Source organism: Pyrgilauda ruficollis, unplaced genomic scaffold (genome assembly GCF_017590135.1).
Source record: "Pyrgilauda ruficollis isolate IOZ18807 unplaced genomic scaffold, ASM1759013v1 scaffold29, whole genome shotgun sequence".
Taxonomy (NCBI): domain Eukaryota; kingdom Metazoa; phylum Chordata; class Aves; order Passeriformes; family Passeridae; genus Pyrgilauda; species Pyrgilauda ruficollis.
The window spans coordinates 14,672,247-14,733,194 of NW_024524266.1; the positions used below are offsets into that span (position 1 = coordinate 14,672,247).

Consider the following 60,948-nt stretch of genomic DNA (forward strand, 5'->3'; position numbering starts at 1 on the left):
CCCAAGCTTTGGCAGCTCTGCTACCAAGAAAAAATTGTTTTAAATTCACCTCTGTCTTTTTTTTTTAACAGATGTCAACAATATAATCAATGGGAAAGATGTTCTAAAGAAATTGTTTGGTCCAGCAAAGAGAAAGCAGATTTAAAGCAAAAATAAATTCAAATGAAAATTATTAAAATAATTTCTTTCTTTATATACTACAAATGGTCTTTTCCAAGAGTGAAGGGACTCTCATTTCTTAGTAGTAAAGTTTTCGTGTGTCACAGTTGCTAATGCAAAATGCTGCACTAATAATTGTTGGCAAAATCCTGCCTAAGCATGGAGATAGACTTTGCATGATAAACATTTCCCTATAAATGATAGACATAGACTCCTTATAAATGTTATGGAGGAGACATTGTGAGAAAATACTTTCCTTGGGGGGAGGGAATCACTTCCACACCATGAAGAAGGTTGAAGAGGAAGGTGAAGAGAAAATAACCTTCCTTCAGGCAGAATTATTAATGGGAATTAGATGTGTCCAGACACTTGTTTTGGTGACCCTGGATTCTCTCTGTTGCTGCTAGTTGTGTGAGATTTCCCACAGGCAGTAACATTTAATTAAAAGTGACCTATTTACATAGAAGAGGGGGAAATCATGTTTGGGGCTTGGCAGTTCTTGTAGTATGCTGCTGTCATCTTGCTTTGGCTTTTAGCTGCATTTAAGGTGCCCCCATAGAAATCTTAGCCAAATGTTAGAGCTGCTCAGGTTATCAACACTCTCTTCTCCTTCTGTTCCCCCCTTTTGCAAAGGCTGTTCCTTTCCCTCTGCCATCCATTGCCCAGATGTCTTTATTGCAGTTATCACTAACTGTGGCTAGCTTGAATCTGGAACTGTTATACATTCATTTGTATGTTATTTTTAAGGTGGGTTTGGAGAAATGAGTGGAAATGTAACATATGGCCTGTCCACTGCTCAACCAACACAGGCAAAGGCAGTTGTGCCCAGGCAGCATGTGACACTTTGGTCTTTCCTGCTCCCCAGATGTGAGTTGTTTCTGCCATAAGGTGCTACATGAGGGAAATGAAACCATTGGTTTCATTTCTTTGCACTGCATTCTGCTATGCTTATTTAAGAGTGTTGGAGCACACTGAGACAGGAGTGGAAACAAAAGAATTGGCAAATTCAGAAATATTAGGGTCTCATTGTGCTCAGAGTTGTGTGTTCTGCTGAATGAGTTACAAGATTGCCCTCTGGAGCTGGCAAAGGCTGCCACGCTAATCTGGCTCTTCCCAGCTCTACAAGGAAATCTGACTGAAGTTTTGATAGGCATTGCTGAGAGAATGAATGCAAAAAGAAGGTGCATGTATCATCTCTGGTGTTTCTTGTACTTAATATAATATATACCTCTGACAAGTTATTATCCCATCACTCCAATTGTCATGCAACTGTGCCACCTTTAATTTTTGCATTTTAAATCTGATAAGGATTGGAGTTTTCATTAATTTTGCTTTCTTGCACCTCTTCTCTTAATCCCTTCTCCATGCCACAGACACATACACTAGGATTCCTAGGGCACAGAGATTATATCTGATGTCTTTCAATATTTGGGTTTATGCTCCTTAAATCCAGATTTAATTTACATCTGCCTGAAAATAATTGCGTAACTTTTTGTTGCACAAGGAAAATCATTCCCTTTTACAATTCTGATCTGACACATTTTGCGTGTAAGGTGAACAAAAAGAGTTTTCCTTGTGTTGCTACTGCCCTGGCAATGGGCACTGACTACATTCTGTCTAAGCCTAGTGGAGATAGAGGGAGAAGACTGCCTGGTTTACACTGTCTTTTCTATCTGGCATAGTCTTTATTACAGTCAGATGATCTTAAAAACTCCTACATCTTGCTCGAGGTTTTTGTTCAGTTCTTCAGCGGAAGAAAAGCCTGAAGGCAGGATGAATGTTTAAGGTCACATGGAGAATCCAGGGGTATTACCAGTGTGTGGCAGCAAATTTGCTAGGTTGTAATGCTTGTAGACAGTGCCAACGTTTGCATAAAGACCTCAAATTACAGTCTGAGAGCAGGAAAACAGAATGGGAGTTCTTGGCTCAGGATAAGCAAAGCACTTAGGAAAGCTTGAGAAGCGTGCACAGAGATATGATAAATTGTGTCCTGTTCAAAAACCTAAGCAAGATAAAATGTTGCTAGAGAGAATGGAAAGAACATCATGCCCACTGGGATCACAGCTCAGTGGGGAAAGGGACATTCTTCTGCATTGCAAAAGGAGGGGATGGAAACTCATAGAAGAGACAAGTTTGTGTTAGATCTGTCTGGCTTTCAGATCCCTGAGCAGGGCTCTGAATGGCATTAAAGTTGGGCTGCTGGGGACTGGAGCTTGGCTCTTATCACAGACTGTACCTTGATTTCTAGCTGATTTGCTAGGTGAGATCCCAGATGACAGTGTCCCTGTCTTGAGGGAACTCAAATCCCAATGGATCTGTCTGTAGTATTTTTTCCCTATTTTAAGAGACATTTTTCCAGTTTGTAGAGACAGAGACAGATCCCCTCAGTGAGGTGTGGGATCCACCTCAGACTGCCAGACAGACATGCAAGAGTCCTGGCAAGCAGGATAGTCTGTAGAGCAAGCTTACAGGTATTGCAGGACCCATATCTCACCTTCCCCTGGGGCTAGTGTGGAACAGCTCCCAGGAAGCCTCAGCGCAGCCAACGTGGGGAAATCAGGACAGTAAAGAAGGCAGTATAATGAGCTGTGCACATGGGGAAGTAGAGCCTCTCCTTAATGCCTGAAACCTGCAGATCTTTGGTATCTGAAACTCATTTGGCTTGGGTAAATGTAATGCTAATGACACCAAATTGTGTGGTGAGATGGACACATTTTACAGAGGGACCTGCACGGGCTGGAAGGTGGGCCAGCAATAACAGCAGCAGGATAACAAAGGCAAGTGGCAGCTCCTGCACTGGATGACACAACCAAAGAGCCCAGCACAGGGCCTGTGTGCCTGGAGAGCCTTGCTGAGAGGGACCTGGGGGCCCTGGTGCACAACAAGGGGACCCTGAGCCAGCAGAGCAGGGCTGCAGCAGTGAGGAAAATCAAATCCTGGGCTGCACCCACAGGGGCACAGCTGGCTGAGACAGAGACAGGGTCTTCCCACTCAGCATTTGTCAGACTGTCCCTGGAGCATCCAGTTCTGGTCCCAAAAAATTCAAACAGATGTGGACAGACTGGAGACAGTCCAATGGAGGGCCAAGAAGATGATCAAAGGGCTGGAAAAGCTGCCTTGTGAGGAAAGTTTGAAGGAGTTAGGACTCAGTCCTGGCAAGCAGGATAGTCTGTAGAGCAAGCTTACAGGTATTGCAGGACCCATATCTCACCTTCCCCTGGGGCTAGTGTGGAACAGCTCCCAGGAAGCCTCAGCGCAGCCAACGTGGGGAAATCAGGACAGTAAAGAAGGCAGTATAATGAGCTGTGCACATGGGGAAGTAGAGCCTCTCCTTAATGCCTGAAACCTGCAGATCTTTGGTATCTGAAACTCATTTGGCTTGGGTAAATGTAATGCTAATGACACCAAATTGTGTGGTGAGATGGACACATTTTACAGAGGGACCTGCACGGGCTGGAAGGTGGGCCAGCAATAACAGCAGCAGGATAACAAAGGCAAGTGGCAGCTCCTGCACTGGATGACACAACCAAAGAGCCCAGCACAGGGCCTGTGTGCCTGGAGAGCCTTGCTGAGAGGGACCTGGGGGCCCTGGTGCACAACAAGGGGACCCTGAGCCAGCAGAGCAGGGCTGCAGCAGTGAGGAAAATCAAATCCTGGGCTGCACCCACAGGGGCACAGCTGGCTGAGACAGAGACAGGGTCTTCCCACTCAGCATTTGTCAGACTGTCCCTGGAGCATCCAGTTCTGGTCCCAAAAAATTCAAACAGATGTGGACAGACTGGAGACAGTCCAATGGAGGGCCAAGAAGATGATCAAAGGGCTGGAAAAGCTGCCTTGTGAGGAAAGTTTGAAGGAGTTAGGACTCTTCTCCCTGGAGAAAAGAAGACAGATGTGGACAGCTCATCATAGTATTCCAGTGCCTACAGCTGCAAAGAAGACAGAGACTGTCTCTTCACAAGCAGCCACATGGAGAAGACAAGTGGCAATGAGCAAAAGTTGCATTGGAATAGAATCACAACATCACGTAGGTTGGAAAAGGCCTCTAAGATCATTAAGTCCAACCATTAACCCAGCACCATCATGTTCACTGCTAAACCATGTCCCCAATGCTCCCAGGGATAAGAGGGAAGAGAAGTAAATTTTTTACAGTGAGAACAATCAATGACTGGAACAACCTCACCAGAGACACGGTGGAGTCCCTTTCGCTGGATGTTTTCAAGGTGGGATTGGACAAGGTTCTACATAATCTCATCTAGGCTTCCTGTCCCATGAAACATTGGACCAGATGATATTTTGAGGTCCCTTCCAACTTATGCTTCTCTCTGACTATAATTCTACAGTAGCAGTGGCTGCTGTTTGATGTAGCAGTGGCTCACTTTGCCCACAGCAGAGGAGAAGATGAATACCCAGAGGGTGGTTTAGCACAAGCATCTGAATGCTGCCCACTACATTTGTCACATCCTCTCCCTGCTGCTGCTCTGGAAGATCTGGGGCCCAGGAGGTGCACCAGGAGGCTCTTTAAGCAGTCACTGTGAGCCAAACCACTCTTATCCCCTCCCCACGTCCCTCTTGACTCTGATCTTTTGTTCTTCCCACGGGAGAAAACATAAGCCCTGTTCATCTTCTTAATTCACACGTCAACAGTTGAAGAGATGCAGAAAAGCTGGAGTACCTCACCCCTGAGGGAATGTGGGCTGGTTTGAGGGGAACAAGTAGGTTTGAAAGAATAATAAACCTGTATATCAAGAGTATGAGGGAATCTGCTGGAAGGACAGGCTAAATGAAACAAGAGGGGAGATATCTTCCCCAAGAAGTCTACTATACTATTGAATGCTCGTTTGCTATTGAATGCAAACACTTAACAATTTTTGATCATGCAAAATGGATAGAAATGAGTTTCAGGAGCATTCAGCTTCTTTAATTTAGAAACAAATACGTTCTCAGTGTATTTTTGAGTGCTGTTGTATCTTTGAGTTGGGGGGTGAACATACTTCCATAAAAATACAATTAAAACTGTATGTTGGTAAATATAGCTTCTTGAGCTCTAAAAGTTTTCCACCCAAGTTTGTTTTCCACCTAGTTCAAGTTCCTTGAAACATCATAGAGACCAAGCCTGGTTCATCATTTTCCGTACTTTTCTTCATCATCTATGCCTATACAAAGTTGGTTTAGGACCCCATCAGTCTGATTGGGTAGATAGCATTTTACATCTCATACAGCTGTAAACAGCATCATGAAATCAGGAAAGAATCAGGCTCCACATTCATAAGGAAGACTTGACTACATAATATTTCTACCCTATGCTTTTTTATAATTCTTCCTGTGGTGGAAATCATTTAATGTCTCTGGATGTCTGTGTTAATTTTAATGAATTATTAGCTGCTATGACTGAACTACGTGTGCTTCAACATTTTGAATCTGAGCGTTTGAAGTAAAGAGGCAATAAATCGACGTGAGCTCTTACAGAAGAGAATACACTTTCTAGAAATGAAAAGAATAAATAGTAAATGAAGTAAGACAGAAAAGGCTGAAGGTGTTTCCCAGAAGGAGTGAAGGAAATAGTCCACAAAAAGACATTGAAATGTTAGTCACTTTTGTTGTAGAGCATAAAAAAGAGGGAGGAGGAGGCATGTTGTGCATGTACACCCTTGTTGAGCTCGAATTTGCAGCAAACCAGGAAACTCACTAAGAATTGGGAAAAATGCATTTCTTTGTTTATAATTTGTAACACCATCGTTTTCTCCGAGAAGTATCATCTTTCTTCTTACGAGCTTTTTTTTAAATATGATGCCCATATTAATCTATTTTGGTGCCTATTTTTATTTATAATCTACAAATAGAGTACTCCAGTTGGAGCACATTACTTAGACAGTACAGTAACATGCACAGAAATTTCAATAACAATTCCCAGAGGAACAGCTGCCTTTTCCACTGGATCTTCAGAGGAAGACTACACCTTTCTACAGGATCCCTGTTCCAACAGAACCACACCTGACACTGCAGGAGGACGGCAGCCACCATTTAATGGGACTGCTACCAACACCCTGACCCACAGGGTGTCAGGTTGTATTCTGACTCTGTCAGTTTGTTTTGTATTACTGCATTGTTTATTTATTTTTTATTCCATTTTCTTCCCTAATAAAGAACTGTTATTTGTGCTCCCATGTCTTTGTTTGAGAGCACCCCTTAATTTCAAATTTATAACAATTTGGAGGGAGGGGGTTTACAGTTTCCAGTTCAGGGGAGGCTCCTGGCTTCCTTAGCAGACACCTGTCTTTTCAAACCAAAACATTGTGGAAACAAAGCTACTGTCATAACAGACCAACTTTTTATGCTTAACATTAACCTTAATATTAACATTATTGTAATTTTTTCTCTGATCTCTCATTTCTACTATGGACCAATCTCAGGCCTTGTCACATTTATACTGGCTCAACCCTTTTTTTCCATATTTCCTTACCTGGATGAAATGCATTGAGGAAAGCAAGAGATAAATCTCTGTGAGGTTTTACCTCTTCTGTAGATCCAGAGAGCTCTATATTCACCGAAGTTCAATATTTCTAGTTAGACTGTTGGGGAAAAACTTTGGTAGTATAAAAAAGCATTTCTGTAAAGGTCCTCAGAGAGTTTTCAAAATATTTTTTTAATAATCTAAATCCATGCAAAACCAGGAAGATGCAAATGGACAGATTTTAAAGTGCTTCTACTGCCAGAATAGCACAACTATCCAGAAGCACTGTAAAATCAATCTACTATTATAGATTTATCTAAGTATGGATTTAAGACTTATCTTCAGGCACCTAGATTTGCATAAAATAAGTGACCATTTTTTGTCATACATGTGGAATGTTTTCAGTTCTCTAGAAGAACTCAAACATTGTCTGCATTTCTGCACAGTAGCTTTGTGTTTCTATGGAAGGGAGATATAAAACTGTAATTTCTTCTGTTACTGAAATTGCACAGTAACATCCTGACAGTCTGGGCTCTCAGGACACCCACTTATTCTAATGACCTTTTCCACATTCACTCCTGACCTTGGAAGAGCTGTCCTCAGCTAACAAGCACTGTCCTATATGAATTTTTGCCATGTGGCTTATAAACTGCTCTGAGTGCAGCACTCTGAGGGCCAGATCCAGATCTGAATGAGCTGGGTGCAACATACCAGCAGCTGACCCCTTTTGCAAAGATCCCCACGTGGGCCTTGCTCCCATGCCCAGTGAAACAGATGTGAGAGAGAAGAAAGCTTCAGCACCTTAGGGAATCTTTCAGTCAGTCTCTTCATCTGTAAACGTAGCTCAGATTGTGAGGCCATGCCAAATTATTTTTGTCAGTGTAATTCGCTACAGTAAATCCAATATATCAAGACTGTGTATCCCTATCCACTCCCCGCTCTACCCCTCCCAAAAAAAAAAAAAAAAGAAAACATTTCAAGTAAATTACCATGTTTCCTTCTCTACCACATTATTCTCCTCATAAGGAATTTCCTTGAGGAAATTGCTTTAATTTTGATCCTAAGTAGTTCTGATCCTTAGTTTTTTATTTCAGTTCAAGAGTTTCTCTTCAATACAAATGTTTGCCCTCACTCTGCTTTGGTTGGCCTCTGCTTAGGTTGGGCCTGTTTGGTCAGAGGGTGCAAAGGCAGCTGCCTGTCATTTGCAGATGAAATGTTTATATTCTAGAAATAATAAATTTGGATCTTTTGATAAGACAATATTCCACAGTTTTTTGTTAAATTTAATAGCAGGAATAAGTGCATAAAATAAATCAATTTGCCTGTACATATACTCAAGCAGGTATGTACACAGTAAGCTCTCTCTGGTTATCAAACTGTTTTAGCTCTGTTCTTATTTGGTATGTCTGTACCTTTACCCACAAATTTTGAAATTTAAGATACCACCTTAAGATTATGACCTAGTTTATAAGTAGATCCTATTTGTGCAAGAGGACAAAGGGGATACTTTCAAACCTTTTGATCTTTGGAAGGAAAGATTTTATGGGAAGGAGATAAGTGTGTTATCCAGTACTCTATCATAAAAACAATAATGAATGGTTTATATACCTTACAGCAGCAAAATCAGATATATTTCAAGCTTTCCAGTGTATATGGAAGTTTAACTTGATTTTAACTGAAAACCCAGTTTTCAATGCATTCATTGCACCAGTATAATCAATTATTTGAGTAAATCAGCAGTCTTTGAACAGCGAAGAACCTTTATACACAGTTATTTTTCTCTTCCTTCATTGCTGATAGTAGAAAATGGATCGGTACAATTTTCTAGGTAAAATGTGAGGATTCCCATCTTACAAATGAGTGCCAAGTCTGGCTTTGAGATATCTCAGGTCAAAGGGAGCCTTCTGGATTAATTACTCCAGCCCTTTACTTGCTGTTTGGAAAAAAAGTGGTTGTGACATCATTCTCATGGCCATGCATTTCCAAGGAGGAAGAAAAGACCGTGGATACAGAGAGAGCCCTCCCATTCTAGAGAAGATGAAGAAGTTTTGGTGCCCACCCATATTTTCTGTTTCCAGTTGTCCATGGCCAGTGATTGCCCACGCAGCAATGAGAAGTCTGGCTGTCCTTGGGGCCCAGAGCCTTAACTCAGGAACTCAAGGAGCACTGCACCTTCCGTGTAGTTATATCCATCAAGGTCTTCACCCAGAGTATGATACTTCAAAATGAAGCAATTGTTTCATCACACAAAAGTGACCACTAAATCTTTTCATTAACTACAGAGGCATTTGTAATTCAAGTACAAATAAGGTAATAATAGGGAACATTTGCTGCTTTTTTTACTCCTTCTAGTCCATTAAATATACAATTTATTCCTGTGTTAAATTTATTTTCTCTTCTGTGGATCATATAAATATTTAGTTATATGCAGACATAGCTACAGGTTCGATCTATGCACAAATCAAGGAAAAAAAAGCAAGGCCTTTGGTATGAGAAAATTATAAGCAAGAACATTGTATCCTCTAATAAAATCTCCAAGGCCAAGGGGAGTTTCCTTTGGGAAGAGATAACAGTATTGAATTGATTTGGGAAGAGATAACAGTATATTGAAGCTGATCGACATTACCAGTTCCCAGCACTGGTCTTTTGTAGTAATAAGTAGCCAATTAGTGAAGTCTTTTCAGTTCATGTTCTTTTCTTCTCTCACTAATTTGTACAAACTAGGAGACTGATCTTGACACAGTTCAGAAATCTTTCCCTTCAGTCTCAGCCTCTCTTCATTCATAGCCCCTTATTTATCTTTAGTAGTCAAACTGTTCTGCCCATATCCCTTTGTTTTAATGGTCACAAATGGTCACTGATGTAGCCTGAACAAAGCACATTATTGTACAAGTGATCCCACTGATGGCAGAGACTGTCCTGAGGTTTCCATGCATAACCACACATGGGCACATAAGCCTTTCAGCCCTGCAGAGCGTGAATCATCCTGTAAAGCATCAGAAGGCAGCAAGCTGGGCGAGCTGCTCTCTTTCCATTGTCTGTGTCTGTCTTTTTTTTTTTTTTTTTTTTTTTTTTTTTTTTTTGTCTCCTAACTACTACCATGATAACTTAGAAATGGATGGTTTTAAACCAACCAAGAATATCTACATCTAAATGCCACCTACTTTTTAGCATCTTCAAATAACAACATGCATAAAAGGTGGTCTACAGTGTGCAGATAGATAGAGCCATATTTACTGAAATCCTGATGTGCACCACAGATACTGTGCATGGCTTGCTCTGTGCTGCTGACTGAAATACCCCAGGGTCTGATGCATTTCAGTCAGCAGCAGAGAGCGGCCTGACTCTCAGCACACTGCAGAGAGTACTCCTCAAGCAATGAGGCATAATATTCCCCAGCTCACCACCCAGCTCAGCAAAGGCTTTATCAGCACCTATAACTCTCACGTTTGCACCTTCCAGATCTTGTTAGACAGCCTTCTGGGATCATTTTTTAAGCTTCCCAGGATGCACACATTAGTTCTGATCCTTTCACAGAATTTGTGTTATGGTAGGCCTCATCATTCCTTTGAAAGCTGATTTTTAGAGAGGAAGTTTAGCAATTAATTTGTATTTTGAAGGGAGGATAATTTTTTACTCAAGATGTATCATTCCTCTGTAAGTATTTAAATTTTCAAAATATACACTGAAGGTTTGGTGGTTTATCTCAGTTTTAGATTTATTTAATGGTTTTCATACATTGAAAACATCTTTAAATGCTTGAAATTCACATAAATCATTTCAGCAATGTAAAATAAAAATGTTGTAAACCTGTGTGCATAGCAAATAGAAATGATGAAAATTAGTGTTTCAGGTATCACACAAATAAAACAGCTACCCCAAATTCCTGAACCCAAGGCATCTCCTGCAGAATAAAAAAGGGCTTCAGTTCCTGACTATGTCAGATCACTTCCTACCACAGGAAATCCCCAGGGATGTTACACTGCATTCTTGGCTTCACAAGTCTGAAATGATTACTCACACGTGCTCACTTAATTAAGTAGAAGCGAATTGCATCCTACCTATCAGATAGAAAGGTGTTAAACCTTTGGAAACCATTGGACTACTGATAAAACTAACTTGTAGGTTGGGAAGGAAATATTTTTGCTGCCTCCACCTTTTATTGAAGGAGTCTTTTTACAGATGCAGTATCTAAAGCAGAGATTCCAGCAGCCCACACCATCCTAGGGAGAGGGCAGCAGAGCTCCAATTTTTTTTACCCATTTTGACAGAGCTTGACTTTCTTTTCACAAGAACCTTTTTCTCCTTTCTTGCCTCTGGGTGAGCTCATGATTCCCTTCTCAGCAGGTCTCTAGATCTAATAAACTCTAAGCCTCAGCAAATCCCAGCTGATGAGAGGAGGAGATTGTTCTTTCACCTGGCTGCACCCTTGAGGACAAGGAAGGCTTCATCTCTGCAGGACAAGTGCATTACAGTACTTGAAGCTTTCTTCCTGGCTTTCTGCCAGATTCCCACTGAGGTTACACACACCCTCTAGCATAAAACAAGATATTCCTAAGGAAGAACTGGTTAATTATATTATAAAAGTTTCAAATGTCATTTCCAAGAACAATAAAGATTGTCTGAAGGACTGCCTACCTGTACAGAATCCTGTCATATGATACATATCCTAAGTCCAGTGCATGCATTGGGTCTCTGTTAAAAATAAATCATGCATCCAGCTGCTAATGTACTTCTTGGTTCAGTGACAAATACTCATTAGTGGTCAGGCTTTACAGTCTCTCAAAGAGCTGTTATCTGTAAAACAGGACTGAGCAATAGATAAGGGCTTTCTTTTTTAGTTTTTTGGGGTTTTTTGTTTTTTGGGGTGTTTTTGTTTGTTTGTTTGTTTGTTTTTTGGTTTTTTGTGGGTTTTTGGGGTTTTTTTTTTTTTGGTTTTTTTGGGGTTTTTTTTGGTTTTTTTTTTTTTTGCTACACATCTGTGTAACAATAAAATTGAAGGCAGTCAGGTTACTAAGAAGGGATTTTTATTTTTTTTGTTAGTGTATCAAAATACAACAAAAAATTGCAGAAATCCAAGAAGTGTTACAGTGGTCTGGTTTCTTTAGGTGCATTGGCGCATGTCTGTAATTTCTAGGTAGAGCCATCCCATGATAATTGGGTGATTTTCATGGGTTTTTTTCCCTCAAGTACTGGCTCTTAATTTGACTCTGATTTCTACATTCCTCACTTTCTTACTCTTCCATCTTTCCAGCAGTCAGCTTTTACAGCCATTCTAAATTCTGTGTCAGTAACATTCATTTGAAAATTTTGTCAGAAAGTAGCAACAGAATAAGCAATTGATCTGCTGAGTACTTTTAACAAAGTAATGATAGAAAACCCTCCTGCACTTTGGTCCATGAAAACCAGAAGCCATCACTGCCCACGGGGATTTTTTTTTTAGTTAGGTAATCCTGGCTAACCATGCCATGAGTGAAGAAAAACAGGAAAAGCAGAAAATGTGAGGGTCTGGATCAAGTGTGGACAAATCACTAGTTCCATCTGCTAAGAAATTATATTCAGCACAGTTTGCTGCTGTTGAGCATTATCCAAGAGCATAAGACCTGCCAAAGGAAGTGAGAGGGAGGAATGTTTTCATGGAAAACTTTCTGAAAAGCAGATTGAAAGCAAAAGGTCACTGAGTTGATTTTTTTGAAAGAGATAGTTACAGGAAAGTGGCAGAAAAACATGAAATTGAGCAATTAGACAGGCATGGAGAACCAGGGAGGCTTTTTCAGATGGAGGCTGCAACTGAGATTTTGCAAGGAAGACTGGTAGAGAAAGGTTATTTAGTTACATTAATAAGAGGAACACAATTTCAGAAAAGTGGATCCAGTAGGGTTTCTGAAGAAAACAAACATATTTACTTTAAGATGGAATTCAGGGAGTTAATGAAAAGTGTATATTTGGTGTGGTATTTAGGGGATTTATGGAAGATATATATACATATTCAGGAAGACTGGGACAGAAGCAATACAAAGATTTAGAAATAAGAGCATTTAAAAATTTAAATTATGAGCTAGCAATGTGTCATTGTAGAAAGAAGGCCAATATCATCTTGTGCTGCATTAGGCAGAGCACTGTCTACAGTTTGAGAGAGCTGATCCTTCCATTCTGCTCCAGCCTTGAAGATACTCAAAACCAAATGGACACCGTCCTGAGCAACCTGCTCTCACAGACTCATCTTTGAGCAGAAATTTGGACCAGATGATCTTCACAGGTGCCTTCCTGCCTCAGCTGGTCTGTGATCCTAAACAGGAAGGAGGCAGAAAATACAGCATTTGGTACAACAATCAACAAATATTTCTCTGCAAATGTTTGCTGCTACTGCAGCGTAAAAGAGCATTGATGTGTGAATACAATACAATGAGATACACAAATATGTGTGACAGTAAGCACAATGACACAATAGATAAAAGCTGGAATAAAACTAGACAAAGAGGTAGCAGAATAGCCACAAAGGAAGAAAATGGAAACTAAAGGTAAATAATTGTTGCTTTCCTCAAAGCAACAATTTGATATTTGAGAATTGGAGCTGTATTGGCAGCACTGCCAAAATCCTCTGTTTCTGAATGAGATCTATAAATATTACATAACTAATTTTCTCAACTGGCAAAATCACTTAATAGCAAGCATGGGTTTACATAACACTTCCAGGGAAACAAGACAATCTCTTGGATTTGACTACACAAAAGGTGAAAAAATTCAAGTGATTTCCGTAACCACTAAGCGAAACACCAAAGACTGTGGCCACAGGCCAAATAATTACATTTCTGTAGTGACAGGTATGTATGCTGGCATCAAGAATCCCCAAAGAGCAGAGAAATTTCTGGAAACCAGAAAGAGGCAGGAAACTTATAGGTCAGGACAATGTGGATTATTCCTAAATCAGTATTAAGGAATGTTTGTATCCTTCTGCGCATTACAGAAATGTTGAAAAAAATGTAAGACTGTAATGTCAATTAAAATTTATTTACATTTTTTTTCCATTAAATTGTTTATCTTTTATTTTGTCTTAGGTAGTTGGCATCTTTAATGACTTGGTAAAGCTACTGGTAAAGGGAAGAATGAGATAAATCATCAGAAATTAGAGATGTTTAGTATTTGTGCGATTTCTTTTTTTTTAACCTCACTTTACATCAAGCTGCACAAACATCATTATTTACAACACAGAAATTGTAACCTAAAAATTATAATGACCTATCAGATATCTGTATCATCATCAAACTCAAGAGCCATTCACGCTAAGTCAGACAGGGCAAAGTAAAATAATAGAAGAGGTCAAAAAAATAATTATACATACCAGATACCATGATAAGGAGCACTTACAGAACATAATTCACATTTTGCTGTGGATTTACTATTACCAGTAAATGGGAAATATTTCACAATATCCTTGACTCACCCATGTGTGATACATGATGCAATCAATGTTCATGGAAATTTGTATCTAGCCTTTTACTACAACATTACTTTGAACCTCATATTATTATGCTTTGGCAAAATTCAGAATTAGGCTGCTTGCTGTCAAAGCAGGCTGTTTAGCACCCACAGACTGGAGAGAAAGGGCATATTACTGACAATGTTCTCTGGTAGCCCTGAGGAACTCTAAAATACAGCTGCTAATGTCAGTGGTCCTGGTCTCTGATGACTACCCTGAAGGGTTGGGCCTTTTTTTGTACTGAAGTGTTTGAATCACTTAAGTCATTCTTCTTAAAGAGAAGACTGGACTCTGGATAGCATATCTGCACATCTCCCCAGTTACACCCACAGCTGTACCTCCAGTGTGAAGCACAAGCTCTCCTAAAGAGCAGAGGCTGCTTGGTCGCTGCCTTGCTGCCCTTCACTTGTGGTTAAGGAGAGGACAGAGAGGAGACAATTTTAGCCATTCAGTTGTTGGCTTTGCTGCCAAGCAATGTGACCTCTGGGATGAACTGAGCAGGACTGACCAGCTCTGCACAGCAATGGATGGGCTCTTCCCATTAACTCTGCGGGTTCTTAGAGCAGCCCAGGGAAAAGGACAAACTACCAGCACCTTGACTCACAGCCCTGGCAGCTATGGAGGGCAGGGGAGGGGAGGAGAAACAAAGTCATCCCTTTTCCTGTTTTAAATGTTTAATTCAATTACTTATGACTAGGACATACCTCTTACACGGTGGAATGTTTCTCAATGCAATAAACATCAACCTGACATGAGGAACAGTGGGTATCTTTGTAGAGCAGGAGGGAAGGAGCTTTGTCCTGTCCTCTAAAAAATATCTTCTTATGAAACCACTTGAGAATTGAGAACTTGTTTTACCTGAAGACTGGAAATAATCAACCTTTTACTTTTTTTTTCTTTTTTTTTTTTTTTTTTTTTGTATTCCTTAATTCTCCAGCCCTCAGGCCCAAAACCACAGAATATTATTGGACTGACCTGCTCGAGGCGACATTGTTTATGTTTAAAGGCACAAAGGTCAGAAGGAGCATTTGAGCCTGTTAAGATCTGAATTAATGAATAAGACTTAATTTATAAGATTTGGTAAGAAATGGACACTCTACCTTCAAACTGTTTTTATTGCAGAACACAGCCCAGTTCCTCATTCTCTGCCTTCTGAGGTAAATGAACTGAGCATTGCTCATGAAAGTGCAGAATGAACTTTCTACAACTGGCGAAAATCCCTATAATCAAGACAGCCTGGGAACTTGAACCAACAAATGAGGGGCAGAGCAACTGTGGAAAAAGTACAGCATCCACTCACCTGCTGCTCTGTGTGTAGAAGGCCACACACACCACGTTCAAGGAAAGCATCTTCTCACCTTTCTTCCACAACAGCCTCTTCCTTAGTGAGTGATTATGGATCAGATTTCCTTGGGAGGCTGATTGTTTAAAGTTTACCTGATGAGGGTTTTTCACACAGCAAAAAGATAGTGTGCCATTCTTAAATCCTCCCTCTCCTGCCCACAAAGCTCCCAGGAGAAATGTGCTGTTAGCTGGGATCACTTGTTTTACATACACTGTCTCAGTTGTCAAAATTACAAAAAAATTAAACCTTCTGCTGATGTGAATAAGGAAAACAGCATTTCAGCCACAGAAGAGCTCTGTGTTTTATATCACCCTTCTAATTATTACAAAATTTTAAAGAGGAAGAGGCAAAAAGAAAATAGAAATCAATCTTTTTGGAGAAGATATGGAAAAAAACCCTTTTATTTGGATGTTGTGTCATCTGATAATTTAAGGCATAGCATAACTGAATGTCTAGGCAAAAAACAGATGGTGTTTTCAACCTTAGAAGAGGGTGATGGGGAGACTTTGTAAGGACTCCCAACCTAAATGATTTTATGAAAATAATGGCATTGAATTGTTAGAAAGCCACTTACTACTTTATGCTATTTGATGTATATTGTGATGTTATTTTAATGTAATATCTGGAATTATTAAATTATACAAAACTTTATATCTGTTTTTATTACATATATAAGAGGACAATCATATATATTATATCTATACCTATGTATATATATATGTGTGTTAACTATAATTATTTAGTGTACATACCATTTATTTGCAAAGTTCACATCATGCATTTATTGTGAATAAATAGAACTGTATTTCCCTATGTTTTGTATGCCTCCAAGATTTTTAATACCTTCAGTTCTCCTTTGTTTTAGCAGACTTACATGCTCCAGCATCTGAGAAATCTGTAGAAAATACACCATGGATGTAGGTCTTTTCTGTTCATTCACTGTTTTCATGTTGCTTACAAAAGTACAGCAAACAAAACAGTAAGCAAAGATAACAAAAAGAAACTCATTTTTACGTAAAAAATTTAATCTTGTTTCTTTCTTAAGTAAGCAGTGCTAAAACAAAGCAAACACACATCAAACCCATTTTAGGGCATCCAAAGGAGACAGGCACATCTCCTTGCCTTCTTAAATTCACTGCAAAAGCTTCCTTTGACTGCAGGGGGAGCAAGAATTTTCCTAAAGTATTTTTGAAGCATTTAGCTGTGGTGCACTCACTGTGCAGTGTCTTGCTCGTTAGCTAGATAATTATTTCTCCATACAACAGAAAGAATGAATTACATACATAGCAAATGAAACACTGAGCAGTGTGTTGCCTCAGGCTGAGTCTCTGTAGAAACAAATGTATAAAAGAGACCAAAGTTAGTAATTTAATTTCTTTGTATTATTATACCAAAAATATAATTTCATACAGAATGAACAGCCAGATATAAATTTCTCTTGGAATAACAGGAAACGTATGTTGTTAGAAAGGTAATTTTTCTACTTCTGCAATAAATACATTAATTTTACCAGTGCAACACTGACATTCTTCACCTGAATGTGTAGCCTTATGATTTTATCTATGCCCCTATTATATTTTGTCCTAATATCCTCAATGGACAAATCATTCTTTTGTATTCATTAGAATCTTATTAAACTGCATAGAAGAATCAATGCAGCTTCCAGAAGTTAATGTCCTCACAGGGATGACTCAGAAATAAGGCAGCTGAAACAGTTTCCACCCCAGCTCTAACTCTGCCCTAAGAAGCTTCTGTTCCTGCAGAAGAGCTCTGTAACCTGGAAAGAACCAAATGTTATGAGTAAGCTCTCCTGATAATGGACCAAGAGCATTACTGCAATTAGAAGTTGATAACAAGGAGTTGCAATATGAAGATTGATAGACATTCTGTTAAACCACTGATAGGCAGATTGAAATGTCAAAGGCCCTGTGCTGCAGTTATCAGGAACTCACCTCAGGAAACCCGGGCAGGAAACTATGTTTTGAGGTACATTGAAGACAAACAGGAACCTGCTGTTGGGAAACCATTCAGACAATGTATAAATTCAAAATAATTTGACCATGTATAGAACTCCACAATAACCTATTGAAATAGCCATAAGTGATAGCAGAGGTGGAGCCATCTGCAAATGCAAGCCTGTAAGAAATACCTCCTGCTGCACAACTGTCTGTGCAATAGAATCCAGAATGCAAACCTGACCACTCAGCTTGCCTGCAATGCTCCCACTGGAGGGTTACCTTACAGCCATCCCAGGGAAAGACACCCTATCTTCACCTCTGCTCCAGCATCCTGCCCAGCAGGTTTGGCTGTAAAACAGCTGGGTCTGACGGAGGCAGGTGTTAACCCCAGTGCTACCCTGGGTTTCCAGGACTGACACAGGCCTGGTGTCTGTGCTGGATGAGGACAGCATGGTCAGAGTTCATCCTCACCTTCCAGGACTGGAGCAAGAAGAGCTGAACTGATCAATGTTTCAGAAAAGCATCTTTTTTGTGTGTCATGCTCCTCCACCAGTGCCCCAGGGAAGTGCATTCTTAGATCAGCTTTCCTAAGTATTGCTTAAAATATGTAGTCTCAGCAGATGCTCAGAAAGCAAACAATAAACCATCAAAATGTCAAATCCAGTCATTGAAGATCAGTCCACATAGCCACTTTCTCTTTGGGTGACAGGGCTTTCTGCCTTAATGATATCTACTAGATATGTCACGGCTTTCTCATACTTTCCCCAGGATACTTTTGAGTTTACCTCACAAACTCAGTTATCCTCCACTACTAAAGAGCCATTTCCTTTTGGGCAGTTTCCTTGATAGCTTAGTTATCTTTCTCTGTGTTTTGCTCGGAGTTTACTTTAGTGGATTACATCTGAGAGTTTCTTCTTTCTAGAGCAGGGTTGTTGCTTTCTTTCTCCATTAACACAGTTTTGAGGTTCTGCTTTGGCAACCACAGAAAGAAATATATGCAATATCTCCCAGATTCATCTCAAATGCAATTCAATTCTCAATAAAACACAGCAAGGCATATTTTATGAAGCTGAGCAAGGCTGGTGTTCATTTCAGTGTTCTTGGTGAGGTGTACTTTCCAGCTGTCACGGGTTAGGAATACTATTCCTCAATTTAGTATTCCCACTGTAAAGAAAAGCACAAGACACTCCCCTCCCCCACTCCACCAAGAGAGACAAAAGGCAGAGATTACAGGTTAAGATTTACTGGGAACAGCAATGAGATAAGAAAATTAACTGTAAACCAGCATTAATAACAAAAGCATACAAAAACTGGGTGATTTATATACAACAAGATGTTCACTGATATTCCAAGAGATTCATCTCTATACTCTCCAACTAGGTAAAGTTATAGGCAGCAGTGAGGTGTCCACTAGGTTTTCTCTTCCCAGGTCCAAGCAAACACTCTCAGCAGCTGTCTGTACGTTACCTGTGAGTACCCCAGAACTCCACCTGCAGGTAACTAACACCATTTTGCCTTCTGGTATAAGTGGAGCATAATGAATCACCAGAAGACCTCAGTGTAGTTGAGTTCTCCTGTCGGTTTCATGAGAAATACACTTGTTTTGTGATGTAAAATTGAAAACATCAATGTATTAAAGTTGTTCTCAAAAGCAGACAGTACAGTCTAGTCTTCATTAGAATAATGAAGCCATTAACATCTCCAGAATTTCCTAATAGATGGCTAACATTTGATTTGATGATATGGGGGCTGAAGGTCTGTCAGCAGCTGAGGCAATCTAAGAGGTTGTAGCTGCTGAATATTTCATGCTGTCCCCAGTCTCCTCTACATCATCTCCTACTTATTCTTAACCTTTCCCATGCTCCTTGCTGTGGTAAGCTCTGCTTTTCCACCAGCTCTGGCACTCATTACAGCAAGTGAGTCAATTCAGCTTCTTGGCAGAGAACAATCCACTTTTATTTTGTCTGGGTATGTTTTCTGCCATATTAATGAGCTCAGAGGACTCAGGAAAGAATCCAGTACAAACCAGACCCCTTGCACAACAAGCAGAAACTGCATGGCCAGGATCAGGATGGCAGTGGTAAAAACATCATCCTTTAGAATCTGTGTGACGCTAGATCTACTTACCCTGTGGGATCCTGCCTCTGCCAGTTATTACCAGCTTATTCAGCCCTGTCGTCTCTGAGTGTAACAGGGACGAAGTTACTGATTCCTGAGAAAGGCAGTGGCCAAGGAAAACAATGCCTTTGGACCTCAGAGAAAGCTGTGCTTTACCTCTGCTCTGCTAAGCACTTCCTACGTGACCATTGGCCTGTAACTTAGCTGCTCTAGGCTCACCTCCATATCTGTAAAAAAAATGCCATAGGCATTACATTTTCACAAGAAGTTTCAAAACCCTTTGATGTTCATAGACAAATGTACAGTTCCTGAGGGCATCTAATTAGCTACAGTAAATTACTAGATTGCTTTATAATAATTGGTACTGAATTCTCAGTTCCTATCTGAGGGTGTTGCACAGTAATTCAGCATGCCATCACCAAACTGAAACAGAAAACCAAAAAGATGGGATACATTTCTTTACTAAGTATGTATTTTCCTTAGTAGAACATATATTTGACAGTATGCTTTAATAAAAACTATCCTTCTGTACTCCTTATAGACATATGGCATCCCCCACTTGAAACTTTATATTCTATTCCTTTGCTTCAGTTCTTCTGCATGATGCAAGAGGTCAGGTTTGTGCATGATTAACAGAATTTAAACCCATTGTAGCAACAGTCTCAGGGTCTTCATGTAGTTCCACTGCTGCTTCTTGGTTTTAATATCTTCACCACATATGAAAACCAGAGCCTGGAGTGTACATCACTAAATTTTCAACTTCCAACTAGGATGTAGAGGCAAAAAACTATAAAATATCAGTATTTAGAGCAATATACAATCCTATTATTGTATGCAGCAATTTCACAAAAGCCTATTTTTGGAAATATCCACTGTGCAGTGCAAAAAAAAAAGATGTGAAAAGATGTCCTTTATGACCGGCAGTTACCTTGCCTCTGCTAACTTAAGGTTAAAGTACAGAATGAGCCTATGAGAATTGGCCCTATCATCATCTTATGGAGCACTAATTAGTTTAGCTTGATTGGAATAATAGGGCCTTGAGCACCCTGGTCTAGTGAAAGGTGTCCCTGGTCATTGGCAGGGGAATTTTCACTAGATTATCTTCGACATCCCTTCCAATGTAAGCCATTGTGTGATTCTATGACTCTTGTAAAGACTTACTGGCTTAATAACTGCTTTTCAAAGCACTTAGTATTAGCTGTCTTCAAAATGTGAATTTATTTTTATTATTTATTTATTGTCCACCAGAAAGACAGCAACTGCAACAATGATTACTCAGTGTTTGAACACTGAGAGAGTGATTCTAAATATAAAATGTCATTCAGGGAAAACGATTGTCTAATACCAGGTCAGAAGTAAAACATATCCTGCAAAACATTCATTGCATCACTGCAGTCATGGCTTCACAATAAAATGGCTCTTGCCAAAGGGTGACAGGGTACTGTCATGTGACAGGGTACTCTTTGGCATGTGCCAAAACAAATACAGGAGACAGAACACAGAACGGGTCACTGCAATCCTGCCCTCCTCGGGATCTACAGAAAGATCTCCAGCGCACAAAGGGTGCTGCAGATGACCTATAGAAATGTGAGGGCACTGGCAGCCAAGGTCACAATCTGTTTGTGCTGGCTCCCTGCACCGGAGCAACGGAGTTTATCCACTTGTGCGGGCAAAGGCACCCTCGCACATACCACGCATCTTCCCAGTAGGCAAAAGGGTGCAAGCGGCAGTGTGACTCGTTACCCTGGTGCCCTGGACACTTTACAACTCCACCTGTTCCAGCCTAGCTCCAAATACGTGCCTTCTGTCCCTCCTGGGGGAGCCCAAGGATCCCACATCTGTAAGGAAGTGCAGGATTTGACGGCCGAGCCCTGTCTGTCACTAAGACGCAGAAGGGAAAGACGCGGACCTCTGGCATCCACTCTTCAGTTCACACTGTATCACATGCTTGGAGTAGCCTGACACAGTCACATTTTGTCCTTAGCTTGAGGTCAGTAAAGAAGAATCAGCCAAGAAGAGCAGAATGTAATTGCCAACTTAACTCTGCTGAGATTAAATACAAAAATCAAACTGAAACTAAAAAAACCCAAACCAAAAGCAAACAATTGGATTTATATGCTTTTGAAACTAGTTCTTTAGGAACTAAATTATGTTGGCTCTGAAAAATGCACCGCAAATATTTATGTGCTTAATTAATTTCTCCCAATGTGTCCACCTCCTTAAAAATACATTACAAAAAAAAGCAGTGGGGCTGTATTCAAAGATGGAAAAACCTTCCTTTTGAGTTCAGTTTACAGAACAAGAGGTCAAAAAGCTGCATGTGGAACAAGAGCAGCATTTACAGGAATCTGCATTGTGTGGGCAGTTGACAATAATCAGCAACTTTATAAACGTTACATTTTGAGGAACTGAATTCAACTTTCTTATAATTAAGTCCTCCAAAACCAGTGAGATTATTTCTACCAGACTGGAAATTTGAATTCAACTTTCTTATAATTAAGTCCTCCAAAACCAGTGAGATCCTCCATTATTTCTACCTTATAGCAAGTATATCTAAATTCCAAAATCTCTCCTTCTGTCGAGAATAATATATACAAGGGTCTCAACTAGCACTTGAGTTTTATTTTCTTTTTCTTTTTTCCATTTTGCAAGTTCTTCAGCAGGAGAACAGAACAGCAAACAACTTGATCTGCAGTGTGTAGATTTGCCTCAGTGAGATCTGAGCCAGAAGCAGAAGAAATTAGTCCACAGGGATATCCACACTCCTTCCTCTAAAGGAAGCTAATTCCTTTGGAAGTGTCTCAGCCGAGCGTGGCCTCACACCATCTTACTGTAAAGGTACAGCCAGAGCTCCACCCTTCCTTCCCCTGCAGGCTTCCCTGGGATAGCACCCTCTATCCCTACTCTGCAAATAGTATTGCATAATAAATACTACAAGAAAAAAATGCTCTATTCAAACAGTGAACAGGAATGTGAAGGAAGTGAGAGCACACTGTTGAACGAGCTAGGAAGAATAAACTATTCTCCCTGAGTCAATATTTTCTAGTTTTGGACTAAATTATTTCCCCCTTCTGCCTGTCTTGCATGTCTGTTGAGGGTTAAGGAAATATCACAGGTTATTGCTGTCACCCCTCCTGCTCCTGGTCTATAAACATTCACAGGCATTGCTAAAGAACACCTAAGGAAATGGCACCTCCTAATTTCTGTAACTCAGTAATCCTTAACAGTACAGTGGTATTTCATGTTTTGCATAAATGTCTGTCATGATATTGCTTCCTCCCTTCTTGGATCTAGAGAGACCTCAACCTTTGCTGAAAATTGTCACATCCTGTCTTGAGTTAAAATACACTCAGAACACAATAGTGCAGCTTTTAAAAGAGAGAAAAGAAATAACACAAACCCCACACTTTTCCTAGGAATTATACTAATTAATTCAGATTTAACTAAGATTGCATGGGATTAATTCCTTGAATTCCTAATCTACATGGAGAAACCGTAGCCTTGGATGAGTTTTCCTAATGAACTGCAGTCTTTGGTAGTTGCTTTAGAATGGAAGCTCCCTGTGACAAGTGAGGGCAGTAGAGGGGGGATCTCTGGCAAAGCCAGGAGGGATCATTATGACCTTCTAGGACAAACTCTGTGGATCCTTCTCTAAGGGTTGCAGCAAGCTCTTGAGCAAGATGATCGCTAAACTATAGCTAGGTTCCAAGAAAAAAAAAAATACCAGTCTTTGTGATAAGATTTGAGAATAATAGAAAATCCTTGATAATTTTTGGCAAGTGGTCCACATGCTACTTTACTGTCAGTCTTGAAAATGGGGATGTGGCTCTTACCACAAGACTGTATTTGTCTAATTTCAGATGTTGTAGTTAAGGGCTGCAATGAAATCCCCTGCTATTACACATTAGCACTAAGTGCTGTTCACGCCCCATCCAAGGCTCCTCGATGCCAGCTGAAGCACTAACAAACAAAAAAATGAAAAGAGCTGGGTAAGGTATCTCGCAAAGCTTTCCCAAGCGGTAGCAATCAGAGTCTGCTTATCGTGGAGCAATTGCAGCAAAACACCCCAAGTTTGGACAACTACTAGTAACGTGAATTAATGGCAAAGGCAAATCTTTTTAATGGTGTCTGTGGGGGCTGGTTTACTGGCACCGTGTGTCACTGGTAACTTTTCAGGCCCTTCAGTCAGTATTGTTCACTTTTGCAATTCCGTCCCGGCTCTTACAACACCAGCGGTTTTTCTGGAACCACAAGTTACCAACAAGCAGTAAGGAAGGAAGACCGAGATTCCATTTTTTAATGCCAATGAGTATCTCTGCATGACGCAGCATAAAGCTTTAAAAGAGAAAAGAAGCCGCTTTGGGGATGTATCATAAATACGCAGAACATATCTCGGTCATCCACAATCACTCAGCCTTGCACAGTTCCTCGGCAGCATCCGCTCTGAACGAAAGATTTCCAGGGATACCCAGGCTTGGCACCTCCCCAGCGGGGTCCCGCCTCAGAGAGCGTGGGGTTTTTTCCCCTCTCCCCGATAACGAGCGAGACACGTTTCGCTCCGTGGAACGCCGCCTCAAGGCACAAGGGACCCGAAAAGGATTCCCGCTGCTCTCCCGGAGCGACCCGCGCTGCCCTCAGCACCCCCGGGCTCTCCCGGAGCGACCCGCGCTGCCCTGGGCACCCCCGGGCTCTCCCGGAGCGACCCGCGCTGCCCTCGGCACCCCCGGGCTCTCCCGGAGCGACCCGCGCTGCCCTCGGCACCCCCGGGCTCTCCCGGAGCGACCCGCGCTGCCCTCAGCACCCCCGGGCTCTCCCGCCTCCCCTTCGCCGCTGGCCGCCCGCGCGCCGCAGCCTCAGGGGCTGTGGGGCGGGGCGAGGAAGGGGGCGTGCCGCGCGCCGCTCGTCACGTGACACGGCTTCACCCCGGCTGCCACGCGCCGCCGGCCGCGAGCTGCCCGCGCGGCGCCGGCGCGGCCGTTACGGGAGCGGAGCGGGCGCTGAGGGGGCCCCATGGCCGCGTCCCTGGGGCCGCTGGTGGGAGCCATCGATCAGGGCACCAGCTCCACCCGCTTCCTGGTGAGCACAGCGCGGCGATCGGGGCGGCAGCGGGGGCAGGCGGCGCCCCCCCGGCCTGAGGGGAGCGGCGGCTTCCGAGCCTTCACTCCCCTCCATCCCGGCGGGGGCCTCTGCCATGCCCTTGGGGAAGGGCAGGGGAACGGGCCCACAGGGCCGGGCTGCGCTGCCCGGCTGCAGCCTCCTGTCTCCCGGAGAAGCGGCGCCGCTCGGCCCGGAGGTGCGGATCCGCCGCTGTCCCTCCGTGGCGTTCCCGCCGCGGGGGGCAGCGCCCGTCCCGCGGGGAGCGGTCCCGGGGCGAGCCCGACACCAGCGGCTCTTGCTGCTGCTGCTGCTCCGGGGGACGGCGAGACCCCGCTGCTCCGGGCAGGCTGCGTTTGCAATCTGTCAGGCTTGCAGTCTGCTGGGCGTCTCGCCCCGAATGGAATCAAATGGACAAGGTCCTGAGACACTGGGGAAATAGATCCGTGCGAGTTCGGTGGCTGTGATTAGCTGGTGTTCAAACAATGCCATGACTCCGCTGTGTTCCCCACTAAAACCTGCCCAGGGCCTGCTGGAGTGACTGCTGCAGCTCCAGCCCTAATGTCAGGGCATCTTGTGCACTGCAGGTATTCAGGTGTCTGATCCTGCACACCTTGTGAAACACTGATTTGTTTAAACACTAGAGAAAGATAGGTTTAAGGATAGGAGAATTAATATATTGGTCATATATTTGACCCTTTAGTTGAAGGATCTGGTTATTTCTGTATTATGCAATAGGCTGTAACTAATGTTGTTATGCGTGAAACTTACTATAGGTACTTCTAGCTTGCAAGTCTCTACAAATGTACTGTCCCCATGTCAGTTAAGTCATGGTAGTTTGACTTAATTAACGCCCTATGACAATTTCCTCCGTGGAAGTGGAATAGAGATATTTCCTAGATATAAAATGTTGTCAAATGTGCAAAGTATTAATTGGGAAGATAAATGTTTTGGTTTGCCCTTGCTTTTTTTTTTTTTTTTTTTTTTTTTTTAATACTTCCCCCATGAAGCAGGAGACTATAATATCTTCTTGACCTATGTTACCATTATTACTCAATATCACGACCTTCATGCGATTGTCAAATGAGAAAACACAGCTCTGGGGGTGGAGAGAAACTCCAAACTGACAAATGACACCAGTGGGCTGTCTTGGATGCCAGTCAGGAGTCCTTTTTGGGAACAAACTTGAAGAAGGTCCCTGTAATGCATTAAGATAAATTCTGTCTGCTTTTGTGTATATGCCAAGTTAACTTTTTCTTATCCTAAAAGGATGACACTAGTAGAAGTAAAACTTAAGCTCTTTTTACAAGTGTTTTTACAAGTTCCTTTTAGGAGGAATTTCTTACACTATACACATTCATCAATGGCTTTTATGCAATTGGGGAGATTTTGCTTGCCTACAAGAGGATTCAGGTGCTTCCTAATTTTATCAAGAAGTATATTGTGTCTGCTGCTTTTAAATTCTTGTATCCATCTCAGTGTCTCTCAGTTCATGTCAACATACAGCATTGTCTTAAACTTGGCAGTGTGATCATGTCATTATGATAATAAAATTATATGGGCTTGAGTAAATAAGATGCATGATCACTGAGTTAAATCAGAACACAGGGGAGAGGGAGAGAAGTGGGCAAAACGTGTAGAGATCTGCTACAACTCATCTCAGTCATTCAGATAACAACACCTGTGTCTGGAGAATTCTGAGGTGGAAAGGGATTGCTGCAGTTGGAAGAGAGATTTTGCCTTGAAATATTTTAAGCCAGAATGTAATGTATTGTTGTCTGTGCCTAAGTTATTTCCTTGGCTCTGTTGGTCTTTTGCTTTTAGTTGTTTTTGTTACATTTCCCAGTGATCTCTCTAAATTTCTTTTTAACGTAGTGTTTCTAACAGTTTTTGTCTTCACCAAGTCACAAGTCATAATCAACTTGCTGCTTACTTTGCACTTGTGTATTCAGTAGTTCAGTGCAACTACTATCTAACGTTTCAAGTGGAACACATATGATTTTGAGCAGGTTAAAGAGTTCTCCTGGGTGAAAACTGTCTGATCCAATGGGGCCAAAGAGTAGTGTCAGCAGTTCAGAGTGTAAATTTACAATTACAGGTGGCAGATTTACCGGTGGTGTCCACAGCAGTCAGTAGTGGGGGCTGCTACCCCACGGTATTTTCATGGATGGCCATGGGGATGGGCTGGGATGTTCTCTCAGATGGGGGTGACCAGTTGACTGAGATTCCAGTTGGAGAAGGGGCTGCCAGAATATTCATAAAGCTAAACAAAGTTGAGCACTCAAGACAGAGTGCTAAGAAGCTGCTTAGTGAAAAAGGACTCATTCCTGCTGGACATCAAATTGAATATATGAGAGCAATGCAGCCTTGTGGTGGTGCACATTAAGACAAGTTCAGAAAGTAATTGTTGCCATCTGTGTAGCACTTGGGAGGCAGCATCTGGAGCACTGTATCCGATGTTGGACCCTGCAGGGGATGAGACTTGGAAGGACTGGATTTCATCCAGCCAAAGGAATCCCTGTGCTGCAGCACAAGGCCATGGAAGGAGGGTTGTTTCTTCACAAGAGAGGCTTAAGTGGTGTCCTTAATCCACAGTTTGTGGAGAACACAGAACCAGCCTTTTCTCAGACATGCACTGGGAAAGACAGTGGGCAGTGAACACAAGCTGCAGCAAGTGGATTGTCCAGTAGATGTAAAGAAACAGTGTTTCACTATGAGGGCTCTGGATCAGGGGCTGAGAAAGGTGTGTGGAATCTCCATCTTTACAGATACCAGTGCCTGATTAAAAAAGGCCCTGAACAGCCTGGTTTTAAATTCAGGCTTACCTGAGCAGCGAGTTAAGCTAGTGACCTCCTGAGATTCAGAGTAAATTATCCTGTGTGCAGACACAAGTTTTGTTTCTCCTGCTTGTGCATGAGGAGGCTGTGTGAGCACAGAGGCTAAAGAAGCACCAGAACTCCGGTGCATTTCTGTTACTGTCACTCCTTCTTTAGCCTTGCCTCTCATGCAGCACACATGCAGTGGTAGTTTTATGCTGTAGCTTTATCCTCCACACTTCCTATTTTGGATCTTTACCTTTATTAGCTACTTTTGCAAAATAACTTGTAATTATTTTTGAAATTGTAACTTTTCTGTTAAGTTGGGTTGAACCTGGGTGACAGATTCAGAGTACCAGGGAGAGCTCAGTGCATACAAGACAATTGTTAGAAGCTCATTTTCTTAAAAATACCAAGCAGGAACATAAAGTGGGTAGCCTAAATAAGTGTACCCAGATGACTGAATTCTGGCCAAGATGTTTCATTGAATATTTTCATCGAGTACTTTAATCTCTCGTGTTCCATTTCATATTATTCAAGAATCATAAAAATACACTATAGCTTCTTTTGTGAAAAGTCTTAGGATCAGGAGCTAATGGCCAGCTGAACCATTGTTTGATCTCTTGAAAGGTGTTTGCTGGATAGTGTTTCTGTCATTTTATCCAGGAAGAGCAAGAATTGAAAGACACAGTGAAGTACCTACACAGTACTTTAAGTTATAAGTTTGTCAGTCAGATGCAGAGCATTTTTTTCCACCTCTGTGAAATATTTGGTTTTTTTCCTTTACTTTGTCTCCAGAAGAAACAATCTAATAAAGCTCTATCTCACTGCAAGCATTCTTTTCAATAAACAAAAATTGATTTTAGGTAAAGAAGACATTCATACCCATTGAGCTTTCTCTTCAGAGGGGAATTCATTTTAACCCCCTTCTGAAGTAACATGACCTTTTGGGAAAAACTTGATTGTGTAACTAGCACGAAAGGTTTAAAATATTGTAAATACAGTTTTCTCCCTAGCTCTTATCGCTTAAAATATAGTGTAGTTTTACTTTTAAGTCCCACAACTGTAAGCACCTCCTAGATGGTGAGGGAGATCTGTCCATCTTGAGCCTGCCAAGAAAGGTAATTTCTAGGAGACTTGTTAAACTTGTACTTATTCATAAATTCTGACTGTGCTACTCCTAGTTAAATACTGGAGAGGGAATTATTGTTTGTCTCTTATCCTTGCCCCAGCTGGGTTGATTTCAGTGCAATTTCAGAACTCCAGCTCTGAGCTTGTTTGCCTGCAAAGCCATGGCTGTTTCTGCTTGTCAGAAACTCATGAAGATACAGCATAGAATAAAAGAAATAGCTTTTCTGCAGGCAGAGTTACATGACAAAGCTTGAGAGATATAAAAAGTTACTTCTAAAATCTGTTTTCATCATTGTCTTTTCAGCTATTCAGCTTCTTTCATCACTTCCATGAACCTCATATTTCTGTTCATTCATCGAAAATTGTTACAGCTGATTGATATAAATTCTTTTCCACTAAGATAACAAAACATAAACGTAATACACAATAATATGTAATAATATGTAACTGTACCCCTTTATGTGATGTGATGTATTATATTAAAGACCCTATAAAAAGCATTAATTAAGTGATCAGCCCCTGTGCCTCTCTGCTTGTTCACATACAAGACACCTATGTAGGCCTTTCTTCTCTGCCTCCTGAGACTCAAGGCTCAAGCTCTGATTCTCTGTTGGGAGTAGAGGGAGGATGTTATTCCTTTTCTTTAATCTCTCACTAGAGAATTCAATACACATCTGGTGGCTTTCACTTTCATCTCTGTTCAAGACAGCTGTACAAGTCCAAATAGCCTAGACAATTCTTCATTATGACTGCTGATAAAATTAGGGCAAAATTGACTTTGGCTTTCCCCCACACACAACTGAGAGATCAGTAGCATAAACTTGAATCAGTTCTTAAGGAATATGAAAGGTTTGAAAGCCTCTAGTCCTAACAAATTACAGAAATACACTTCAAACCTGTTTTGACAGGGATGTATTGACCTTATCTGGATTATTTGTACTTACTCTCACTTATTTTTCTATCTCTTCACTGTCAAATAGGGACTGTATAGGGATTTTTTTTTTTTAATAACAATAGTGTTTTTTTTGAGGGAGTGGGAAAGGAAGGCTTTGTCCCATATGTTCTATTTATTCCCTATGTTATTTATCATTTTGTAGGTTTAAATTTAGTGACTCATTCATCTTTCCACATATCAGAATTCTGTCTATCAGTGTAGAAGTCATAGAATCATAGAATAATTTGGGTCAGAAGGGACCTTAAAGATTACCTGGTTCCACCCCCCCACCATGGGCAGGAACAGCTTCCACTAGACCAGGGTGCACAGGGCCCTGTCCAACCTGGTCTCAAACAGGGATTGCTCCCAGTGAAACTTTTTAATCCCTTGCCCTGAATAACAGGGAGTGTCTGTTGCTTTTGTTGAGAATGTCAGAAGCTTGCAGGTTTGTTTATGATGGATTAGCAAAGTGTTTGCCTAGTTCTTGTCTATGGATATGAAAAAATCTGTGCATTCATAATGTTATTGCTTCAGTTGAAAATGTATTCCTGTCACAGTTTATTGCTGTGTCTTCAAGCCACACACTCCACATTCACTTCATGACTTTGTCTAATTGAATCTGTGCTTCCTGCTACCAGTAGGAATCCTTTGCATTACCTTCTGTTTCAAGAAATACTGAATGATTACCACATGATATTTAACATTGCTAGTATGTCAGATACATATTAACAAACAGGTTAAATAAAAAGTCTTCTATCTTTCAGTCTTTATTCTAAAAACCTAGTAAATTTGAATATGCTTTTGCAGAAAGGCAATTTCAAGTAAAGAAATCTTACTGCATACATACAAAACAACCTCTCCATTAAGTATGTTGTGTAGCATTTTGAGATCCATATCCCATTATGCAAGTTGCTTCCAAATGTGTAGTACTGACAGAGCTTTCTTTTTTGGTAGGATAGATCCCTGTCAAGCCTGAGCTGGTAGATGAAACACAGATAGGTAAATAAAGTGAAAATAATTCAGTGGTGCTCTTTCTATGTAATCTTTTGAGCTGATAGCAGAAAAGAATGATCATGTACCTTTTTAAGATTTCTTTTCTGGGCAATGGAGCTTTCGGTGTGTAAGAAATCAGTGTTTTCCAGAGTTTGTGCTGTTTTCATCCTTGGAGGTTTTCAAGACTTGCTTAGAAAAGTTCTTGAGCAACCTGATCTAATCTCATTGCTGATCCTGCTTTGAGCAGGACATTGTACTAGAGGTGTCTCAAGGTCCCTTTCAGCCTGAATGATTCTGCAGTTGTAATATATAAATAGAATGTTTCTAAACTCAAAGTTTCACTCTAAAGATAGTCTTTAAGGTTCCGAAGAACCTGGAGAATCAGAACTTCATCTCCTTTTTGTCAGAGTTGTCCTAATAGTTTCAGGGTAAAGTGTACTGTGTAGATGATACCAAGAGTTTATGGATTAAAAACTTTACGAGAAACTCCTAAAATTTGTGGAATGAGAAGAGAGCATTAACAAGTATAGAATAGATTCAGTTGTATCCTAGAGGGTGGACGGATATAACTGAAGTTTGTTTCTTTAGCATGCAAGTGGTTTTTAAATCTGGCTCATCTCTGCTTGCCAAGAAAAGGTAGGATGGTGTCCTACTGACGTGTTCTGCAGTTCACCTGAACCTGCTGCTAGATTTTGCTTTCTAGGTCCCAGAACATTCTTCACACAAAAGATTCTGCATGGTGCTGTGGAGAAAGAGCCATTCCCCCAGGATCACCACCAGTGCCCAGCCAGGCACTCCAGCTCACTCACTGTTCACTTCACTTGAATGTTTCACAGGGTGTCCCTCAGCTTGGCCTCGGCAGAGATTCCTTTTGGGAACAGGCCACTGCTGGTTAATGAGGGTTGTTGTGCATTCTCCATGAGCTTCTATTGCAAGGCAGAACCTCTAACTTGTGATTCCTTGAGAACACCCATTGATAGAGTCCTCGTGATTCTCTCCTCTGATGGTTCTTATTGTAGAGTATCCAAATTTAAGTTACTTTTCTGCATGGTCTTCTCTTTTTTGATGGGTTGTGTTGCTGCAGTGGCATTCTTTTCTTGTCAGATTGTTAATGAGCTCTGTATTGTAGTTTTGAAACAAAATGGGTTTTGCTTAGGTACTTTCTTGTTCTTTAGTTTGATCCCTTCTATGTTTTGTCACAGATTTTCACTCTTCCTAAAAATGAGCTAACCCAAGAAAAAACACAGATAGCTCTGGCAATAGAGTAACACAGCAAGAGCTAAAGAAATGCTATTATCAACCACAGTGGGTATTTTACTGAGAGATATTCTAATATGTGTCAGGAGTCTAACTTCTATAACCACCACAAGAAAAAATCTGGTTCTTTTCCAACCCATCAAGGAAAAAAAAAGCCATAAAATTGACAGTGACAGCAAAGTTTGCCAAAATAATCTTTGCCTACCTTAATTTTAAAAGTGTATATGTCTGAATCCTTGTTATATAGATATTGGGGTCGACAATAGAAAATTACTATCTATTGTCACAGCACTGCATTTGTTCAAAATAATAAATGTTAATTATTGTTGTTTAAACATCTGTGTTTGTAGAAAATTCAATAGTGTGATTCATTTGCAGGTTTTTAATGCAGTAACAGCAGAGCTTTTGAGTCACCATCAAGTGGAAATAAAGCAAGAATTCCCTAGAGAAGGGTATGATTTTTTAAAAATTTTTTTATTTGTGTAGAGTTTGGTAGAACTTATGAATTTTTATCTGTGAGTCATCAAAACTGAAGTTGATTAATAATTCTGAGTAGCACAGTAACTGCTATAAAAGACTGGGCAGAAAAAATGGCATGAAACAGCTCCCGCCGGGTGTCCGGAATATGCCTGAGTTACGGAAACTAAAAGTACTTGGTGTTCAGCTCTGGTCACTCATTTGCATATTTAACATCTAAACTTTAGCATCTAAACGTGTAAGCTTAAAACTAAAGTTTAAATGAGACTTAACATCTCATTTAAGGTAATAAAGCTGGTAATTTTTACATTTGAATCACAGTCTTCAGCTTGGTCCATAGAAGTGTCTTCCTTAGTTCTTTGAGGTTTTGTTTGTTTGTTTGTTTGTTCCTAAATGACCTAACATTTGCTGCCAATGCCCTGTATAAAACAAAACAAAACAAAACTGTAGATATGTAAAAAATGTTTTGTAGCTGTATTTGTATTAAAATGCTCGGCTTGGTTTTCAGACTAGTATTATTTTTTCTTTTTATGTACATTTTTATTAACTGGTGTTTACTCTTTGTTGAAGATGGGTGGAACAAGATCCAAAGGAAATATTAAACTCTGTCTATGAATGTGTGGAAAGGACCTGTGAGAAAATGAGAGAACTGAACATGGACATCACTAACATAAGAGGTACTTATGGGTAGAGGGCTTTAACATGTTATGATTGAGCAATTCAGACACCATAGTTTTTAAGTTTATAAATAGAAAGGTGGCAGCATGTGCCAGCCTCAAACAAAATGTTAAACTGTATTTGAAAGCAGTTTTTTGGGGAGGAATAATGAGAAAATAAGTGTGTGTGTTAACAATGCAGAACCTACAAGGTAGACTTAACCTAATCTTGTAAAATCATAGAGACAAGTGATGAAGAAATTCTGAAATTAAGTTTAGGACTTTAATTTAGGAAAGCTGTTTTCCCCTGTCAGTGTTGTTGCTGTCTCAGTTTGTGGCTGAAAAAGAGAGAGGTTTAGAGCATATAAGTTAATCAGCAAAAATGAGTCCTTAGAGGTAATATTTCTAGATTATACCTTGAAAAAATTGAAAGCTTTTTCTTTCCCATTTACTTTCCTCTTCTCCTTACCTGTTCCTCCCTCCTCTCCACCTTCTCCATTCCCTCCCTCACACCCCCAAAAGGGGAAAACAAACCTTCTGAAAAGGATACTTTCTGTTTTGTCCTGAAGCCATTGGAGTCACCAATCAGAGAGAAACAACAGTGGTTTGGGACAAGACAACTGGAGAACCTCTTTATAATGCTATTGGTAACTATTTATATAACTAACTTTCTGAATATGTGATATCATAATACGATCATGTTGTGGAAAAAATGCTTTTGTAGTTTCCTCTGCAAATCTGGTTGTGGCCTAGTCTAGTAATTTCTTGGATTTTTTGATATCTGTGTTGTAAGATGTGTGTTTGCATACATAAATTTTAAAAAGCCCATTCCATAAAAATTGTTACTTAATAAATCACTTTATTGGTTTACAAAAACCCTCACTATGTTCCTGAGGGGTTCCTGGCACAAAATGCTCTGACTCGCACCCAATCACTTTCTTTGAAATTTTCAGGATGCTGGTGGTTTAACTTTAAAGGAAAATCATGTTAAGTAGGTTTAATTATTGATGACTTAATGAATACTTATTAATACTCAGAGTTTTATTTTTAACTTACCTTAGCTTTTCAGATGTTGTCAGCTGAAAAATGGTAATTGTCTAGAATTGGTTTTTTAGGTCAAGTGCCAGATATAGTTTGACATAGTATGACTGTAAAACCAGGACTCTTCTGTAGTCAAATAAATGTAGTTAACAGCTTTATCTTAAACCCAGCTTTACCGTGATAGCTACAACATATTCTTTTAGTAGAAAGTTTACATAGAAATAGTAAATAATCAATCTGCTATTTGTTTTAACCTCTTAGTTTAATCACAGTCATCTGCTAAAAGTAGCATTAGTCACTTGCTTATATTCTGATAAAGCAAATATTCTACTTGGGGAAAATCCTGCTTCTTTCTCAAATAATTTGTTCTTCTAAATCAAATTAATTTATCTAACCATTTTAATTTTTACAACAGTGCCCTTAAAATACAATGGCAATACAATATTCTTTCAACTACATGAAAAGATAAAAATAGACAGGAATTCACTGGCAAGAGCCCTGGGTTCATAGGAGTAGGCTGAACATGTCACTTTTGTGTATCAAATCACATGATCAATTAATTTTATTCATGGTTTTAGTGTGGCTTGACCTGAGAACCCAGTCAACAGTTGAATATCTTCTTAAAAGAATTCCTGGAAAAAACAAAACTTTTTCAAAGGTAGGAGACATTCTGGAACATTTAAATGGTACCTGCTGCAATGTATAATGTTTTAGATATATGTGTTTAAAATTCTCCTAAACAAAGTCACTTGTAGTTTCTAGTCTCTTCTTAGCTTGTCAAATAATAAAAAATGAACACAAGACACCAATCTGAGACTAGAAAAATTTTAATTTCCTTAAAATAAATGTTTAACACTTATTTAATTTCTCACTATGGAAGTGAGACCTAATCCTGTGCTATCTAGCCAATATAAAATAAACATTACACACAAAAGTTAAGATCAAGTAGAAAAAAAGAAAGGGAAATAATTTACTGGTATGAAATGTGTTATCCATTCTTGTGCCTTAATATTGAAATTAATTGCATCCAATCTGAGAACAAGGAAGATCATTCATAAAGAGCAAGACTATTCATTTTGTCCATTCAAATTGGAAACTAAATGCTTGTAAAAAAGTGTCACAATTGTTTGATTAATTGATTAATGTTGTCCTTTACTAATAGGATAAATATTATGTATTTTTTATATTATATGTTTTCCTACAGGCAAGAAATGGATGTCAAAAAGTGTATAAACTTACTTGATTTTCAAGTTCTAGTAGAATGCAATTTTCATCTTTCCTGTGTTGTCCTGCCTATTTTTGTTGTTGTTACTTATTGTCTAGTCATATGGAGATATCCTAGATAAGACAGGCCTTCTGCAAACAACTTTTTCCACGTAGATGATCTTTGAACTACATTTAGATCAGCTTTGATCTTTATCTATTATTGCACTGGTCATTTGATTTGGATGTTTTTAGACTTGTGTGTTGTATGCTTAGTACTTATTTAAATAATTACTTAGTGCTTATTTAAATAATTACAGAAGTTCATGGAATTTTCCTCAGTTTTGTGTATTTTCTTTTTCCCTTACTATCACCATTTTTACATATAACTACAGTATTTATGGAAAAATACTTGCATGGTGTTTAAATTATTTTTTTTAATTTTACAGTTTAAGACCGGTCTTCCACTTAGCACTTATTTTAGTGCAGTGAAACTTCGGTGGCTTTTGGATAATGTGGAAGAGATTAAGAAAGCAGTTGAGGATGGAAGAGCTATGTTTGGGACTATTGATTCATGGCTTATATGGGTATGTATTTGTGAGTTTATTATCACTCTTCTTACAATGAATTTCCATATCATGTAAATCTCTGTGCATGTGATACTCAATGCCCACTGATGACACGATGATGTCAATAAAAGCTACTAAAGAAATTCCAGTGCGGTTCCTTGCATGATGAACTTTTACTGTTCCTATACCATTATATTTTTTTCTTGATTCTTAGGTGTAGTTTACCATTATAGTTTTCTGTAAAACTTTGCTTACACTTTCAGAAAAATCTTGGACTTTAGAAAGGTGTGTTAGGTCTGCCTGTTTAGTTGTTGCAGAAATACCAGAGCTCCTAGTCCCAAGGTGAAAACTTTTTGATTTTGAAATTTTTTTGGAATTTGTTGAAGTAAACCTATATTTCTCCTTGACATGATTGCTGGGATTTTTTTGTTCAGAGTTTGACAGGTGGAACGAATGGAGGCATTCACTGTACAGATGTCACCAATGCCAGTAGAACTATGTTGTTCAACATTCATTCCTTGGAATGGGATCCTGACCTCTGCAAGTAAGCTTTCTTACTGTTTTTCAGTAATACTTTCATTTAAATAGTTTCTAACTAATTTAAAGGTAAGAATCTCTTATCTAAACTAAGATCAGCAGGTACTGTTCTATTTGCTGTTGACATTAATAACTAAGATTCATTGTTCTCCTGATGTCCAGTTTACAATGGTCTGGATTAAATAAAAGTAGCAGAACCTTTCTGTAGGTGGAGATCTGGTTCATGGAAACAACTTAGCTCAGTTGATTAGAGCACGATGCTAATAATGCCCAGGGTGTGGGTTCAATCCCTGTATGGGCCAATCACTTCAGATCCTTGTGGGTCCCTTCCAACTCCAAATATTGTGATTTAATAGTGTCTTTATTACTTAATCAAATTTGTACAGCAGCTGGAATGACAGTGTCTCTATTTGAGATTTGAATTTACTAACAAATTTATTATTAAGATATTGTTGGAAGAGGCATGAATTTCTATGTAAAAGAGTTGGATAGGTCCTCAAAAATTGAAATATATGCTGTTTGCCTCCAAAATTCAATGTCCACTGTAACAAGTGGAAAAGCATATAGATTAAAACCTAGAAACAAAAGTTTCCTTTATAGTTTTTCTTTTCTTTATGCTTAAACTTATTTAAAAAAATAAATGCAAAATGCTTTCTGATTTAGCACTGACTATATATTATACATTATTTTTTGTTGTATTCAGGTTCTTTGAAATTCCTATGGACATACTTCCAAATGTACGAAGCTCCTCTGAGATTTATGGCCTGATGGTATGTTTTCCAATATTTGTGTGAAATTCATCTTGTAAAAATATAACTGTATCCCTTTGAATTTGCCAGATTCCATAGATTAGGATTAATGGCTTTTTCTTGACCAGTATTGTTTGGTTTATGATTAGTAAGCTGTTACCTACTATTACATAATATTGTAGGAAGTCGAGTATTTGGTTACTTTAATGCAGCACCAATTCTTCTGACATAGTGGCATCTAATTAATGAACTTCAAGATTGGATAAACTGGATGTTGGGATTTTACATTCTTTTTCCTGGTAATTTGAGCTTAATTGACACGTAAAAGAATATGTGTATTTCATAGTGAAGACAAGTTACAAGCTGGATTTTTGTAAATAGAACTCTAACTTCTCTGAAATATTTCTGCTAATGTTTTAATGGAAATGCCACTAGAAGTCATTGCTGATATTTATTTATGTGGAGGTTGGATAAGAGTGAGTTGTATTAAGCTGAATGAGCAAGGTAAATGGAAAAAGATACTGCCTGACCACCAGAACAGAATTGCTCATCACTTTAAATGTGAACTTCTGTTTCTCTTCCCCTTTCCATTTTTTTTTTCTTTTTCTTCCTTTTGCTGGCTGTAGAAAATCTGTCCTAGCCGGGTGAGTAGAGGCTTCCATTAGGCTGACCACCTATATCTTACTCATTCTGCTCAGATGCTGTGCATTTTCATTGGTTTAAAGATTAGAAAAAGTGCACTTCTTCGGCCAATAAATTTGCTGTGTGTTTCCAAATCTGAGATAATACAATTAGAGTTCATGACAAAATTATTTCTGAAACGTGATCTCAATGTATGTGTTTGTCCTAATTTCCACACTGTTGAATATTTATTTTTATAGTGAGTTAAAAAATACAGCTACTGGCTAATAAGTGTTAGCTATAGCATTTTATAAATGAGAGAAACTGTCCATTCTGTCTAAAAATATTAATTCTATGGTAGCTAAATATCAGATTCATGTGGAGCTTTTAAGTGCATTTATAAACACAGATATCTTAAATACAGTTAATTAAAATGTGAATTAATTCAGATTGGAAATACACTTGCATGGCTTTACTGAAAATTCATTTTCACAATTGCACAAAAAACAATTTAAAGAAGCAAGTAGAAATTGTCAGGAAATAATTAAATAATTAAATAAAATTTTCATGATACCCTCACTAAGTTTGCACATGACACTGAGATGGGCAGAAATGTTGATCTCCTGGGAGGACAGGAGGGGTCTGCCGAGGGATCTGGACAGGCTGGACTGATGGGCTGAGACCAGTTCTGTGAGGTTCAAGAAGGCCAAGTGCCACGTCCTGCCCTTGGGTCACAACAACCCCAGTCAGAGCTACAGGCTGGGGGAAGAGTGGCTGGAAAGGTGCCTGGAGGAAAAGGACCTGGGAGTGCTGGTCAACAGCAGCTGGACATGAGCCAGGTGTGCCCAGGGGGCCAGGGAGGCCAAAGGCCCCTGGCCTGGATCAGCAATAGTGTGGCAGCAGGACCAGGACAGGGATTGTCCCCTGTGCTCAGCACTGGTGAGGCCACACCTCAAATCCTGTGTCCAGTTTTGGGCCTCTCACTGCAGGAAAGGCATTGAGGGGCTGGAGTGAGTCCAGAGAAGGGCAGCAGAGCTGGGGAAGGCTCTGGAGCACAGGTCTGATGATGAGCAGCTGAGATAGCTGGGGGTGTTTGGCCTGGAGAAAGGAAGGCTCAGAAGGGGACCTTACCACTCTATAACCGCCTGAAAGGAGGTTGTAGCCAGGTGGGGGTTGGTCTCTTCTCCCAGGTGATAAAGTGGTAAAGTGATAATAAGTGATAAAACAAGAGCCTTCACAGCTTGTCGGATATTGGAACAGGCTGCCAAGAGAAGCGGTGGAGTCACCATCCCTGGAGGTACTTGAAAGACATATAGATGTGGCACTTATGGACATGGATTAGTGATGGACTTGGCAGTACTGGGTTAACAGCTGGACGTGGTAATCTAAGAGGGCTTTTTCAATTTAAATGATTTTATGATTCTGTAACAGGAATGTTTGGAAGAAAGCCTACTTGAGACTTAAAATACTATATCTTAAAATCAGGTATCTGCCTTTGCTTAGGATGTCACCACAGTCACGTTTTTTTCCTGATCACTTTACCATTTTGCACTTTTGCATTTTACACTTGGCATTTACTGCACAGATTACACTGAACTGGATTTTCTGTATAGTATTATTTCAAGAAAATTTATGCTAGGAACTTTTGAGGTCACATAAACCATATTTGTAAAACTTCCTGCTCTCCATTTCTTAGTGGTTTAGACATGAGCTACATTAAGCTGAAACAAAGTGTACTCCTGAACTGAGCCATGTTGCTTTCATGACCCTTCTTTGTTTTCCTTTGAGCATTAGAAGTTTAGCTTATTTTTCATTGCCTTCAATTCTAGTAATGAAAAGCTAACTCTGTGTTTTTCTTCCTCTTTTTGCAAACAGGAATCTGGAGCTTTGACAGGTGTACCAATTTCTGGGGTAAGTCCTACTTCAACTTAGATTTTGGCATGACAACCTGGAACATGAACATAGCTTCACAGGAAAAAGCTTTAAGGATGAGTAAATCCTGCTATGAATTAAGTTTTTGGGTTTTTACTTCAGATTAAACAGGAAGTAAACTAGTAGATGAATCACTATTTGGCTTGATCCATTATTATTAAGGTCTGGCTGTGGAAGTACAAGTGAGAGCTTTAATGTGTATGCGTAGTGCTGTTGGAAACATGGTATCTCTAAGTAAATGAGTTACATTACAAAATGGAAGCAAGCCCTGCTTCATATATATAAAAGAAGTGTATACATAATCTAGAAATGCTGGACAAATTCTCAGCTTTTTCCAATAACATGTATAAAGATAGGAAATTTTAGTTTTTATTTCTTTAAATTGCTCACCATAAGTAGCACAACACATTTCATTTGCAGTTCTTACAGAGGGAAGAGTAATAAAAAGATAGCTTTTCTCTGTAGGATTTTCCTCGCTTTCAATTATCCGTGTGCTACTAATAAATTAGAGTTATAGTCAAATATGTAATTCATGTGAGGACACTTGCTAAAGGAAAAAAATCTCTCACTTTCAGTGCTTGGGTGACCAGCATGCTGCTCTTGTTGGGCAAATGTGTTTTCAAGATGGACAAGCAAAAAACACGTAAGTTATTAGGAAAGTAATAAGATAAAGTCCCTGCTCTGTTTTGAATTGAGTATTATGTTCTCTTTCAAGCAACTGCCAAACTCTTCTGTAATTAACGTGTAATTACAGATCTACCTTTTGAGTGTGTTGACCCACAAAGTAAACCATGTCTTGACTCTTATATAAAGTAATAGAGATATTAAAGTTACATGACTTGTGAGGTATATTTTAGAACACAGTCACTGTGAGGAAAATCTCTATGTGACAGTGGGGTTTTTATTTTAACATTCTTCAAAACACAGATTAAAACAGTTGCAGTGTCATTTAAATGGTGACCTAAGGTTAAGCAAATACAGTACGCTGAGTTAGATTGCATAGACTTGAATGACACAGCTTTGCTGGATGGCAAAGGTCCATTTCAATGGCAGCACTTAATTTTGCTTTTGTGTCTAGCTCAGAGTGGAGGATTTTACGTTTGCTTTTTCCTGTTTCTCAGCCTCTTAGTGTCCTTTGTTTAAAATAGCTGATCAGGCAACTGGTATAATCAAAAAATCATTGGAGGAGAAGCTGTCTGCTGAAATGACTTACTGTTCCATTTGCAACCAGATGCTTAACTAAGCTTGTAGGGATATACACACAAGTATGGGAGTTTCACAGGTATGATTACATATTAGTCTGTCTTGTTTTAATTCATTTCTGTTATTGCTTTACTATTTCTTTTTCTAAATATAACTGAAGGCTATCTCAGGACTGGTTTAAGGTATTAGTTTTGAGTGGTTTAAAAAGGTAAGGAATATTTTTCTTGAAAATAACTTCTTAGAGTAAGTTGGAGTGGTTTATAGTATTTTGTACTCCTTATATTAAACTGTATTCTTGTATGAGTGTGTATGCATGTACATATATAGTTGGTCTTCAAATGGGAAACATAACATTTTTAGAAATTTTTGAATGGGATATGTCTGAAGAAAACCCTATTTGTGACAGGAACAAAGTTTCTTAAAATTTCCCATTTAATATTGTGAAATATTTATTTTATAAAGTTGATCTCATAATCAGCTTAAATTGAAGTAGGTAAACACTGCCATCAAAGAGGAATTTACACTTAGTTTTCAGCCATACCTCTCCTTGGTCAAGTGTTAGACAAAAAATAGAGAGAGGGAGAGAGAGAGCGAGAGAGAAAGACATGTGACTAGAATTTTCAGCTTCAGGCTGCATTCAAATCAACTTTTTGAGGATAGTTATATCATCAGTTAATGGTAGCAAAACCTTCAAGGGTCAAAAAGTGGTGTCCTGACTCTTTGCAGGGGACTCATGGATTGCAGTAGCAGTTTATTCTTTAAACATTCTGGTTTTAACTTTGCTTTGCTTTCATGCTAGGTACGGAACAGGTTGTTTCTTGCTGTGCAATACAGGTCAGAAGGTCAGTTGCATTTTTGAGTTGTTTGCTTTTTTGTTTTTCGCAATCTGTTTAAGTTCTGAAGCACAACTGTATGTTAGCCATTCTTAGACTTATTAACAACAATTATATTGCCAGACAAAGGGAAAAGCACGTAGTGAAATCTGAAAGAACAAAAGTAGTAATTTTTTTCAAGGTGTTTCTGTAAGACTCGATTTCCTATCTCCTTAAGTTTCCTAACAGAACTTTTCTTAACAAGTTTCATGCTCTTCCCTTGTATATGTTTCTTGTTGTCACCCAAACAGGATGAAGTGTTATGTTATTTAATCATGTACCTTTTACCTTGGCTATTTCATTTCTTCTCTTCATTTTCTGTCATAATTTCTTTGTAGTTGGAGTTGAATAAATAGCACAAAACTGTGACTCCCTTCTCATTTGTATCTCCTCCTAAAGACCCCCCAGTTCTTTTCTATAAGGAAGATAAAAAGATCTGCAGCAGCTTGTGGAAACAAGAATTAGCACCAGCAATCTGAGTGTTCTACCTTAGGTGTTTGTTTAGAGTTACTGATAATTTACTTTGTTTAAAGTGTGCGTATTTAATTTGAAGGTTTGGTCCCTTGTTTATTATAATTTGAATGTTTTTATTTAAATATTTTCTGCCTCTATTCATGCTTTACCTTTTCTTTCACCTTTCCCCATTTAGTCTGTGTTTTCTGAGCATGGTCTTATAACCACAATAGCTTACAAAATGGGCAGAGACAAACCTGCTTTTTATGCACTAGAGGTAAGTTCAGTACTTTCTTCCTTTTTGTAATGATACATGTTCTCATTGACTTCTGTTATCTGGTATTTTTATGGTGTCTTCAGCTGTGCAGAAATGAAACTAGCTCTGTGTTATGTTTATGTGCCTGAAGGCTTCTGTGTGGTTTTGGCTATTCCTGTCTCCAATCTGTATCATGAAATCTAATACAAAATATTTCTTCATTGCATCATTTATACTTTCAGAGCTAGATGGCTAAAACATATTTTCTGTTACTCAGTCTCTCAAATCTTTAATAAATACTATAAATAAAAACCCATAAATTTTGTAATATTAAGTAAGGTTTAAAAAAGGGGAGAAAGTACTAATGTTTCAGTTATTACCACATAATAAAGTCATAGCTAATTTTTTTTTATTTTGTTCTAATGAATTTTACTTCTAACTTCTGAAATGTGAATCAAATTTCTGGGGAAAAATCCTCTAATAATTTAGCTTTTTTATCTCTTTCATTTAGGTGCATACTTACAGAATTTAGTTTCTCAGTTCTCCAAACAAGTCTAAGGGCATCCAAATTATATAGAAAATTGTATTTATGCTTAAACTTTGGAGTTCATTGTTCTAAAGCTCTGCTTCTGAAACAGATCAACTGAGCACCTATTTGGCACCAAAGCTTTGTTTAGAACAACAAAATTGTTATTCTTCCATCTGTGCTGCTTAATGTGCTAAGTATTGTAATATAATAATTATTTTCAAAACACATACACTGAATGCTGATGTTGAGCTTTTGTAGACAGACTGAGTTTTCCATGTGAAAGACAACACAGGATTTTCTTCACTGCAAGAATAGTTTGTGCCTTATGGTACTTCATTAGGATGTGGGAGGCTGCATTTATTTCCTTTTCCTTCCATGAGGAATGTGAATCTTGCATTTGCCATGACCTGGCAAACTCTGGGATTTTTATTTCGTGTGGGTGTGTGAGAGGTTTGTTTTATTTTTAACCCATGTTAAAAAGCAAGAACTGAAACTGTCTTGAGAGTGATTTGAATTCCTGCTTGCTGAAACACCTGCAATTTGCTTCTTCTTCACCTCCAAATCTTTAATGATATTGTCGGAAAACATGGCTTCAACAGAAGCTATTAAATGTGATTTATCCTATATCCATTATAGAATCACCTGCAGTCTGGTGGTTGAGGCACTGCAGAGAGACAGAAAATGTGGATTCAGCCTTTTCCTTTAATCACACTGGTATCTTGTAATAGCCAGCTGCTTATAAAACACCCCTGCCCCTTCTAGCAGTGTCTTGGAATGAAAATGTAATGCTGCTACTGTTTTACTTGAAACTTAGTCTACTGGACTTGGCTTTGGCATTAGATGGGAGCCATGCCATCCATCTGTGATGTGATGAAGCCGTTCAGGGCCATTTTGCCGAGGTAACAGAGAAATTTTGCTGGCCTAAATTTTCTGTCTTTCTGGATGTTTGTATTTAGACTAGACATAATTAATCTTGGTTTTTTTAAAATCAAAACATAAAAATATTAATGTGTCAGGAAAATAAGTCTGAGGCTACTGAACCTTATAACTATATATTCAGAAGACATAAATTAGAAAGACAAGAAGACTACTTAGGAAATGTCACTGTAACTTCCCCTTATGGAAAAAAGCATTCAATATGCACCTTTTCTACCTGGAGTCCGTGTAACAGGCTGCCCTTTTTACATGGCAGTCTCCAGATGCCAAGGAACTCTGTGGTTTGGTTGTGAGCTGTGACTGTAAGCCTGCAGGTGGGGGCCACAGTGGCCTGTTTCCCCAGGATTTTAAAAGCAGGACAGAGCTACCAGTTGCTGTGTCCTAAAGGAGTGACTTTGTTTCCTTCAGGGATCTGTTGCAATAGCTGGGGCTGTTGTTCGCTGGCTGAGGGACAATCTGGGTATTGTTAAGAGTTCACAGGAAGTTGGTGAGTATGGAGCTGTTTTTTAAGTTTTCCTATGTCATGATGTCTCTATCAGTGAATGAAAGCTCAAAATATTTAAGTAAAAAGCTGGAAGATGCATATATTTTGCTGTGTTTAAACACAACAAAAATTTACTTTGCATCCATGAACTCACTGTTGTTGATACATGTATTTCACAGAGCCTATCAACACAGCCTTGGAAAGGCTTTGTAAATTTTGTTCTGTTGCAATCTGTACTTTTTAGTAGTTTCCCTGGTAAGCAGATATTCAGGAAGATACTATACTTACAGAGTATCTCCTGGTTTGATACAGTGTTGAAGTTTCCAGAGCCAAGAGTATTTAAGTCTGTATTGCAGATAGCTGCATATATTTAATCCTAAACCTACATATTCTTGTCATAAACATGAGAACCTGAGGCCCTGCAAGTGTATGTAATATTTATGTAGCAGGCTTCATATCCATTGAGTTAGGGATCTCATTTTGCAAAGCTGCCTTTTAAACAGATGTGGAGGAGGGAAATCCTTTAGCATTTGTGTAGCTGATGTTTTCTAATTCAGATGCACTGAAACAAACTGGATTGTAACATAAAAACTAGGAACATATCAAAATTTGGAAAATAAAAAATGTCAGAGGCATGCAAAGGCAAAATTTTGAAAGTGACCGGTTTAATGAGATTTAGGATTGAAAATAAATGAATTACATATTTTTGATAAATTGATATCTTATTCAAAGGTGGGAAAATTTAGAATTAAAATTTAATACAAATCTTCAAAGATTCAGCAAAAACTTAGATCGTCAGTCTGTTTTTCTGAAAGAAAGCTTAGAAGATCATACAGAAGAATATAAACTGCTATCACATAAATTAGCCATTTGTTGAGACTACAGTACCTCTTCACAAATTTGTCAAGACCTTTGGGAGGTTTGAGTTTCAGGACTTCTAGCTTTGTCAGTGTTGTCAAAGTCATGTAGGGATTCATGATCTCTTCCTGTTTCACAGAACTTGTCTTTCCTTCTGCCTTCACTCCTTTTTTAAGTGCAGTCTGTATGAAAGAATCAATTTATAAGGACTTCTTGAAGATGTTTTACTACTTCTTTCCTATACTGCTATGCTTCTCTGATCAATGCAAACAAGAAATTTGCAAAAAGCGGAAGGAAAATGCTCCTTTCTTGTAAAGAGCTGTTCATTATCAATTATCTCTTTTGTCATTCTAAATGTCTTAATATATTTTTTTAAATTGCAAATATTTTGGTATTGAGGAGTTCATAAAGCCACAGTCATTATTCTTATATCAAGAAACTTCAGATTTCCTTCTAGCTGGCCTTGTGATTAAATACATAAGCTGACAATTTGGAGCTCTAAATCCATTTGAAATTAATGGGAATTTAGTTCTTAACTCCCTTTGGTCTTGATCCAGTTTCACTTGCTTGCCTTGACTTAAATGCAAGTAAAGTGTGACCTTTTGGGCTGCTTTGAAGGTTGCATTCTTTATCCACATGATGGATAACATTTGAAAATCTCACAAAATCTAGGTCAGAATATTGAGTACACAGTTTTGGGTTTCAGTTTTGAGTTTTCATTTTGCTTTTCCCACAACTCTTTATACTCCATCTTCTGTTCATATTGTTGCAAAAGGAAAACTGGTTAACAAGGAGCAGAGTGCCAGCATTAGTTGTATTTCCTAGTTGTATACATGGCTGGATTAAATTTGTAGCTACTCAAGATATCCTAAATATTTTTCTTAATTAAATAACAACACTTTTAAGTGCTGTATTTAAGTGTTGATATAGTTGTGAAAAGCTAAGTAAGTGTTTTGTGTGTGCATTAGAAAAACTGGCTGCAGATGCGGGGACTTCCTATGGCTGCTACTTTGTGCCAGCATTTTCAGGACTGTATGCACCATACTGGGAACCCAGTGCAAGGGGGTAAGGATCTGACTGAACACTGCACTTGCAGGGGGATTTAATAATTTTACAAATATTCTTTCCAGGTATATGAAATTTTCCTGTTTGTTGCCTTGGTGTGTCCAGATACATCATTCTCTGGTATTTTCGTGAACTACTGTGTTTCTGTTCTATATTTAACCTGCTCAAAACATCAACTGCTGCTGGGAGGGAAGGAAGGATTAGCTAGCCCAGCTATTGATCCTCCTCTCCTCTCCTTGTCCCCCTCCCCCAAAAAAAAAAAACAAAAAAACCACCAAAAAAACCAGTGTGGGGCAGCAGGGCAGGGAAAACAATTTCTAGTTTTGAAAGGGTTTTACCACTACAGTAAAAGAGGTCTTCACTCCTGTGAACAGTCAGGCAACAGAACTAGTAAAGGAAGAATTTTGTGCTGATCATTGTTTTTGAGTTCAGTTTCAGGCCATGTAATTCCTTCTCACTTTGCCTCCTACCCCTTGTATACTGCTTTCTTTCCAGTCTATTGAAAATTCTTTTCTACTCCTTTTTTTACAGCCCCTTTCCTGGTAGGTCAGCCTCAACCACCTGGTAATAGTTCAAACAATAGGTTTTCATTTGTCTTTTCTGCTGTTGTGAGCTTGCCTAATGTTGTTGGAATCACAACATGCCACTGCAGTCATGGAAGCATAACAAATATAATTAAAAAATAACTTTCCTAGAGTGGGAAAAGAAGTCTTAAAGGCTAACTTGTTCCCAAGGTTTCAAGTAGTTGCATCTTAAGAATTCAGATGCTTCTTGTATGTATTTTTTTCTTTAAGGAAAAAGGAAAATCTCTGAATTAGATGTTTTTACAGTTTTTCATATCAGAATACTTAAATTTTATTGGTTAAAAACTGATCTTTGGAATAGTAACAATGAAAAATATCCTTTAATATCTTTGACCTTGAATGTATCCAGCAGCAGTTCTGTGTAGTACTGTGCTGTTCCTCAGCTGTTGAAATAGAATAAAAGGTGGTTATTTGCTCTGCCATTCAGAGCATATTGGCACAATTCAGCTTACTCATGGTTAGATGTAGCATAATTCCCATACCCAAAAATCTCTTTGTAGGTTCTGAAGCAACTAATTATTAGACTAGATCTGAAAACCATTTCAAATATTTAGAGAACAGCAATGACCCATATAGGCTTTTCCTTAAGAACTGTAAACATTAGAGAATTCATTAAGATTTTAGTGATAATTTTTAATAGGTTTTAAAGAGAAATCAACCTCAATCAAGCCTTTTTTTTTCCCATAAAGACAGACTAGAATTTGTGGGGGTGTTTGTGTGTGTGTAGAGATGATTTATGGCAACTGTATTGATTGGAAAGCACCTTGAAAGCACCTTGTCAGGAAAATTAGAAACTTTAGATTTAAAAAAAAAAAAAATAAAAGCTTTTTAATATTAAAAAAGTAGTCTTCATACAATAGAACTGAATGAGATTTGAAGAGGACCTAGGTGTGAAGTATAGGTTTATGTCTGATAAAGAAGAGTGTGTAATTGGGTTTTTTCTCTCTTCAACAGTATCATCTGTGGCCTTACTCAGTTTACAAATAAAAACCACATTGCCTTCGCTGCACTAGAAGCAGTCTGCTTTCAAACACGAGAGGTAAAGGCAAATTGCGTCCTAAATTAATTGTAAATTAGTGTGATAACAGGAACTGTAGCTCTTCAAGAAAAGAGATTTAAAAGATTTAATGAAGATTAGTCATATGCTGTATATTGTACTTGGATGCTATTCTTGTCTTGTTGCTAATGTTGAAAAATTGTTCCTATGGACTTAGCTAAAATTGAGTGGTACATTTTTTTGGAGTGGTAATGCTGCTTTTTACCAGCATGTAATATGAAGTGAACATATTTTGTGAGTATTTTGAGGGGTAGAACATAGAATGTTTAGAATGGCAGGGCCAGTGATATAACTACAAAGTTTCATTGGTGCAGGAAACTACACTTTATGGTCTGCTGTGACAGAGATGGCTTATGTCACTTTTGGTACACAAGAACAAAAAGGAGTTAAGGCAAGACAGCAGCAAACATACCAAGGGAAAGCTGGCTTCAGTTCCTGCCTGTTCCATCCTTCACTGCCTCAGCTGGCATTAACAGCCAAGCAAAATTCTCACAGAGGAAATTAATCCCCCAGCCAAATAAAGAGGTTGATATCAGTATGAGCATTGAATCTTTATATCACAATCTATTCCTCCCTGTGTTTGCAGTCCCTGAGTTCTGTACAAATACAGGAGGAAATGAAATCCCTAGACCTTGCAAGATAACAGTCAAGCCTTAATTTGATTACATGAATTAAACTGCTGTTATTTAAACATATTGATTTTTAAAGTAGCATCCTGCTCAAACCATGTAAGATGAGGGAAGCAGTGTGCTGTTTCTGTAGTGATATAAAGTACTTATTGAAAAAGGCTGACAGAAATTTCACCCAGGCTTCTGCTTTTGAAGCTGTGCTGACAGCCTCCGAGTCCTCAGAAGGTTGTGAAGGAAATTGGAAGTAGCACTCTAATTTTCTAATTCTTGTACTAGAAGTCAGGGTAAAGTTACAGGCAACTGAACTGATTTGTTGTCTGCTCCTCTTTCCTTGTCCATCCTCCCATCCATTCCCTCTCATGTGACAGCTCAGTGAACTTTCCAGCAGAAAAGTATCCCTTTTTTTGCTGGGCTATTTTTCTGCTGGATTAATGACCTCAGCTGCCTCACAGAGGCATTCAGCAAATGTCAGAATGCAAGGCAGGGCATGTGGCTGGAAGTAGGAGAGAAGGGAATAAAGCTGTCAGGCTGAGTGAGGGTGAAGTTCACTGTTCAAACAGACCTAACACTTCCCCATACGTTAGTCACTCTGATTTTATCACAATGACAGGAGTGCCTGATCAGGCAGTGGACACTCTTAAATGAAGAGATTAAATCCTAGTGACACAGGTAAAATATATTCATGTTTTTCTAAAGATACATCATTAATTCTGCCTTGTCAGAAACTAAGTTATCTCAATTCCAGTGAAAATGGAAGTCTTCAGGAAAATCCTTCATTCTAGGTCACATTCATTGGAGTTCTTGCTTGTTTGTGACATTCACTCTTTCTGAGTACCTTGTCATCCAAAAAGCTTCTTCCATGCGCAGATAGATGACGCTTGTTACATTTTTTCTTCCAGAAGGAATTTTGGAAAAATAAGCAATTTTTCACTTCTAAGAGCTGTACAATGCTGTCACGAGACAAAATCTGAATACTTGGATCCTTGCTCTTCATCCCAGCTCTGTACAATAGAGATAGCAACAGCATGACCATGATTTGTTTTGTTCCTTCATCCCTTCCTGGCTTCTAGCATTCTTTTTATTATTTTAATCTCTGCTGAGTGCATGCTGATCCAATTTGCTCTTGCACAGTGGAAAACAAACCCAGAGCCTCCAATGGTGCTGAAGTTCTGAATGGTAAAAAAGGCACATAATATTGCCTTAGACAAGAGTGAAATGATGTATGTGAAGGAAATAAGTAGTATAGTACTGCCAGCAAACTTTGTGCAAGAATCCTGGTTTCCAATTTATTTCTTGTGCATTGAACAGTGCAGGCCCATAGGCAAATCCTGCCACCAGGAAAACTGGCCTTACTCTTTCTACCTTGTAATTTTTAACCTTTATTTATCCTGGGCAGTTCCTTTAGTTCCTTTAAAGATTTTTCTGGTAAGGGACCTTGCTGGCTTACTTTCTGGAAACTGGGAGAATCTCCTGGATAGTTCATCTATATGTAGTTTTCACTGTCTTGCAAGCCTACAATTTTTTTGTTCTTTTTTAAGTAGCATGTTGACTATTCCTGCTAAATATTGTATTACTGGGTACTTTGTGAGCTACAGAACAGGGCAGAGTGCACTGTAGTTTTAGTCTTTTTTTGTGGTCTATGTTGCTTTGTCATTTAAAGCTGAGAAAAACAAACCTCTTTTTTATTTAAATACACTGAAAAATTACAGAGAGAATATCATACTGTACTTGTTAATGTACTGTGCACTGTTAATGTACTTGTAATGCACCGTACTTCTGCACTAGTCTTATAAACTGTAAATGAGACATTTAACTGACTGCTTTTACAAAACCCTACAAAAAACACTATTCCGTATTTATTGGTGGTTACGGGGTAATGCCATGGTGTTACCAGTAACTTAGGTTTGAGGCAAACCCTCTAAAAAGCATATTGAGAGGTATCAGTGAATTAAATACTACATCTTAGTTAATTATCCCTTGCAAACACTTCAACACTTTTCAGCTAGAGACTGTGCCCAAACGAAGGAAATATAATTCTATTAAAAATTACACTAACAGTTATTTTTGCTCTCTGTCTTGTTTAATATAAAATTCTCCATTTTCAACAACTAATTGAAAATATTTGAAGAGACTGCTCTTTCAAAACATCTCAACATTCCTCAGTTCTTATTGAAGAGTCTTCCAGATGGCCAAATGTTTTAATTCTTCAATTATTTAATCCATTGAATTAGAGAAAGTATCTAGACAAAGGATGATCAACTAAATAATTTATTATTGCTGCTTCCTTTGTTAGCTTTGATAGATGTTCTCATCAGCTTTTCTTAAAATTCCTCTCAGTCCATGTAAGCAGCACATAGGATTCATCAGAGCACCTGAGGAGAAAGGTATTCTACACTAGGATTTCTGTAATGAAGAGAATGCACATGCTGCGTGTTAAACAAAATGGTGCTGTCATTTTGTCTGTTTCAGCTTTTAATGTATAGGAGAGAGGATTGATCTACTTAACCCTCTTCAGCAAATGCTGTAGTATCAGTGTTTTACACTCAGAAGGTATCAGAGCATTTCTGTGCAATTAAATTGTAACATGTATTACTCTTATTTAAGATTCTAGATGCTATGAACAAGGACTGTGGGATTCCACTAAGTCAGTTACAAGTAGATGGAGGAATGACCAATAACAAAATCCTCATGCAACTCCAATCAGACATTCTCTGTATTCCAGTAGGTAAGATGAATTTACAGCTCTTGAATTTACAGCTTGCTTTTTAATGCTGGAGGCATTAGTTTGTAATGGCTGTTGAGAGCAAATTGGGTAGTTTGTTGTTGCATCTTGATAGATATGTCAATCTTTAGTTCTGATGTCATCAAGGTGACTTCCATTAAAAATCATTATGGTCTTCTCTGTGCTTTGCTTCAGTAAAGCCATCGATGACTGAAACAACAGCCTTAGGAGCTGCTATGGCAGCAGGAGCTGCAGAAGGTGTCGAAGTTTGGAGTCTGAATCCTGGAGATTTGACAGCAGTGACATGTGAACGATTTGAACCACAGATAAACCCAGAGGGTAAAACCTTTTTGTGTTATCTGAGTTGCAAACTTATTTTTTTCACAGATGTTGACAGGAATGGTTTTGGGTACTCTTCTTTTGTCTTTAAAAAGCCTACATTAATTATTGTTCTTTAGCTATCTATCTTTCTCATCAGTTCTAAAGTGCTTGTAGAGATGGAAAGTGTGCACTTGACATAATTAATCCCTGTGCAAGATAAATGCTTTTTTGTCTTTTCAATTATTTCTTAATTTTTGGTACATAATTTTGTCTTGCCATTTTGATTATAATTACTTCCAAATTCCCTACTTCAAAACAACATTTGAAGGGTTTCTGCATAAATATCAATTGCTTAATTTTTGTCCTACTTGTAAATCTTCTTATTGGTGCACGTAAAGAAAATTTCTTTTATTTCTTCTTACTATGCATAACTGTGGGGTTTGGGGTGGAGTTTTTTTGTATTCAAAAAAGGATTTTATAACAATTTCTCTGTGCAAACAAATTATACTGTGCAAAAGAGTGAAAAACTCATATTGCCATATCTGGTTCTTAAATATTTGTGGTTGCATTCCTATGCATTGAGAGGCTTTTCTGTTTTCTGATTTCTTAATTTCAGAAAGTGAATATCGCTATGCCAGGTGGAAGAAAGCTGTGATGAAGTCTATGGGATGGGAGACATCTGGCAGTCCTTCAAATGGTAAACCAAAAATTAATGCAGGTCAAGTATTATTAATTAGCCAGTTAACCTAGGGAGCTCATCTTGCTTTTGTTGACCTTTTCTGTTCATACCATCTCTGGACTTTTATAGTGGTTTAAAAGTCATTACTTAAATCCACTGTGGAAGCAAAGCAGGTGAATAGATAAGCCGGGTCTTCCTCCTGAATAGCTGCAGGTTTTGCAGGATGGCCCTGGTTTACAAAAGAAAAAATCTCACTTGCAAGACGAGATACAGCACAATGCTTAGAGCACAGGGACTTTGTAAACTTTCTTATACCATAACCTCATGCTGCAAAGGAGAAAAGTTCCATTCTGTGGTTTTGCTTGCTGTATCTGCCTTCATTATTTGCTGGGTAGGAAGGAGGGATTGATATCCATATTAAAATCTATTTGACCCATAGGGGGTAAGAGCAAGGAGTTATCATAAAGTAAAGAATTACACAGACCTATTGTTTACATACAGAAAATATGAAAAAAAACTTTTGAGGGACTGAACAAGAATTTTCTTCTGAAGTAGAGGGCTTTCTCATCTGTCACATTTGAATTAAATTAAACCTGCAGTCTTCCTGTGATCTATAATTTGAATGTTTATTTTAGTACTATTTTGGGATAAGTTTTTAGTCCTGAGTAATAATATAACACATCATTTATGGGCTTTATCCTCATTTAATTTCCCTTTTATTGGAAAAACTATTAAAGTGAAAAATATTAAGTAAAGAATCCTCAAAATTTAAACTCCCTCCACAACCCAAAATCCACAGTTGGAGCCCTCAAGCTGCATGTGGCCACTTTCTTCTTGAAAGCTAAAATTTTCCTTTTGCCATCCTAAATGTTTGCTTAAATACTTTATATACACTGTGGTTTACAAACAATTCTGCCAAGGCTACTGGGAAGGGAAGCAGGTGAATTAACAGGAGCAATATGATTCCCTTCAGTATTGACCTTTATGATTTAGTACCCTTACATCCAACCTGATGCTTATCTTACAAGAATAAAAAATTCTGCCTTGCAGTACATAAATCTAGATGTTTTTTCTTCAGTTTATGTGAAGAGATATGTTTATCAAGACTTACTTTAGTGATTTTCTGGTCTAACACCTGGGGGGAAAATGTTATTTTCCTTAGTTCTTTGATACTTTAGGGGTAGGTTGGGATTGGAGAATACTGGAAATGGGCTCAACCTAGATAGTGCTGACAGTGGAATTTGGACTTGAACTCTTACAGAGAGAACCTCTTTGAATTATTATGGGGTTTATGCATAATATTTTTTTTTAGTTCTTCTGCAAATGTCACTACATTTGTTACTTTTTGCTTTTCATATATATTTAACACATATACTGCAATTTATATATATATATTTCTCTTTTGATTTGCTTGACTGGAAACACCATCCCCTGGATGCCATCAGGTGACAGTAGTATCTTCTCTAGTCTGCCTTTCAGTATTTTTGTTATGAGTAGCATGCTAATGTTAATCGGAGCAAAGTACCTCTCAGGTTAGTTATTATTTGAATTAGATCACTTTAAAAACTATCTGCACTATTTTAAGTTTTGGGGTTTTTTGTATTCCGTCTGTTTCTAGCAAAAATGACTGATGCTTTTTGTTGTTCATGCACACAAACATTTGAGGGTGTGAATCAGGCATAATGTGCCTAAGGGAACCAAGGGAATGCCATCTCAAATCCATCCTCATGTGCCATTTAATTTGTAGTTGTTGGATGCACATGAAACCTTGGACTCTCCTTTGTCTGTGCAGATTGCACACAGTTTATAAAAGGGATACAGGTTGGAGCAGCCTAGCAGAGTTCTGCATTGCCTGCTTTACAGTGTGCATGGCAGATAGAATAAGGTTCCATCCTTTATCCTGTATTTCTTCTTGCACTGTTTTTAATGATTTTGAGGACCTTGTTTAAATTAAGTGAAAACTATTTCTTCTGTCCCTGAAAGGCTTCATACACCCATTTGATTTTTCTGGACCCCTTGAAACTATTGTATTGTTAGAAATCTTCTAAAATCTACTAAAATCTATAAAACATTCTTCTTGTACTTTGCTCTTGATGGATAAGTGAATTAATTTAGTCTAAAAAGAAGAGACCCTAAAAGGCTTAACTGCAAAACTGGGAAGGGAGTGTGTGCATATGCAATGAAGATGCATCTTCAACCTGTTAATATACAATTTATTTTAAAAGAAAACTCTTAATGTAGATGACAGTTACTTATGCCAGAAGTAAGACATTTCGTTAAGATATTCTTACAGTAAGAAGAGGAAGTTTGATGATGTCATTTATTCCTTGTCACAGAATTTCATTGCAGAGAAACTATTTTACAGTATAGGCATTGTTGCTGCTTAGTAAGCTGTTTGGGGGTTGTTTAGTTTTTTTGTTTTGGTTTTGGAGGGATAGGCAAGGAGGTGTTAATAAAATAGACAGTTGAGGACTCTAGCATGCTCCTGTGGTGATGTGTTTGTATTTTGTTTCTACTCATTCTGTCTGAATTAACTATTCAACTGTAATTTTCCTTGCATGGAAGAGATGGTTGCAGCTTGTAGGAGAGCTAAAATCAAGCTTAAAAAGTGCTAGGCAAAAATCAAAATGGATTTTCAGTTATTTACTAATTCTGGAATGTATCTGTGAGTGAGAAAGATCTATATTATGAAGAATAAAATAAAACCAGCTGTGAATAAGTGGGTAAATTTTTAACAAGCTGAACAAAGTAACATGAATATAAATTCCAAGTCAGGTGCTTCACCACACAGAGGGTACTTAAAATAATATGGAAAGTCAATGATAAATGAGCAAATAAGCAACTTAAATTCTGGGATTGCTTTTTAAAAACAACTAATCAGTAACCTGCATATTAAACTTGCACTGCTGGAACTCATAAGAAAAAATTTCTTGTTCTCTCTTCTTTAAGCTTGTCAGTGCCTTTCTGACCCACAACTGAGAAACATATTAATATCAACTCACTGCGACCTTTATGACCTTGTTTTCAGATAACAGTAACTACTGATATGGTTACTGTTACTATGTGTATATAGTTGTTATACGTACCAGTATAATTACTCTATATATTAATGTGTTGCTTCACTATTTACATTATAAGCTTGGGAAGAGGAGAAGTTTCCTGTTCTTTGTTTTGGAAATGATGAGGTCTAAAAAGGAGCAGCAACAGTGATGTTAGGTACAGGTTGTAGTTTTGCCCAGCTGTGCGTTAGTGTAGAACATGATACAGAATTTGCATTATCAGTTGGAGCACGGCTGCTTCCCCCTTAGACGCTTGCTCTGGTAAATATCCTTTGTTTTTAAAAGTTAGAACTTGCTGACCAGGCTTTCCTTCTAATTCAGTGCAGAAACTCCTTTTAATTAATTTGGTACATTTTATATTTTAGTGAAACACTGTAACTCCAGTGCAGTCATCAGAGTAGTAGGTTTGAGGATTGAATTTGGGGAGGATTGAATTCGTCCTTCATGTGCTGAAACAGCAGTAAATCTCACATAGCAACAGTGCTGATGTTGAACATGTCTCTCTAGGGCAGGGCCATGATGTTACAGCTACTGAAATGTGAAGGGAAAATCTGCTGTGCCAGAATAGAGAACACTAGCACAGTAAAACCCCATTTACAGAACTGCTAAGCTGCCTTTTTTTGTGGCACCTGATGTCTAAACAATACTCTATTAATTAAATAATTTCATAATTTCACCAAAATCAGGCCAGTTACTTGTATCTTATTTTATGACCTTCATTCTTCTCTCCTGGAGAGAAATGGGTGGTATTTTTCACTATTGAAGCAAGGTGTATATAACAACTGGAGTTCTTATGCTAAGATTTTTTTAAGTTTTTCACACTCATTTTGGAAGTGGACATCAGAGAGATTTCAGTACATTCCATAGCTGTAGGTTTTTTTTTGTTTCTTTTGGGTTTTGGGGAGTTTTTTTGCAGGGGGTGGGTAGGAGTTAACTGAAGATGATCCTATTTTTTGTTAGACTCAAATTTAAATAAATGCCTTTGTGGGCTTAAATTGGCATCTCTCAAGTCAGGTATAGTTGGGATTGGCTATATATGAGGTCTTATGGTAAAGTTATTTGACTTTATTCTCACTGAATGAGACATCAGTGCTGATCAGCAAAACTATATTGTCCCTGCTTAAATACCCTGTGGGTTTGGGTTTTTTGGTAAGATTTTTTTTGTAAGATTTCCTTTTTAGTTTCTTTTGTTGTGATTGTTACTGCCAAATTGTGTACTAATTTATATAAAGGGATCACTGTGCAGTTCTGCAAGATAGTTGCAATAATGTTTTCCAAATTTCTGAAAGTTGTACTTATATTTAGAAGAAAATAAGCTTAATTTACCTTTTTTCATTCCTTCTACTTGTTAAAAATTTACCCATCTTAGTAGTGTGGTCTCTGCTCCCCCTACTGTGCACATCCCACACACTTAAGAGCTGGCTTATCTGGTGTCACACGACATATCTAATTTATAATTGCAGTAGTTGAAAACAAAAGTTGGTTTTACTGAATTCCTCTTATAGCTCAGCTGTGTTATAGAGTGTTACTAATGTTTTATAATAAGTTCTGTATTCCTAATGCACACATTTTTTATTTAAGGTAAATGAGGCTACTTAGTGGACTCACTGGATGCAGCTGATTTTTTTGTTTCGGTTTTTTTTGTTGTCTGAAGAGATTCCACCACCAACGTGATTATGCTACTTTTGTGGTTCAATCTATTCACGAATCCATCTGTCACCAGTCCCTGCATAACTTCCCAGTGGTGCACTGAAAATTCAGTCTTCAGCCCTTCATTACTCTGCTCCCTTACCCAAATCAGCTCCAAATGCACTGGAAGCCTTTGTGTGGACAATCTCACATCATCCCCTAAAATTTCACAAGCCCTAGCTTTGTTTGAAAAAGTGGTATGAAAAAAACCTGCAGTCTCTGAGGTAATGATGGCAGATGTTTAGCTGTCCTTTTCAGGAGTTTGGTACTTCATGCAACACACTTCAGAAAGTTAATGATGCACTATGGAACTTTATAAACATCTTACAATTCTTCCAGCTGCTGTGAATTACTTTTCATATGCCAGTGATTGCCAAAGATGTTTTATTGTAGTTGCCACTGGTGTGAAACACCTTCCATGGTACAAACTTTTTAAACACTAGCCCAAGGTGGATTGCCATAGCACACATTGCCTCTGGTTTGGCAATGAGGAGTTTGCTGCTGTGGTCCCCAGAGTATTGCTGAAACATTCAGTTGCAAGGTTGAAAAGTTGGGTTTGGCTCTGGCACATGTAGTCACTTGGCCCATCATAAGTATTTATGACACCAAATCCTGTAGTTGTACCTTTAAAGAGATGAGAGAAAGTGGTGTTTTGGTTAAGGCCATGTTTCATCCTGTGGTTTTGTGCTAGCTTGGAAAGACAAGTTTGATGCAGCATGCTATTGACAGGACAGCTGCTTGATATCTGCAACTGATAACTTTTCAAACTACTCTGTGCAGTGCACTTTTCTTGACCAATATTGCATATATCCTGTCATCCTGCTTAAGTGACTATTTGTTAAACTGTAGAAAGTTGAAGCTAACTTAGTTTTCATTAAAGAGGGTCCACTCAAAATTAAATATCAGTGCTTTAGTTCTTGATTTCATTTAGTATATCTCAGGGACCAAAATCTCCCTTTCAGTTTCCATGTCCGTAGTTTTAACTGCAAGATATTGCAAAATGTGCTGGGACAATCCAAAACCCTGGCTCGGTAGAGTAAGTACTGGCACCTGAAATGGGCCACTGGAATTTACAGACAATGGTGACAGCTGAATCCCATCCACTTTGAAATCTTTTGTTTTCCACATGAAAGGAGTGAGGTAATAATCTTATCTTCAGCTTTTCTGTTTGTACCAACAGCATCCCAAATGCCAGCCTTATTGGTTAGGTCAAAGAGGTGTTTTTGTGTAGTGATGTTAGACCAGTATGGAATGGCAGCAAGGTTAAATGTGGGAACACAGATAATTTCAAAGATGTGTTTAAATGCACTAGGAGTTAAAGGGAGAGGTTTTTTGTGTGCATTTGTTCTTAAAGATTTTTGTCTTTAACGAAGTTTTTCTTTGATTAGAGGCTTAGTTTTTAAAAGGATGTTATATGTCTGAAGCAATGAATTGCACAGAAGTTCAGGTCTGTACAATATATTTAATATCAAATGCATATTAATTGCCTTTTTATTGTCAAGTGCAATGACTTTTGAAAATGTGACTTTTAACTTAGAAGATAGAGAAGGAACACTTTTTGTCCTGTGGTTGTGTGTATTACTTCAGCAGAGAGAAGGGATTTTGTATACAAGTGAATATATAACAGCATCATTCAAGTCCTGTCTCTCCTGTAAATACTCACATGTGAAGTGTGACAGCCAAAATTTCTGGTGTTTCCAGTTTGTGTTGGAGAGGTGAAGAGTGAAAAAAGAATATGATCCCATAGAAAAAAGTCTCGTACTCCTTACCTTTACTCTGAGCTGTTTCTGATCCCACTGTACCCCGAGGAAGAGGAGTGGAGCAGCCTGTGGAGCACAGGGAGCAGGGGTAGCACACACCTCAAACTCTGGACTTCTGAATATGACCTCTGAGTCTTGCCAAAACCACTGAAGTGCTGGACCTGGGAATGAATAATGCTGAAGTGTTGCCTTTGCCCATGATAAATGTGGCAGGGGGAAAGCTTGTACCTAACAAGTAGGAGAGGGAATTTTTGCTGCTTTTCTGACTTATCTTTTACAGGGAAACACAATTCCTATTAATTTTTCACTGAGTAAGAATCATTATTTTATTTTCAATTGCTGTTGCAAATGTTTTTTAAGAGTTTCACATCACTGTTAACTTTCTACCAACATAGTTGAAATATATTGTAAACTGCTTGTTGGCGGGGAGGAGACAAACTGTTAATGTTAGCTTTTTCTGAAGCTGTGATTTATTATTTTTTTTTTTTATGAATTACCAGTTTATAAATTCTTAATTGAGAAATGTATTAACTTGGTATTAAAGTACCATAAATGAATTGATGGAAGGTGTCAGTTTATTCTTGCACATCATCTTTCAGACACATTGTCACTAATATTTTTACATGAGGCACAAGAATTCACTGATGTATGTAAAGCAGAAGAGCAGCCACTCTGAGACGTGCTTTAAGTTGCTCTGGTGTACAGGTGAAATACATGCAGTTCTGCATTCTGCTTCAGTGATTCAAGGACTCAAGGACTGGATTAGAAATTGCATTTCCTCAAGTCCCTCCATGTTCAGGAAAAAGCAGGAAAACACAAGTGAAATGTCAGGAAGGAGCATAGTCGTAGTACAGGTTTGATGCAGAGGTGGGGTGGGGCCAATATGCCATACAGGTTTTGGTCTCATACCATAGTCTCGCAATTGCTACAGATTCAAAAGCCTTTGTGAGCTCTGGGGAGAAATGTTCACGAAATAGCAAACATTGCTGGGGGGGCGGGGGGTAGCTGGGAGCAGAAGGTGCTTCTGTTATTTTACAAAAGAAACATGGGGTATATCTGATGGGTACATTTAAGGAGTGCACCTGCTGGATTCTTATTCTGTCTCTTTGTGGCTTCCAGCTGCCTCTTCTACACGTCCAATGCTCCATGATTATCCAAGGATATGGCCTTCATCCGTAGCTTTTACAAATCCGTTGTCTCCTATATGGAAATCAGTTGTGTGTGTCAGAAAAAAAACACACACACTGACACACACCCTGGAAACAAAAATACATTTAAATTGCACATCAGCACACAAACACTTATCACTCAGTATCAGACTTCTCCCTCTGCCTATGAGACTCCAGTGTCTTCCTTTCACACAGCAGAATTGCAGCCTTGCCCTTAGCTGCCCTGCACAAAAGTGTACTCATATTTCATGACTCATCAAGCTGCAATATTATGAGATTGGAATTTTATTAATTTGTTTCAGAAGCTTATAATTTTTTTTTTTTTCAGCAAAAGCTAATACAATGTCTATTACTGGAACTCTGTACAATATAAGCAAGCTTCTAAATATCCATGACAGCATCCAAGCTCTAATCTTTCCATCTAAAGAGCCCTAGATCTGTATCAGCTATTGGAATGCTGTCCCATTATCAGCTGTAGCTGGGCCCAGTATGACTGCTGCATGTACATGTATGCTTTTCTAATTACTGTATATATTATATATAAATTACTGGAATTTATGGAAGAAGTATTCATCAATCATGGAGGTAAAGATGGGCAAATGGGTGGCAGCTCTTTAAAGCTGGGAAGTGGCACTGGAGCATTGCTGGAATGATTTCTCCTGAGGGATCTCTACAGGCTGGAGAAGTGGTCTGACAGGGATCTGACGGAGCTCTGAGTGGGGAAGTGCCAACTCCCACCCCAGGAGGGGCAAACCCTGCACTGGGACAGGCCAGGGACCAACCTGCTGGGAAGCAGCTCTGCAGGTCGGGTCCTGGGGGCTCCTGGTGGACTCCAAGTTGAGCCCTTGTTTCCAGCAACTGGACAAAGAAGGCAAACAGCACCTCAGGCTGGGTCAGGCAGAGCGTCAGCAGCAGGCAGGGGAGGAATCCTTCACTCAGCCCTGCTCAGACACACCTGTTGCCCACAGAAGCCATAGGTGCCCTATCCCTGGAAATGTTCAGTGCCAGGTTGAATGGGGCTTTGAGTAACCTGGTCTAGTGGAAAATGTCCCTGGCCATGTCAGAGCAGCTGGAACTACACCATCTTTAAGGTCCCTTCCAG

General features: G+C 38.8%; 1 protein-coding gene across 4 annotated transcripts; it reads left to right on the top strand.

Annotated features, from left to right (window-relative positions):
* The first annotated feature begins 24,450 nt into the window (after nucleotides 1-24,450).
* On the top strand, nucleotides 24,451-59,238 carry GK (glycerol kinase). Of its 4 annotated transcripts, XM_041472339.1 has the most exons (21): nucleotides 24,451-24,587; nucleotides 32,115-32,188; nucleotides 32,784-32,890; nucleotides 33,439-33,516; nucleotides 34,489-34,568; nucleotides 35,563-35,700; nucleotides 36,117-36,226; nucleotides 36,923-36,989; nucleotides 37,595-37,612; nucleotides 39,465-39,500; nucleotides 40,097-40,164; nucleotides 41,524-41,566; nucleotides 42,246-42,326; nucleotides 44,179-44,257; nucleotides 46,081-46,177; nucleotides 47,716-47,800; nucleotides 51,052-51,172; nucleotides 51,365-51,508; nucleotides 52,107-52,187; nucleotides 53,615-53,701; nucleotides 56,810-59,238. In XM_041472339.1, exons 1-21 carry the CDS (start codon nucleotides 24,522-24,524, stop codon nucleotides 56,815-56,817), a joined length of 1,668 nt encoding a protein of 555 aa, XP_041328273.1. In that variant the 5' UTR covers nucleotides 24,451-24,521; the 3' UTR covers nucleotides 56,818-59,238. The 4 variants fall into 4 exon arrangements, with proteins under 4 accessions (XP_041328273.1, XP_041328276.1, XP_041328275.1 ...); XM_041472342.1 differs by lacking the exon at nucleotides 53,615-53,701; XM_041472341.1 differs by lacking the exon at nucleotides 53,615-53,701 and having other exon boundaries at nucleotides 58,619-59,238.
* The last annotated feature ends 1,710 nt before the right edge of the window (nucleotides 59,239-60,948 follow it).

Bases quoted from the DNA above. Each gene is read 5' to 3' on its own strand.
- GK (XM_041472339.1), top strand. From the start codon at position 24,522: ATGGCCGCGTCCCTGGGGCCGCTGGTGGGAGCCATCGATCAGGGCACC. The intron at 32,891-33,438 runs GTACTTATGGGT...TTTGTCCTGAAG, and splicing joins GGACATCACTAACATAAGAG to CCATTGGAGTCACCAATCAG. The intron at 35,701-36,116 runs GTATGTATTTGT...TTTTTTGTTCAG, and splicing joins TTGATTCATGGCTTATATGG to AGTTTGACAGGTGGAACGAA.